Below are 63,971 nucleotides of genomic sequence, written 5' to 3'. Positions count from 1 at the left end.
CTGTGTGTGTGTGTGTGTGTGTGCGTGAGAGTGTGAGCGTGTGTGTGTGTGTGTGTGTGTGTGTATAACTGTACTGTGTGTGTGTGTGTGTGTGTGTATAACTATACTGTGTGTGTGTGTGTGTGTGTGTATAACTATACTGTGTGTGTGTGTGTGTGTGTGTATAACTATACTGTGTGTGTGTGTGTGTGTGTGTATAACTGTACTGTGTGTGTGTGTGTGTGTGTGTATAACTGTACTGTGTGTGTGTGTGTATAACTATACTGTGTGTGTGTGTGTGTGTGTGTGTATATAACTATACTGTGTGTGTGTGTGTGTGTGTGTGTGTATATAACTATACTGTGTGTGTGTGTGTGTGTGTGTGTGTGTGTGTGTGTGTGTATAACTATACTGTGTGTGTGTGTGTGTGTGTATATAACTATACTGTGTGTGTGTGTGTGTGTGTGTATATAACTATACTGTGTGTGTGTGTGTGTGTGTGTGTATATAACTATACTGTGTGTGTGTGTGTGTATATAACTATACTGTGTGTGTGTGTGTGTGTGTATATAACTGTACTGTGTGTGTGTGTGTGTGTGTATATAACTGTACTGTGTGTGTGTGTGTGTGTGTGTGTGTGTTATATAACTATACTGTGTGTGTGTGTGTGTGTGTGTGTGTGTGTGTTATATAACTGTACTGTGTGTGTGTGTGTGTGTGTGTATATAACTATACTGTGTGTGTGTGTGTGTGTGTGTGTGTGTGTGTGTGTGTGTGTGTGTGTGTATATAACTATACTGTGTGTGTGTGTGTGTGTGTATATAACTGTACTGTGTGTGTGTGTGTGTGTGTGTGTGTATATAACTATACTGTGTGTGTGTGTGTGTGTGTGTGTGTGTGTGTGTGTGTGTGTGTGTGTGTGTGTATGTGTGTGTGTGTGTGTATATAACCATACTGTGTGTGTGTGTGTGTGTGTGTGTGTATATAACCATACTGTGTGTGTGTGTGTGTGTGTGTGTGTGTGTGTGTGTGTGTGTGTGTGTGTATATAACTATACTGTGTGTGTGTGTGTGTGTGTGTGTGTGTGTATATAACTATACTGTGTGTGTGTGTGTGTGTGTGTGTATATAACTATACTGTGTGTGTGTGTGTGTGTGTATATATAACCATACTGTGTGTGTGTGTGTGTGTGTGTGTGTGTGTGTGTGTGTGTATATAACTATACTGTGTGTGTGTGTGTGTGTGTATATAACCATACTGTGTGTGTGTGTGTGTGTGTGTGTGTGTGTGTGTGTGTGTATATAACCATACTGTGTGTGTGTGTGTGTGTGTGTGTGTGTGTGTGTGTGTGTGTATATAACTATACTGTGTGTGTGTGTGTGTGTGTGTATATAACTATACTGTGTGTGTGTGTGTGTGTGTGTGTGTGTGTGTGTGTATGTATATAACCATACTGTGTGTGTGTGTGTGTGTGTGTGTGTGTGTGTATATAACCATACTGTGTGTGTGTGTGTGTGTGTGTGTGTGTGTGTTATGTATATAACCATACTGTGTGTGTGTGTGTGTGTGTGTGTGTGTGTGTGTGTGTGTGTGTGTGTGTGTATATAACTATACTGTGTGTGTGTGTGTGTGTGTGTATATAACTATACTGTGTGTGTGTGTGTGTGTGTGTGTGTGTGTGTGTGTGTGTGTGTGTGTGTGTGTGTGTGTGTGTATATAACCATACTGTGTGTGTGTGTGTGTGTGTGTGTGTGTGTATATAACTATACTGTGTGTGTGTGTGTGTGTGTGTGTGTGTGTGTGTGTGTGTGTGTGTATATAACCATACTGTGTGTGTAGTCCCCAGTAGGTTCAGCTCTAAGGCAGTACAGACAGTTAACAAGACGTTAAGCGTAGACTTCCCGTCACCGCCCCCGGCCATCACCGACGGCAACTATCACTACGGCGACCAAGCCCCTGATGACTACCTGTCACTCAAGCCAGGTGTCTTGAGTACACCTTACAGCTCTAGGGTGAGTCACAAATAGTACCCTATTATCTCTAGTGTACTGCTTTTCAACCCTATTCCCTACATTACAGCGTCTTGCAAAAGTATTCAGACCCCTTGGATTTCTTCACATGTTATTGTGTTACAAAGTGGGATTAAAATCCATTTAATTGTCATCTTTTTGTCAACAGTCTACACAAAATACTATGTCAGTGGGGGGGGGGGGGGAGTATATATATTTTAAGATAAAAAATTCATAAGTAAAATATAGTCGTTGCATACTCTGTGTGAAATAATTGGGGTTTACATTATTTTTTAATGACTAACCCTTCCTCTGTCTCCCATACATACAACATCTGTAAGGTCCTTCAGTCAAGTATTGAATTTAAAGCACAGATTCAACTACAAAGACCAGGGAGCTTTTAGAAAGCCTCATAAAAGAAGGGCAGTGATTGGTAGATGGGTAACAATAACACAATCAGACATTGAATATCTCTTTAAGCATGGTCAAGTTAATAATTATCCTGTGGGTGACGTATTAAACCACCCAGACACATCAATGTAATTTATCACATGCGTAAACAACAGGTGTAGAGTAACGGTGAAATGCTAATTTACCCCAAAATGCCAAAAAAATGTATTAAACAAATTAGAAAAATTATAACACAAAGGAATAAATACACATTGAGTAACTATTACATGGTAATATACAGGGAGTACCAGTACCGAGTCCATGTGCAGGGGTACGAGGTCATTGAGGTAGATATGTACATATAACTAGGAATAAAAGGTACTGATAATAGACAGTAACAGCAGCGTATGTGATGAGTCAAAAGAGTTAGTGCAAAAAGGGTCAGTGCAGATAGTCCGGGCAGCTATTGATTAACTATTTAACTATGTAGCAGTCTTATGGCTTGGGGGTAGAAGCTGTTCAGGGTCCTGTTGGTTCCAGACTTGGTGCATCGGTACCGCTTGCTGTGCGGTAGCAGAGAGAGCGGTTTATGACATGGGTGGCTGGAGTCTTTGACCATTTTTAGGGCCTTCCTCTGACGCCGCCTGGTATAGAGCTCCTGGATGGCAGGGATGCAGCCAGTCAAGATGCTCTCGATGGTGCAGCTGTAGAACTTTATGAGGATCTGAGGGGCCCATACCAAATCCTTTCAGCCTCCTGAGGGAGAAGAGGCGTTGTCGTGCCCGCTTCACAACTGTGTGGGTGTGTGTGGACCATGTTAATTCCTTAGTGATGTGGATGGGGGCGTGCTCGGCCCTCCGTTTCCTCTAGTCCACGATCAGCTCCTTTGTTGTGCTGACGTTGAGGGAGAGGTTGTTGTCCTGGCACCACACGGCCAGGTCTCTGACCTCCTTCCTGTAGGCTGTCTCGTCTTCGTTGGTGATCAGGCCTACCACCGTTGTGTCGTCGGCAAACTTAATGATGGTGTTGGAGTTGTGCGCAACCACAAAGTCGTGGGTGAACAGGGAGTACAGGAGGGGACTGAGCACGCACCCCTGAGGGGCCCCCGTGTTGAGGATCAGCGTGGCGGATGTGTTGTTACCTACCCTCACCACCTGGGGGCGGCCCGTCAGGATGACCAGGATCCAGTTGCAGACGGACGTGTTCAGTCCCAGGGTCCTTAGCTTAGTGATGAGCTTTGAGGGCACTATGGTGTTGAACGCTGAGCTGTAGTCAATGAACAGCATTCTCACGTAGGTGTTCCTTTTGTCCAGGTGGGAAAGGGCAGTGTGGAGTGCGATTGGGATTGCGTCATCTGTGGATCTGTTCAGGCTAGGGTTGAATGGCGGGAACCCGGTTACCAAGATTGACCGGGATTTAACTAAACCACTCCCCTTTCCCGGGATAGATGACCAGTAAATTATAATAAATTATTTACATTTACATTTCAGTCATTTAGCAGACGCTCTTATCCAGAGCCACTTACAGTTAGTGAATGCATACATGTTTTTTTTTTTTTTTATACTGGCCCCCCGTGGGAAACGAACCCACATCCCTGCCGGCCAAACCCTCCCATACCTTGGACGACGCTGGACCAATTGTGCGCCACCCATGTGTCTTTTACATTAACAGCATGGCGTGAAACGGAACTGTTAAATTATATGCAATGTCTAAATCTGTCTTCTCTACGGCCTCTGCATGATGAATCAATGCTCAGGGTGGAGACAGACAGCCCATCTCAGTATGGAGCGCAGTTCACAATGCATGTAGACCTATCATCTCACCATGGTAACAATGCATGTAGACCTATCATCTCACCATGGTAACAATGCATGTAGACCTATCATCTCACCATGGTAACAATGCATGTAGACCTATCATCCCAACATGGTAACAATGCATGTAGACCTATCATCTCACCATGGAAACAATGCATGTAGACCTATCATCTCACCATGGTAACAATGCATGTAGACCTATCATCTCACCATGGTAACAATGCATGTAGACCTATCATCTCACCATGGTAACAATGCATGTAGACCTCTCATCTCACCATGGTAACAATGCATGTATACCTATCATCTCACCATGGTAACAATGCATGTAGACCTGTCATCTCATCATGGTAACAATGCATGTAGACCTATCATCTCACCATGGCTCAATCTGGCTTTCGGGTGTAACCTTATTATTTTATTGTAAAGATTTGTTTTTTTTAATTGCAGCTGCAGCGAATATCAGTCGAATATTGTTGCTTTTAATCAGGACACCCCACGAGCACTCTGTCGGTACTGATGGGATCTGAGCTGCTCTCGGATCAGCTTTGTCCATTCAAGTATTTCCTTTAACATTTTATAATTATTTCTATTGATGGATCAGCTCCTGCAAATGTTGAGATGGCTGATTCTAACGCTTAGCCAATAATGCACTAAATCACAGATTTGACACTTAATTATTCACCTCATGAGACAAATTGCACAGTAGCCTACAAGTAGCAAAATAGAACTCAATTGATTTTTAACATCAAATGTATTTCAATATGATTGTAATTGGCCTATAGCCTACTGTTTATATTTTTAATGCAGTCATCTCGGTTTTCATTTGAAGCATCTTGTTTGTATCAATTACAAAGACATTTGGCAACTTTATTTGTAGTCAACTTTGTTCACTCTCTCACAGTCTTTCTCTCTCTCCATCAACTCCATTCAAATTGCATCTAAAATAGATAATCTTGTTCTAGATCCTGTTCTAGATATAGGCCTATAGATAGATAGATAGATATATATATATATAGATGTCCTAGTCTACCTCTTTCGAAAACGTTAAATACAGCATCCAATAGAACTCACGGGTAGTTTGAAAGAAGAGCGAACGTGGGGGTAAGCAAGCAGTTATTTATTCAGACCCATAACCATTCAATCTTCGTTAAGAGAAGTGAAAGCCTTCTGCATCTAATTCTAGTCCTATATAATTCAAGGATGACATTACAATGATGAAGATAAGGACAACAAAACATATTTAACTGTTGAAAGCGAGGAAGGACTGAAGCAACAATAGAGAGAGAGAGAGGAGGAGGTAGGATAATAACATCAGGGGAAATATTATCAAAGGTGTATATGCGTCAGCCTACTAATTATACAAATAGGCCCTATTATATTTACATACCTTAGTTATATTTCACAATTAAAATCAAATTTGCTGTCTTATACTTGTAACTTTAGTATGATTATTAATGTTATTATTTATGTTATTATTTTATTCTTAGTAGATCAGCTTTAATATTAAAGATAGATTGTAGCATCAATGTAATTGTCTGCATCATTTCCAATCCCCCATATATAGTTTCTGTAAATATATAAATACATACCCATACCCACATATACACTACCAGTCAAAAGTTTGGACAGACCTACTCATTCCAGGGTTTTTCTTAATTTTTTTTACTATTTTCTACATGGCAGAATAATAGTGAAGACATCAAAACTATGAAATAACACATATGGAATCATGTCGTGACCAAAAAAGTGTTTAAACAAATCAAAATATATTTTATATTTGAGATTCTTCAAAGTAGCCACCCTTTGCCTTGAAGGCAGCTTTGCACACTCTTGGCATCAACATCCCACGGAACACCATTAAATCCATTATAAAAAAAATAAAATAATATGGCACCACAACAAACCTGCCAAGAGAGTGCCGCCCACCAAAACTCACGGACCAGGCAAGGAGGGCATTAATCAGAGAGGCAACAAAGAGACCAAAGATAACCCTGTCAGTATCTGGTGTGGCCACCAGCTTTATTAAGTACTGCAGTGCATCTCCTCCTCATGGACTCACCAAATTTGGCAGTTATTACTGTGAGATGTTACCCCACTCTTCCACCAAGGCACCTGCAAGTTCCCGGACATTTCTGGGGGGAATGGCCCTAGCCCTCACCCTCCGATCCAACAGGTCCCAGACGTGCTCAATGGGATTGAGATCCGGGTTCTTCGCTGGCCATGGCAGAACACTGACATTATTGTCTTGCAAAAAATCACGCACAGAACCAGCAGCATGGCTGGTGGTATTGTCATGCTGGAGGGTCATGTCAGGATGAGCCTGCAGGAAGGGTACCACAAGAGGGTGGAGGATGTCTTCCCTGTAATGCACAGCGTTGAGATTGCCTGCAATGACAACAAGCTCAGTCCGATGATGCTGTGACACACCGCCCCAGACCATGACGGACCCACCACCAAATCAATCCCGCTCCAGAGTACAGGCCTCGGTGTAACGCTCATTCCTTCGATGATAAAAGCGAATCCTACCATAACCCCTGGTGAGACAAAACTGCGACTCTGTAGTGAGGTCCTCTGTAGCTCAATTGGTAGAGAATGGCGCTTGTAACGCCAGGGTAGTGGGTTCGATCCCCGGGACCACCCATACGTAAAAATGTATGCACACATGACTGTAAGTCGCTTTGGATAAAAGCGTCTGCTAAATGGCGCCTCTGATCCGATTTTCGGATTAAGCATAAATTGGCTCTTACTCACATCGGCTACGGAGAGCGTGATCACACAGTTGTCCAGAACAGTTGGTGCTCTCATGCATGGCTCATGCATGGTTTCCCTTAGTAATCCGTGATAGTTTGCAAGCCTTGCCACATCCGACGAGCGTCAGAGCCCATGTAGTAGGATTCGATCTTGGTCTTGTATTGACACTTTGCCTGTCTGATGGTTCAGCATAAGGCGTAGCGGGATTTCTGATAAGCGACCGGCAGCTCTAGCCTTTAACTCAGGACGGATGTTGCCTGTAATCCATGGCTTCTGGTTGGGATATGTACATACGGTCACTGTGGGGACGACGTCATCGATGCACTTATTAATGAAACCGGTGATTGATGTGGTAAACTCATCAATGCCATAGGATGAATCCCAGAACACATTCTAGTTTGTTGTAGCGAAACAGTCCTGTAGCTTAGCATCCCCTTCATCGGACCACTTCCGTATTGAGCACGTCACTGTTTGAGTTTTTGCTTTTAAGCAGGAATCAGGAGGATAGCGTTATGGTCAGATTTGATAGGATAGTCTCGAACGAAGCTCATCCAGTTTATTCTCCAGTGATTGCACGTTTGCCAATAGAACGGAGGGTAGAGGCGATTTATCCACTATCCGACGTAGTCTCATCAGGTATCCCGCACGCTGGCCTCTATAGCGCCGTCTCCTCCTTCTTCGAGTGTCGGGGATTTGGGCCGGTCCGAGATAATCCATATGTCTTTCGCCTCCTACTTATTGATGTAGAAGTCATCGTCCAAATCGCGGTTAGTGATAGCTGTTCTGATGTCCAGAAGGTATTTTCAGTCATAAGAAACGATGGCGGAAACATTATGTACAAAACAAAGTTACGATCAGCACAAAATAAAATACACCAAAATAGCAAAGGAGCCCGTACAACTGCCGCTATTCCCTCCAGCGCCAAACTGCCGCTATTCCCTCCAGCGCCAAACTGCCATATTCCCTCCAGCGCCAAACTGCCATATTCCCTCCTCTCTAGACAGTCGTCCTTCTGAACTGAGCTGCAGGACAGGAATTAAACTGCTCAGGGATGTTACCATGAGGCCATTAGTGATTTTAAAACAGCTACAGAGTTCAATGGCTGTGACGGGAGAAATCTGAGTGTCACGATCGTCTAGAACAGATGAAGACCAAGGCGCAGCGTTGCAGGCAAACATACTCTTTATTTAGAGACACGATCAAAACCAACAAAACGATAACGTGACAGTTCACGGTCTAACACAAACAGACTAGAAACAAGATCCCACAAACACTAAGGGAAAACCGACAGTTTAAATATGGCTCCCAATCAGAGACAACCAGCCACAGCTGACACTCGTTGCCTCTGATTGGGAGTCACTCTGGCCAACAAAGAAATAAACAAACTAGAACTCCCAACAAAGAAATACAACACATAGAATGAACACACCCTGGCTCAACATATAGAGTCCCAGAGCCAGGGTGTGACACTGAGGATGGATCAACAACATTGTAATGACCTAAATGACAGTGAGTGAAAAACCAAATACAAATATACAGAATAAAAACATGCATCCTGTTTGCAACAAGGCACTAAAGTAATACTGCAAAAAAACATAGTAAAGGAAGATACATTTTTAACCTCTGTTGATGTGCCCTTGAGCAAGGCACTTAACCCTAATTGCTCCTGTAAGTCGCTCTGGATAAGAGCGTCTGCTAAATGACTCAAATGTAAATGTAAATGTAACCTAAATGCAAAGCCTTGTGTTTGGGGCAAATCCACACAACACATCACTGAGTAACTAACCAGGTTACCATCCATCCAACCATTTCATGCTGATGAATTACCTCATAACCGGGCTAATGGAAAGATCACAGAACAATGTTATGAATGCCAACGGACAATTTGTTCGTTCGACATGGTGGGATCTTTTTGTGTGGACACGCCTTTATGCGCAAATATTAATATATTAAATATTGATATAATGACCATCATATCGAATTTAAACTTGGGAGTCACGCAATGATATGTTGTGTGTGATGATACGTTGTGTGGTCCTCCCACTACGACTTGGGAAAGCATGCAGTTTATCAGGCTACAGATTAAATTAGTTACAATGAACTTCACAGGGCGGTGAAAGTGCAAGGTAATGAGCTTGATGCTCCTTTCCAATAAATATTGAGGGTCTTATACTGGTTACATGATGATTGACGCTTGGCTGCCATTTGACAAATAAAAATAATATTGCTCTTATCCATAATAATCTCATAATATAGGTAGCCTACCCGCACTGTATCTGCCACCTGTTGGCTAGAGCGCACATGCCAGGACCAGAGTGGGCACACTCGCTACACAACGCAACAGTTTTTGTCACAAAACCATCAGTAGAGTTGAAAATGTGATGGAAACCCATTTCACTTGTATTCTTTATTCGGTACATTGGGAATTTATCCACAAAGGTTCTTTTGATTTGCTCTACGTCATCACTTACAGCCTTTTATCCATCAATAAGTCCGTTTGTGGTCCTCTGTAGCTCAGCTGGTAGAGCACGGCGCTTGTAACGCCAAGGTAGTGGGTTCGAACCCCGGGACCACCCATACACAAAAAAAATGTATGCACGCATGACTGTAAGTCGCTTTGGATAAAAGCGTCTGCTAAATGGCATATTATATTATATTGATGGAAACACATCTCTGGTGGGAAAATGTTTGTTTAATGCAGATTCTTAGAACGTTCGCATGAAACTCTGTACCAAATTGGATGGAAACCTAACTACTTATTTTTATTTTCAAGCTTGGTGGTGGCTGCATCATGGTCTGGGAATGCTTGACATCGGCAAAGACTGGGGGGGTGGGGGGTGGGGGGTGGGGGGTGGGTTCTGGATGAAAATAAACAGGATGGAGGGGGGGTTCTGGATGAAAAGAAACAGGATGGAGCTAAGAACAGACAAAACCCTAGAGGAAAACCTGCTTTAATCCAGACACTGGGAGAGGAATTCCCCTTTCAGCAGGACAATAACCTACAACACAAGGCCAAATCTACACTGGAGTTGCTCACCAAGAAGACAGTGAATGTTCCTGAGTGGCCGAGTTACAGTTTGGACTTAAATCTGCTTGAAGATCTATGGCAAGCCATGATCCCCCAAAATCAAATCAAATCAAGCTTTATTTATACAGCACATTTCAGACATGGAATGCAAAACAATGTGCTTTACAGGAAAAAAACAAATAAAAAACAATGAAAATAAAAGCTGAAATATTTACTAGACAACAAACATAAGATCAAAAACTAAAGAATGACTAAAACTGAACAACTTAAAAGCACCCTGAGGGAAAGGAAAGCTAAAAAGATGTGTTTTAAAATCTCTTTTAAATATGTCCACAGTTTCAGCCCCCCTCAGGTTCTCTGGCAGGCTATTCCAGTGGCTGGGGGCATAGTAACTAAAGGCTGCCTCTCCATGCCTCTTGGTCCTGGGTTTGGGATAGTTAAAAGGCCAGTGCCAGAGGACCTGAGGGACCTACTGGGTACAGAACTTAAAGCATGTCTGACATGTATTGGGGTGCACAATCGTGGATTGATTTAAAAACCAATACAATTATCTTAAAACGAATTATAAAACTCACAGGCAGCCAGTGCAGAGACGTTAAAACCGGTGTAATGTGTGCTCTCCGTCTGGTCTTGGTCAGTACCCGTGCTGCAGCATTCTGTATGTTTTACAGTTGACCAATGGCTTTCTTGGGTAGACCAGACAGGAGAGCATTACAGTAGTCAAGCCTGCTTGTAACATATTGACAGAGCTCGAAGAATTATGAAAAGAATAATGGGCAGATGTTGCACATTCCAGGTGTGGAAATCTCTTAGAGACTTACCCAAGAAGACTCACAGCTGTGATCGACGCCAAAGGTGATTTTAACATGTATTTACTCAGGGAGCTGAATACTTATTCAACGACTATATTTGAGTTATTTAATTGTTATACATCTTTTAAGAAAAAATGGTAACACAATAAAATGTAAATAAATGAGCTGAATACTTTTGCAAGGCACTGTACTTTTGCACCCGTTCGTATTTGCACCTTTGGTTAGTTGAGGAGTTCTTGGAGGAACCCTGTAGCGGAGGCGTGGCTTAGTAAGAGTGTGGCATTAAGATAGATCATATATCTGTTTTTGGCCACCCGTTAGAGTAAATGTCATTCCTGTTAGTCTGTTCTGTTGTATTGTCATCACATGTTAATGTCACGACTTCCTCCGAAGCTGCCTCCTCTACTTGTTCGGGCAGGCTTCGGCGTTCGTCGTCACCGGCCTTCTAGCCACTGCCGCTCCTCATCTCGTCATTCCATTTGTTGTGTCTTGTTTGTTACACACACCTGGTTCATATCCCCTCATCAGCACCTGTATAAGTGTTCCCTCTGCCCCCTTGTCCTGGTTCATATTCCCCTCATCAGTACCTGTATAAGTGTTCCCTCTGCCCCCCTTGTCCTGGTTCATATTCCCCTCATCAGCACCTGTATAAGTGTTCCCTCTGCCCCTTTGTCTTTGTGTGTGATTGTTTATTGTGGAGGTTATATGAGCTCGGTGGAGCTCCTGGTACTTTGTATCGACATGTATACGGAATAAACCTTTATTCTGTGATTTACCCTCCTGCGCCTGACTCCGTCCAGTTGAGGTTAAACACTGACAGTTTTGTAGCTTCAATGATGCTATCAGAGGTGTGTGAGTTCCTCAACAGCCAATCCCAAAGTTTTTTATTTTATTTTATTTTATTTATTTAACCTTTATTTAACCAGGTAAGCCAGTTGAGAACAGGTTCTCATTTACAACTGCGACCTGGCCAAGATAAAGTTGGAAAAGTTACCACTTTACAATGTTCATATTATCCATATGATATTAGGATATGTAATATGCATGTTCAAGGAACACTTTAATTTGCAGTGTACAAAACATTTATGCTAACGGGTGACCAAAAATGCCTCCAATAAGCCACGCCTCCAATCTGATAGGCTGCTATCTCTACAATATATAATTAAAAAGGTTCAAAATGTAACCCCTCCAAACACAAAAAGGTTCAGTTTGAACCGTTACACAGGGGTTCTTCCAGGGTCCTTTTTTACCTGGAAAAGTTCTGCAGGTGTGGCAACCCAAAAGGTTCTCGGAGGGTATATAGTGCACTGGTTTTGAACAGCTTGTTGATGTACAGTTGAAGTCGGAAGTTTACATACACTTAGGTTGGAGACATTAAAACTCGTTTTTCAACCACTCCACATATTTCTTGTTAACAAACTATAGTTTTGGCAAGTCGGTTAGGACATCTACTTTGTGCATGACACAAGTAATTTTTCAAACAATTGTTTACAGACAGATTATTTCACTTATAATTCACTGTATCACAATTCCAGTGGGTCAGAAGTTTACATACAGTGAGGGAAAAAAGTATTTGATCCCCTGCTGATTTTGTACATTTGCCCACTGACAAAGACATGAACAGTCTATAATTTTAATGGTAGGTTTATTTGAACAGTGAGAGACAGAATAATAACAAAAAAATCCTGAAAAACACATGTCAAAAATGTTATAAATTGATTTGCATTTTAATGAGGGAAATAAGTATTTGACCCCTCTGCAAAACATGACTTAGTACTTGGTGGCAAAACCCTTGTTGGCAATCACACATAGGTCAGACGTTTCTTGTAGTTGGCCACCAGGTTTGCACACATCTCAGGTGGGATTTTGTCCCACTCCTCTTTGCAGATCTTCTCCAAGTCATTAAGGTTTCGAGGCTGACGTTTGGCAACTCGAACCTTCAGCTCCCTCCACAGATTTTCTATGGGATTAAGGTCTGGAGACTGGCTAGGCCACTCCAGGACCTTAATGTGCTTCTTCTTGAGCCACTCCTTTGTTGCCTTGGCCGTGTGTTTTGGGTCATTGACATGCTGGAATACCCATCCACGACCCATTTTCAATGCCCTGGCTGAGGGAAGGAGGTTCTCACCCAAGATTTGACGGTACATGGCCCCGTCCATCGTCCCTTTGATGCTGGGGGTCATAGGCAGCATTCCTCCTCCTCCAAACATGGCGAGTTGAGTTGATGCCAAAGACCTCGATTTTGGTCTCATCTGACCACAACACTTTCACCCAGTTCTCCTCTGAATCATTCAGATGTTCATTGGCAAACTTCAGACGGCCCTGTATATGTGCTTTCTTGAGCAGGGGGACCTTGCGGGCGCTGCAGGATTTCAGTCCTTCACGGCGCAGTGTGTTACCAATTGTTTTCTTGGTGACTATGGTCCCAGCTGCCTTGAGATCATTGACAAGATCCTCCCGTGTAGTTCTGGGCTGATTCCTCACCGTTCTCATGATCATTGCAACTCACGAGGTGAGATCTTGCATGGAGCCCCAGGCCGAGGGAGATTGACAGTTATTTTGTGTTTCTTCCATTTGCGAATAATCACACCAACTGTTGTCACCTTCTCACCAAGCTGCTTGGCGATGGTCTTGTAGCCCATTCCAGCCTTGTGTAGGTCTACAATCTTGTCCCTGACATCCTTGGAGAGCTCTTTGGTCTTGGCCATGGTGGAGAGTTTGGAATCTGATTGATTGATTGCTTCTGTGGACAGGTGTCTTTTATACAGGTAACAAGCTGAGATTAGGAGCACTCCCTTTAAGAGTGTGCTCCTAATCTCAGCTCGTTACCTGTATAAAAGACACCTGGGAGCCAGATATCTTTCTGATTGAGAGGGGGTCAAATACTTATTTCCCTCATTAAAATGCAAATCAATTTATAACATCTTTGAAATGGGTTTTTCTGGAGTTTTACTGTTCAAATAAACCTACCATTAAAATTATAGACTGATCATTTCTTTGTCAGTGGGCAAACGTACAAAATCAGCAGGGGATCAAATACTTTTTTCCCTCACTGTACACTAAGTTGACTGTGCCTTTAAACAGCTTGGGAAATTCCAGAAAATGATGTCATGGGTTTAGAAGCTTCTGATAGGCTAATTGACATCATTTGAGTCAATTGGAGGTGTACCTGTGGATGTATTTCAAGGCCTACCTTCAAACTCAGTGCCTCTTTGCTTGAAATCATGGGAAAATCAAAAGGAATCAGCCAAGACCTCAGACATTTTTTTGTAGACCTCCACAAGGCTGGTTCATCCTTGGGAGCAATTTCCAAATGCCTGAAGGTACCACATTCATCTGTACAAACAATAGTACGCAAGTATAAACACCATGGGACCACGCAGCCGTCATACCGCTCAGGAATGAGACGCATACTTTGGTGCGAAAAGATTAAATCAATCCCAGAACAACAGCAAATGACCTTGTGAAGATGCTGGAGGAAACAGGTACAAAAGTATCTATATCCACAGTAGAATGAGTCCTATATCGACATAACCTGAAAGGCCGCTCAGCAAGGAAGAAGCCACTGCTCCAAAACCGCCATAAAAAAGCCAGACTACGGTTTGCAACTGCACATGGGGACAAAGATCGTACTTTTTGGAGAAATGTCCTCTGGTCTGATGAAACAAAAATAGAACTGTTTGGCAATAATGACCATCGTTATGTTTGGAGGAAAAAGAGCCAGGCTTACAAGCCGAAGAACACCATCCCAACCGTGAAGCACGGGGGTGGCAGCATCATGCTGTGGGGGTGCTTTGCTGCAGGAGGGACTGGTGCACTTCACAAAATAGATGGCATCATGAGGAAGGAAAATTATGTGGCTATATTGAAGCAACATCTCAAGACATCAGTCAGAAAGTTAAAGCTTGGTCGCAAATGGGTCTTCCAAATGGACAATGACCCCAAGCATACTTCCAAAGTTGTGGCAAAATGGCTTAAGGACAACAAAGTCAAGGTATTGGAGTGGCCATCTCCCTGACCTCAATCCTATAGAAAATGTGTGGGCAGAACTGAAAAAGCATGTGCGAGCAAGGAGGCCTACAAACCTGACTCAGTTACACCAGCTCAGTCAGGAGGAATAGGCCAAAATTCACCCAACTTATTGTGGGAAGCTTGTGAAAGGCTACCCGCAATGTTTGACCCAAGTTAAACAATTTAAAGGCAATGCTACCAAATACTAATTGAGTGTATGTAAACGTCTGACCCACTGGGAATGTGATGAAATAAATAAAAGCTGAAATAAATAATTCTCTCTACTATTATTCTGACATTTCACATTCTTAAAATAAAGTGGTGATCCTAACTGACCTAAAACAGGGAATTTTTACTAGGATTAAATGTCAGGAATTGTGAAAAACTGAGTTTAAATGTATTTGGCTAAGGTGTATGTAAACTTCCGACTTCAACTGTATGTATGGATGACCTCTCTTCCTCTCTCCCCTTCTCCCTTTCTCTGTCCTTCTTTCCCTCTCTCTCTCTCTCTCTCTCCTTCTCTGGACAGGAGGTTGACATGGCAGAGCGAAGGCCGAAGGAGACTGAGGAGAGAAAGGAGATAGAGGAGCGAGAGAGGGTGGAGAGAGAGAGAGCAAGAGAGCTAGAGAAGGAGAGGGCGAGGGAGAAGGAGCAGAAGCAGAGGATTGACCGGGAGTTGGACACACTTGAAGAAAAGACCAAGAGACTGAGAGATGGTGAGAGGACTATAACCACCACGTAACCATACTTTGACCACCACCACGTAGAACCATACCCTGAACACACACTCTCTCTCTCTCTCTCTCTCTCTCTCTCTCTCTCTCTCTCTCTCTCTCTCTCTCTCTCTCTCTCTCTCTCTCTCTCTCTCTCTCTCTCTCTCTCTCTCTCTCTCTCTCTCTCTCTCTCTCTCTCTCTCTCTCTCTCTCTCTCTCTCTCTCTCTCTCTCTCTCTCTCTCTCTCTCTCTCTCTCTCTCTCTCTCTCTCTCTCTCTCTAGGCTGGGAGAAGGAGGAGGAGGAGAGTAAGAGGCGGATCCAGAAGGAGGAAGAGAACAGGAAGAGGCGTGGCCAAGTCCAGGAAGAGGTTGAGAGGCGCAACCAAGCGGCGCTAGCCAGTCAGGAAGTGGCGGAGGCAGAACGTCGCAGGAAGGAGCAACTATTGGCCAAGCTGAGGGAGATTGACAAGCAGAACGATCCACTGTTCTCCGAGGTCGACCCAGAACCCCCAGAGTCTAGCTCGGGTTCCACTGCACGTTCTCCTCGACGGTTCTCCGAGCCACGGAACCAGAACCCTTCCATCTTCAGCTTCACTGAGCCGGAGGAGACGGGCGGTTTGCGTGGGGGGGCGGAGAGCAGGGAGGGGGGCAGGTCAGGGCGAGGGGGGGCAGAGAGCGGTTTGGGTCCAGGGGTGGGGATAGGGACTGGGAGGAGAGGGGTGAGGGCTCAGAACTCAAGCGAGGACCTGGCTTTCGGTAGCTACGCCCCCTCCTTTGGACGGCCGGCCCCACGGGGGGGCACAGGCTTCCCAACCCCACCACCGCCCTCGGCTCTGGACGCTCTGCTGGGGCAGTCAGAGAGAGAGAAGGAGAGAGGAGGCCTAGGCTCGGAAAAGGAGAGGAAGTCCATTTTGTTGCAGCAGCTCTTTGGCCCCCCATCCAGCCCCTCCCCGATCTCCGACAGCAATCCAGATGTCCTCTTTAGCCCCCCCACCTCCACCCTCACCGGCCCCCGCAACTGCAGAGAAGGCTTTTTCCCCTTTGAGCCCAAGTCCCCTGCACCCTTCCTCTCCTCCCTCCACGTGACCGAGAGCAGGCCGACCGTACGAGCCATTGCTTCCTTCGACGACGACATCGAGGAACTCACACTTTGATCAAGTCACATTTTATCAAATTATTTGTCTGTCGAGGAGGAACACTTGGATTGGCCGTTGAGGCTGTTAATCACTATACTAAGGGTGGACCCGGTGGTTGGGTTTCCACAGGGTTTTAAAAGCACAAAGTCGTATTTGTTATGATATCAGATAAATCTAAGCCTGGTTATAGACTGTTTTATCTGATAGATAAATGTCTCTCAGTCTGTGTACTATGTATGTGTGTTGCTCAGGGTAGTCTGTAAAATCAGGGAAGAACATCACGTTGACAGCTATATTGTTGACAGCTATAACGTTGACAGCTTTAACGTTGACAGCTATAATGTTGACAGCTGTAATGTTGGTTATTGAATTGTTGCATCAGAGGTACACTATATATACAAAAGTATGTGGACACCCCTTCAAATTAGTGTTGTTGACAGGTTTATAAAATCAAGATCAAAATCGAGCACACAGCCATGCATTCTTCATAGACAAACATTGGCAATAGAATGGCCTTACTGAAGAGCACATTTAAGTCAGTTCGTTAAATGTCTGACCTGCTAGAGCTGCCCCGGTCAACTGTTAGTGCTGTTATTGTGAAGTGGAAACGTCTAGGAGCAACAACGGCTCAGCCGCGAAGTGGTAGGCCACACAAGCTCACAGAATGGGACCGCCAAGTGCTGAAGTGCGTAGTGCATAAAAATCGTCTGTCCTCGGTTGCAACACTCACTACCGAGTTCCAAACTGCCTCTGGAAGCAACGTCAGCACAATAACTATTAGTCGGGAGCTTCAGGAAATGGGTTTCCATGGCCGAGCAGCCGCACACAAGCCTAAGATCACCATGCGCAATGACAAGCGTTGGCTGGAGTGGTGTAAAGCTCACCGCCATTGGACTCTGGAGAAGTGGAAACGCGTTCTCTGGAGTGATGAATCATGCTTCACCATCTGGCAGTCTGACGGACTAAACTGGGTTTGGCGGAGGCCAGGAGAACGCTACCTGCCCGAATGCATAGTGCCAACTGTAAAGTTTGGTGGAGAAAGAATAATGGTCTGGGGCTGTTTTTCATGGTTCGGGCTAGGCCCCTAAGTTCCAGTGAAGGGAAATCTTAACGCTACAGCATACATTGACGTTCTAGACGATTCTGCACAGAGCCCTGACCTCAACCCCATCGAACACCTTTGGGATGAATTGGAACGCCGACTGCGAGCCAGGCCTAATCTCCCAACATCAGTGCCGACCTCACTAATGCTCTTGTGGCTGAATGGAAGCAAGTCCCCACAGCAATGTTCCAACATCTAGTGGAAAGCCTTCCCAGAAGAGTGGAGGCCGTTATAGCAGCAAAGGGGGGGACCAACTCCATATTAATGCCCATGATATTGGAATGAGATGTTCGACGAGCAGGTGTCCACATACTTTTGGTCATGTTAGCGGCTATTCCTTTCATTTTAAAGTGCGCAACAAATGGCACCATATTCCCTATATAGGGCACTACTTTTGACCAGCCCATCAAGCTCTGGTCAAAGTAGTGTACTATATAGGGAATAGTGTGCCATTTGGGATGGCCTAAGTCGGAGCCCTGAAGTGACCAAAGGGTTTGAACTGTATGGCAGTTAGGCTTCAAACTTATAGAGCTCTTTTTTTCATTTGCTCTTAACCCTCTTGAGTGAATTACCCCGGCCCCTCGGAAATCTAATTAGCGTAATACAAAGAAATCCCCTTAGAAATCTGTTCTGTTTTATGCTAGAGATATCTGTTTGCATGGGCTGGGTCTCAATCCACCGCGTCCGCCGATGTCGGCCTTCCGCGTCTGCGGTGGAAGGTGGCCAAGCTACAGCGGTGTTTGTCAGACCGTGAGACATCCTGAAAATCGGTCTTCTCACGTAAACATCTGTAGCGTCCCAACAACTTAGGCTACACACTAATATGACCCCTCTGTGGAAAAGCGAGTCTCTCACCAACACGTATATGTCGGTTGTTTTGCTCTAGGACACCCAAGGGGTTAATTATGTGTCAAAATAAAAAATTAAAGTTTCCTGATCTTTCTTATATCTCTCAGATATAGGAATAGGAATTCATTTCTGTTATCTGTTGTTCCATGTATGAATCTGTTATTTAATGCGTTTGTATGGTCTAATAGCAGTAAGGCCAAATGTAATGTTTCATAAAATAATTTTTATATATATATATTTTTTTATACCTAGGTATGACCAACTTAAAACAATTCCATATGTTAGCTTAGTAGAACCCCCCCTGCTCTCCACCCTGCTCTCTTATCGGTGAATTCTGAAAAGCTATCCAAGGATTGTTCCATAGGTTTGTGTTTTTAGCGAGTGATATTGGTTCCTGTAGAATACGTTACATTTTCTTCCATAATATTATAGTGTTCTTAAATATGAAGTTGTAAATGTTTTTAGCTTCATCCTTTGAAAATAGACACGTAAAAAGATTCAGGAGATGAGCATGCGCATCTTCAATATGTACCCATTGTTCCTCTTTAGTACATTTGACTTTATGTCTCAAGTAAAAGCCTTGGGTGGCGAGTTAAAACAATTCCAAGTCTGGGAGGTTAAAACCCCCCTCAGACTTAGAAAGATGTAAAACGTTCCTTTTTTATTCTGAGTTTTATTTGCCCATATGAAGTTTGTTATGACATTGTATACTTTTTTAAAGAATGTCTTCAGTGGGGTAATTGGAATTACCGAGAATAATTATAAACGCTTTGGGACCCGTGCCATTCTGAAGAGGCTTATTCTACCTATAAGATTTATGGGAAGTTTGTTCCATTTATTTAGATCTGCTTTCATATTGTTGATTAATGAGATAAAGTTTATCTATATATGTGTTGGTTGTTGTCACTTATTAAGCATCCTGAGGATTTGATATTTTTTATGGTCCACTTGAAGGATTGGTATAGATCATGAGTTATTGTTTTTCCTATTGCCATTATTTTGTTTGTTTTTTTTCCCACGTAAATTTTATATCCTGAGATTTTAGAGTCTTCTGAAAATATTTTTAGCAAGGGGGGCATTGAGTTTTCAATATTGGTCAGGTATATCAAGAGATCATCATCTGCAAATAAGTTTAGTTGATATTCATGTTTACCCATTCTGATACCTGTTACGTTTGGGCCCTGTCTAATTCTTTCTGCAAGCGGTTCAATTGCCAGTGCAAACAGGAGGGGGGAGAGAGGACATCCCTGTCTTGTGCCTCTTTCTAAAGCAATTTCATCAGATGTGTATATTTTTGCTTTAGCACATTTTATATAATATTTGTATTAAATGTATTATTTCAGCTGGAAAGTTGAAAGCTTCCGAAGTTTTGAATATAAAAGGCCATTCAAGACAGTCGAAAGCCTTTTCAGCATCAACAGCCATTATTGATAAATCTGTATCTTGTGTTTTAGCGCATTGTATGACACTGAAACATGTTCTTGTATTTGTTTGTAAGTGTCCATTTTGAATAAACCCTGTTTGATTAATATGTATCGAGTCTGGTACGACTTTTGCCATTCTTTTACTTATGAGCTTTGTTATTATTTTGTCTTAACTTATTAAACTTATGGGTCTGTAATCAGTAGGGGACTCGTCAGATTTTCCAGATTTTAATAAACTGAAATAACTATTTGATACATGGAACTAGGAAGTACTGAATTGAGTGACGTGTGATGTCATTTGTGTAAATAGGGGGACTACTTTGTCCCAAAATGTTGAATAGAATTCTATGGGAAAGCATCTATTCCTGGTGCTTTTCTCTGTGCAAATGTTTTTAACAGTATCTAATATTTCTTTTTGGGTGATCTCTGTTTTTTAGTGATTTTTTGTTGTTGTCTGCTGATAGTTGCTTCAGGGTTGTTGAGTCTAAGAAGGCTGTAGGATCGGTCCCACTGTTGCCTAATTCTGATTTATATCGATTTTCATAGAAGCTTTTAAAATTGTCATTAATTGTGTTGTTGTTTCTAATTAACGCATTTATATATTTTAAGATTATAACTGGTTTGGCGTGTATTCGTTTTGTGAGGGCTGTGAGATGTTTACCAGGTTTATTTGCCATTAAGTAGTATGCTTTATTTGAGTTTAACCTGTAGTTGTTGGCTCTCTTCAAAAGTAAAATATCATATTCCTGCTTAAGTTCAGCAGTTGTATTTTCTTCTTTACCTTGTAAAGATTTTTTGGGGTATTTTTCGAAAAGAGTGATTTATTTTAATTTGTCTTGAATTTTAATTTCTAACTCAGATTTAACTTTTGGCGAGTATGAGATTATCATTCCCTAATGTACACCTTAAAAACATCCCAAATGATGTTGGGGGTCGGCTTTTCTCTGTCCTCTATGTCTATATTTGTAATGGTAAAGGTTTACATTTTTTCATTTACATATTTAATACATTTCGGGTCTTGAAGATGTGCGCTGTTCATTCTCCATATTCTGTCACTAAGTGTAGTTTCTGTTGGTGTAATTAAGAATGATACTGGAGAATGATCCGATATCACTATGTCATGGATTTTTGAACCCAGTAAATTTTTCAGAGCATATGTGGAAATAAAAATGTAGTAAATTCTTGAATGGCTTTTTTTTACTTTGAGAAAAAAAGGAGTAGTCTTTTGTTGTTGAGAATAGTAATCTCCTGGTGTCCTGTAAATTATTTGTAGAGATTAAATTTTTCCTGCCTCTGGAGGTTTCTTGAATCTTATAAAATGTATCCTTTTTTAAAAATGTAACTCTCGCAGGAAAACCACATCTGCTGACAATCTCTTTAAGTGTTCAAGAAACATATGCTTTTTTTGTTTCATCATGGAGCCTGTGCACATTCCATTTAATAAGTACGATTTTTTGGGTCTTTATAGAATCAAAGTTAACCTTGTCTGTTCTGTCCATCATTGAAGAACCAGATAAAACACTTCAGCAGATGTCATATGAGGGCGGTGGACATTCCATGCAATGGGAGAGTCATAGTATGAATACTTAGTTATTATATACATTACATATATAGGTCCCGTGTAGCTCAGTTGGTAGCGCATGGCGCTTGTAACGCCAGGGTTGTGGGTTCGATTCCCATGGGGGGCCAGTATGAAAGAAAAAATACTGTAAGTCGCTCTGGATAAGAGCGTCTGCTAAATGACTAAAATGTTTTTAAAAATGTGAACATGTAGGCTGAGCAGACATTTAACAGAGAACACACAAAAAATATAAAGCAAAGTACTTCGAGGCTCTATTGCTTTGAGGCTCCGATTCCTCTCCTAATGTACCAAAAGTCTGGATTATGTCATTGGAGAAAGACTGCCATTTACAGTGCCTTCAGAATGTATTCACCCCTTGACTTTTTCCACATTATGTTGTGTTACAGCCTGAATGTAAAATTGATTAAATTGAGGGGGTTTTTGTCACTGGCCTACACAAAATACCCCATCATGTAAAAGTGGAATTATGTTTTTAGAAATGTTTAAAAATTAATTTAAAATGAAAAGCTGAAATGTCTTAAATCAATAGGTATTCAACCCATTTTTAATGGCAAGCCTAAATAAGTTCAGGAGTACAAATATGCTTGACAAGTCACATAATAAATTGGATGGACTCACTCTGTGTACAATAATTGTGTTTAACATGTACCCCATACATACAATTATCTCTAAGGTCCCTCAGTCGAGCAGTGAATTTCAAACACAGATTCAACTACAAAGACCAGGGAGGTTTTCCAACGGTTCGCAAAGATGGGCACCTATTGGTAGATGTGTGAAAAAAGCATGGTGCAGTTATTAATTGCACTTTGGATGGTGTATCAATACACCCAGTCACTACAAAGATACAGGCGTCCTTCAGTTGCCGGAGAGGAAGGAAACCGCTCAGGGATTTCACCATGAGGCCAATGGTGATTTTAAAACAGTTATAGAGTTTAATGGCTGTATTAGGAGAAAACCGAGGATGGATCAACAACATTGTAGTTACTTCACAATATTAAAATAAATGACAAAGTGAAAGGAAGGAACCCTTTGCATAAAAAAATATATTCCAAAACATGCATCCTGCTTGTAATAAGTCATTAAAGTAAAACTGCAAAAAATGTGGCAAAGACATGACCTTTATGTCCTGAATACAGAGCATTATCTTTGGGGCAAATCCAACACAACACATCACTGAGTCCCACTCTTCATATTTTCAAGCATGGTGGTTGCTGCATCCTGTTATCGGTAAGCTTGTAATCGGCAAGGACTAGGTAGTTTTTTTTAGGATAAAAATAAACGGAATAGAGGTAAGCACAGACAAAATCCTAGAGGAAAACTTAGTTCAGTCTGTTTTCTAACAGACACCGGGAGACAAATTCACCTTTCAGCTGGACAAACACAAGGCCAAATTAGCAATGTAGTTGCTTACCAAGACTACATTTAATGTTCCTGAGTGTCCTAGTTACAGTTTTGACTTAAATCGTCTTGAAAATCTATGGCAAGACTTGAAAATGGCTGTCTATCAATGATCAACAATCAACTTGACAGAGCTTGAATAATTATTTTAAGAACAATGGGCAAATATTGTACAATCCAGGTGTGCAAAGCTCTTAAAGACTTACCCAGAAAGACTCACAGCTGTAATGGCTGCCAAAGGGGATTCTAACATGTATTTACATTTACATTTTACATTTTAGTCATTTAGCAGACGCTCTTATCCAGAGCGACTTACAGTTAGTGAATACAATTTTTATTTATTTTTATTTTTATTATACTGGCCCCCCCTGGGAATCGAACCCACAACCCTGGCGTTGCAAACACCATGCTCTATCAACTCGATTCTGTTGCAAAACGTTTCTTAAATGGAAGCAAACGAAACAGGATGGACTTACCTGAATTTGTCCAATAGAAACTCTTGTTTTAGTTGTAAAACTTAACGTTTTTTATCTGTTTGGACTAATGATTACACCCAGGGTTGGGGAGTAACGGATTAAACTGTAACTGGAATCTGTTACGTTACCAGCAAAAATTTTGTAATCAGATTACAGATACAGTACCTTCAGAAATATTCATACCCCTTGATTGATTATATTCTACATTTAGTTGTATTAAAGCCTGAATTCAAAAAATGGATTTAACTGAATTTTTTTCTCACCCATCTACACACAATACAAGTTTCGCAAATGTATTGAAAATGTAATACAGAACTATCTCATTTTCACAACTATTCACATCCCTTTGCTATAACACTCCAAATTGAGCTCAGCTGCATCCAATTTCCTTTGATCATCCTTGAGATGTCGCTACAACTTGACTGGAGTCCACCTGTGGCCAATTCAATGGTTAGAAAGAAACACTCCTGTCTATATAAGGTCCCACAGTTGACAGTCAGAGCAGAAACTCCAAGGAACTAGATCTCCGAGATAGCATTGGGATGAGGCATATCTTTGAGGAAGTTTATAAAACAATTTCTACAGTGTTGAAAGTTTCCAAGACCACAGTGGTCTCCATCGTTGGGAAATTGAAAAAATATGGAACTGCCTAGAGCTGGCCGTCCGACCAAACTGAGCAACCGGGCAAGAAGGACCTTGGTCAGGGAGGTGACCAAGAACCCAATGACCACTCTGACAGAACTACAGAGTTCCTTGGCTGAGATGGGAGAACCTGCCAGAAGGACAACAGTCTCTACAGTATTTCACAAATCTAGGCTTTATGGGAGAGTGGCCAGACGGAAGCCACTCCTGAGGAAAAAGGCACATGACAGCGCGCCTGGAGTTTGCAAAAAGGCACGTGAAAGACTCTGAGAGCATAAGGCAAAATACTCTGTGGTCTGATTACACAGAAATGTAACTATTTGGCCTGAATGCAAAGTGCTATGTCTGGAGAAAACCAGGCACAGCTCATCACCCGTCTAACACCATCCCTGCCGTGAAGCATGGTGGTGGCAGCATCATGCTATGGGGAGGCTTTTCAGCGGCAGTGACTGGGAGACTGGTAAGGATAGAGGGAACAATGAATGGAACCAAATACAGGCAAATCCTTGATGAGAACCTGCTTCAGAGTGCAAACAACCTTAGACTGGGGTGAAGATTTATGTTTCAAAGCAACAATGGAATGGCTTCAGAACAAGAATGTGAAAGTCCTTGAGTGGCTCTGCCAAAGCCCAGACTTGAATCCCATTGAAAATCTGTTGAAAGACTTGAAGATTGCTGTTCACCGCTGCTCCCCATCTAATTTAATCTAATGAATCAAATGGCCACCTGGACTATTTACATTGACTTTTTTACACTGCTGCTACTCGCTGTTTATTATCTATGCATAGTCACTTTACCCCTACCTACATGTACAAATTACCTCGACTAACCTGTACCCCCTGCACATTGACAGTCCCGGTACCCTCTGTATATTGCCCTGTTATTGTTATTTTATTGTGTTACTTTTAATTTAATGTTTTACTTTAGTTTATTTAGTAAATATTTTCTTAACTTTCTTGAACTGCATTGTTGTTAAGGGCTCGTAAGTAGGCATTTCACAGTAAGGTCTACACCTGTTGTAGTCGGTGCATGTGACAAATACAATTTGATTTGATTTGATTTAACAGAGCTTGAGAAAATCTCAATGGAATGAAGAATGTCCACAAATCCAATGTGCAAAGCTGATTCAGACATACCCAAGACGAGTCAAAGCTGTAATTGCCGCCAAAGGTGCTTCTACAAAGTATTTGCCATTATGGGGTATTGTGTGTAGTTGAGTGAAAAAAAAAAATAATAAAATCAATTTTGAATTCAGGCGGAAACACAAAATGTGGAATACGTCAAGGGTATGAATACTTTCTGAAGGCACTGTACTTTTGAAAAACTAGATGATTACTTCTAGGATTATTTTAAAGTTCAGAAAGGAGGTTTCCACTCAAAAATATTTGACACCTTTTTGCTTTCTCAATGACATTCAAATCAGCATTTTAAAAAAACACAAACATTTTAGTTTGTTCCGCTTGAGCGAGTCTAACCACAAGTCAGAGATGATGACACCAAATGTGTTTGATGGATCGCGGGAAAAGATCAGGAATAGGCTTTTGCAGGCTACAGTCCAAGTTTGCCTCCCACTCCTCTTTCAATGGTGCGACTGCTGTCGGCATCCAAAGATTAGCCTATACATCCAAACTGGCTCTAACCAGAATAGAAAGAGGAGTGGGAGGCCCCAGTGCACAACTGATCAAGAGGACAAATACATTTGAGTGTCTAGTTTGAGAAACAGGCGCCTCACAGGTCCTCAACTGGCAGCTTCATTAAATATTACCCGCAAAACACCAGTCTCAACGTCAACAGTGAAGAGGCAACCTTCTAGGCAGCATCCCGGAGTCGCCTCTTCACTGTTGACATTGAGACTGGTGTTCTGTGAAGGGAGTAGTACACAGCGTTGTACGAGATCTTCAGTTTCTTGGCAATTTCTCGCATGGAATAGCCTTCATTTCTCAGAACAACAAGAGACTGACTAGTTTCAGAAGAAAGTTATTTGTTTATGGTCATTTTGAGCCTGTAACCCACAATTGCTGATGCTCCAGATACATTTTAGTCATTTAGCAGACACTCTTATCAAGAGCGACTTACATTTAGCGCATACATTATTTTATCGAACCCACAACCCTGGCGTTGCAAACGCCATGCTCTACCAACTGAGCTACATCCCCTGCCGGCCATTCCCTCCCCTACCCTGGACCAATTGTGCGCCGCCCCATGGGTCTCCCGGTTGCGGCCGGCTACGACAGAGCCTGGATTCGAACCAGGATCTCTAGTGGCACAGCTAGCACTGCCTTAGACCACTGCGCCACTCGGGAGAGATACTCAACTAGTCTCAAGAAGGCCAGTTTTATTGCTTCTTTAATCAGCACAACAGTTTTCAGCTGTGCTAACATAATTGCAAAAGGGTTTTCTAATGATCAATTAGCCTTTTAAAATGATCAACTTGGATTAGCAAACACAACGTGCCATTGGAACACAGGACTGATGGTTGCTGATAATGGGCCTCTGTACGCCTATGTAGATATTCCATTAAAAATCAGCTGTTTCCAGCTACAATAGCCATTTACAACATGAACAATGTCTACACTGTAGTTCTGATCAATTTGATGTTATTTCAATGGACAAAAAAATTGCTTTTCTTTCGAAAACAAGGACATTTCTAAGTGACCCCAAACTTTTGAACGGTAGTGTGTATATATATACATACAGTACCAGCCAACAGTTCGGACACACCTACTCATTCCAGGCTTTTTCATTATATTTATTATTTTCTACATTGTAGAATAATAGCGAAGACATCAAAACTATGAAATAACACATATGGAATCATGTAGCAACCAAAAAAGTGTTAAACAAATCAAAATATATTTTATATTTGAGACTCTTCAAAGTAGCCACCCTTTGTCTTGATGACAGCTTTGCACACTCTTGGCATTCTCTCAACCAGCTTCATGAGGTAGTCACCTGGAATGCATTTCAATTAACAGGTGTGCCTTGTTAAAAGTTAATTTGTTGAATTTCTTTCCTTCTTAATACGTTTGAGCCAATCAGTTGTGTTGTGACAAGGTAGGGGTGGTATACAGAAGATAGCCCTATTTGGTAAAAGACCAAGTCCATATTATGGCAGGAACAGCTCAAATAAGCAAAGACAAATGACAGTCCATCATTACTTTAAGACATGAAGGTCAGTCAATAGGGAACATTTGAAGAACTTTGAAAGTTTCTTCAAATGCGGTCTCAAAAACCATCAAGCGCTATGATGAAACTGGCTCTCATGAGGACCGCAACAGGAAAAGAAGACCCAGAGTTACCTCTGCTGCAGAGGATAAGTTCATTAGAGTTACCAGCCTCAGATTGCAGCCCAAATAAATGCTTCACAGAGTTCAAGTAACAGACACATCTCAACATCAACTCTTCTTAGGAGACTACGTGAATCAGGCCTTCATGGTCGAATTGCTGCAAAGAAACCACTACTAAAGGACACCAGTAATAAGAAGAGACTTGCTTGGGCCAAGAAACATGAGCAATGGACATTAGACCGGTGGAAATCTGTCCTTTGGTCTGATGAGTCCAAATTTGATATTTTTGGTTCCATCCGCTGTGTCTTTGTGAGACGCAGAGTAGGTGAACGGATGATCTCCGCATGTGTATTTCCCACCGTAAATCAAATCAAATCAAATGTTATTTGCCACATGCGCCGAATACACAGGTGTAGACATTACAGTGAAATGCTTACTTACAAGCCCTTAACCAACAATGCTAAGTTTAAAAAAAGTAAAAATGTCTTTAAAAAATAAATTTTAAAAAGCAAATAACTAAAGAGCAGCAGTAAAATAAAATAACAGTAGGGAGGCTATATACAGGGGGTACCGGTACAGAGTCAATGTGTGGGGGCACCGGTTAGTCGAGGTAATTGAGGTAATATGTACATGTAGGTAGAGTTAAAGTGACTATGCATAAATAATTAACAGAGTAGCAGCAGCGTAAAAGAGGGGGGGGGGGGGCAGTGCAAATAGTCCGGGTAGCCATGATTAGATGTTCAGGAGTCTTATGGCTTGGGGGTAGAAGCTGTTGAGAAGTCTTTTGGACCTAGACTTGGCACTCCGGTACCGCTTGCCGTGCGGTAGCAGAGAGAACAGTCTATGACTAGGGTGGCTGGAGTCTTTGACAATTTTGAGGGCCTTCCTCTGACACTGCCTGGTATAGAGGTCCTGGATGGCAGGAAGCTTGGCCCTAGTGATGTACTGGGCCGTACGCACTACCCTCTGTAGTGCCTTGCGGTCGGAGGCCGAGCACTTGCCATACCAGGCGGTGATGCAACCAGTCAGGATGCTCTCGATGGTGCAGCTGTAGAACTTTATGAGGATCTGAGGACCCATGCCAAATATTTTCAGTCTCCTGAGGGGGAATAGGCTTTGTCGTGCCCTCTTCCCTTGGACCCAATGATGTAGCCTATACACATTAACACATCATCGCTTGGACCCAATGATGTAGCCTATAAACATTAACACATCATCGCTTGGACCCAATGATGTAGCCTATACACATCAACACATCATCGCTTGGACCCAATGATGTAGCCTATACACATCAACACATCATCGCTTGGACCCAATGATGTAGCCTACACACATTAACACATACACATAAACACGGTCTCAATGGCTCCCTATTCACTATATAGTGCACAACTTTTGAGCAAAGTCCTATGGGCCCTGGTCAAAAACAGTTCACTATAAAGGAATATGGCGCCATTTGGGAGACCCACTGACCGAGACTTGACTGGCATTCCTGAGGCGTTTCCTGGCAACCTCAGCCTCCTGACCCAACCCTCTTTGCCCCTCTTCCCGGCTCCCACTAGTGATGGGCGTTCCGAGTCTTTTTGGTGAGTCGGCTCATTTGGCTCCCAAACCGCTCTTCGTTCAAAATGCAAAAAAATCGACCTAGAACCATGAAAAAAATTGCACATCTCCAGTGTAAAGCCCAAAAGGTAGGCTACCATTATGTCAGATGGACAGCAAAACATTATGTTTTTTTTACGCACTGAAAAATCTGCGTGGACCAGGTTGACGCGCTCTCCCCACTATTTATTGTTTCTACGGTGAGGATTCGCCCTCTTTACAGAATTATTTTGTAACTTATCTGCAGAAAAACGTTGTTTTGAGCTTAAAAAGCAGTAGCAGTATGCAAATCAGGGAGCCAAATGAACAGCCCTTTCACCGATGCGATTCGGTTCCCGACGTTCACCAAAAAGATCCGTTCAAAAAGAGCCGTTCGTTCGGGAACGACCCATCACTATCCCCTACATTCACTAAACAAGTGGACTGAGGGTTAGTAGCGGGAATTTGGGCTGAAAGAACTGTTGCTTATATCACTGTACTCAAGTCTCTCTTCAATGAATTGCCTTTAATCAGGGACGGACTGGATTTCATCCGATTGCGTAATAGTTTACGGGAACGTTCCAGGTACATTTGCGCCATGCATGCGTCTGAATGATTTGGTAATAGCAGATTCCAACACCGCTTTAAAGTCCATTATAATGTGGGCCTACACCAGAGAAAAATACTTCAGCATGATGTAGCTTAGCTGTACAAAAGGCTACACAGTGATAGAACAGCGCAACATGTACAATTATTGTCCTATGAATTGGAATACCACATTGAGCATTTCAATAAATGTATCGACTTCAATCTCTGAAATGCTTATGGACACAAAATAGTCATTCAAATATCATATTAGACTACTGCGTAACGCAGCACAGTGCTGTAGTGCTAATCTAAAAACATTTGATAAAGGTTTTCCCCTGAAAAAGAAATGCCAGAAACTGCCATGAGAATTTTGACGCGGTTGAAATATTAACCCCGACTGCATGAGTCTTTTCTCATGGTAATGTTGGCTGAAAGCTTTGTAGAGACATTTTACATATTCATAAACGTGCTTCAATCTTACTGCAATCTAATTTAAAAAGAGGCTACAGCCTAATGTAAATAACTTCAGAGCACAGTGCACACATTATTTCGTAGTTATTTAGCACACATTATTTTATCCCAGTTCCTTGTTGATCAATAAAATATATCTAATATAGCCTTCTGTATGATCAATATAGTGCTCTCTCTCTCTCTCTCTGTGTGTGTGTGTGTGTGTGTGAGACCATGCACGTGTTTTCTGAACAACTGTCTAGTCAAAACATTCCATGCAGGCAGGTAGTCATGACTGCAAGGGTGAGCGTTCTCTTGATTAAGAAAACGTGTTTCTAAAAGTTCGGCATTCTCTTGATTAAGAAAACGTGTCATTAAAATAGTCAGATCTGAATAAAGAAAAGAAAAAAACATGAATTCAATGGATCGAGGAGTGCCAATGCAATCACATAATAATAATAATATGCCATTTAGCAGACGCTTTTATCCAAAGCGACTTACAGTCATGCGTGCATTCATTTTTACGTATGGGTGGTCCTGGGGATCGAACCCACTACCTTGGCGTTACAAGCGCCGGGCTCTACCAGCTGAGCTACAGAGGACCACGTCATCCATACCTGCCCTGATTTGGTGTTTACATGACTGAAGAGCTGGGAGAGATTGTAACAATGTCAAGAGGTTATGCTTGTATCCCAAATGGCACCCTATTCCCTATATAGGGCATTAGGGCTCCGGCCAAAAGTAGTGCACTATATAGGGAATAGGGTGCCATTCTCTGGTCTAAAGTAGTGCACTATATAGGGAATAGGGTTCGATTCTCTGGTCTAAAGTAGTGCACTATATAGGGAATAGGGTGCCATTCTCTGGTCTAAAGTAGTGCACTATATAGGGAATAGGGTTCGATTCTCTGGTCTAAAGTAGTGCACTATATAGGGAATAGGGTGCCATTTGGGATGTTCACCAAGGTCGGATCTTCCTTTAATTCAAAGAAGCAGACTCTATTAATGTGATGCTTTAGGGAGACACACAGTAGCCTACCTAGCCTACAAAGTGGGCATGTTCACCGTGTAGACATTGTTGAACCCCAAATGACATCCGATTTACTATATAGTAAACAGGGTGCCATTTAAAACATGCAACCATTGACATCATGTCCCTGTTGGAAAAAGAACCAGACAGGTTAGCTACTGGCTAGACCACAGTTTGGCATGTCATGTTACTGGACTGGACTAAATCACCACCCACTAAATGTCATGTTACTGGACTGGACTAAATCACCACCCACTAAATGTCATGTTACTGGACTGGACTAAATCACCACCCACTAAATGTCATGTTACAGGACTGGACTAAATCACCACCCACTAAATGTCATGTTACTGGACTGGACTAAATCACCACCAACTAAATGTCATGTTACTGGACTGGACTAAATCACCACCAACTAAATGTCATGTTACTGGACTGGACTAAATCACCACCAACTAAATGTCATGTTACTGGACTGGACTAAATCACCACCCACTAAATGTCATGTTACTGGACTGGACTAAATCACCACCAACTAAATGTCATGTTACTGGACTGGACTAAATCACCACCAACTAAATGTCATGTTACTGGACTGGACTAAATCACCACCAACTAAATGTCATGTTACTGGACTGGACTGGACTAAAACACCACCAACTAAATGTCATGTTACTGGACTGGACTAAATCACCACCAACTAAATGTCATGTTACTGGACTGGACTGGACTAAATCACCACCAACTAAATGTCATGTTACTGGACTGGACTGGACTAAATCACCACCAACTAAATGTCATGTTACTGGACTGGACTAAATCACCACCAACTAAATGTCATGTTACTGGACTGGACTAAATCACCACCAACTAAATGTCATGTTACTGGACTGGACTAAAACACCACCCACTAAATGTCATGTTACTGGACTGGACTAAATCACCACCCACTAAATGTCATGTTACTGGACTGGACTAAATCACCACCAACTAAATGTCATGTTACTGGACTGGACTAAAACACCACCAACTAAATGTCATGTTACTGGACTGGACTGGACTAAATCACCACCACCTGAATGTCATGTTACTGGACTGGACTGGACTAAATCACCACCAACTAAATGTCATGTTACTGGACTGGACTAAAACACCACCAACTAAATGTCATGTTACTGGACTGGACTGGACTAAATCACCACCAACTAAATGTCATGTTACTGGACTGGACTGGACTAAAACACCACCAACTAAATGTCATGTTACTGGACTGGACTAAATCACCACCCACTAAATGTCATGTTACTGGACTGGACTAAATCACCACCAACTAAATGTCATGTTACTGGACTGGACTAAATCACCACCAACTAAATGTCATGTTACTGGACTGGACTAAAACACCACCAACTAAATGTCATGTTACTGGACTGGACTAAAACACCACCAACTAAATGTCATGTTACTGGACTGGACTGGACTAAATCACCACCAACTAAATGTCATGTTACTGGACTGGACTAAATCACCACCAACTAAATGTCATGTTACTGGACTGGACTAAATCACCACCAACTAAATGTCATGTTACTGGACTGGACTAAAACACCACCAACTAAATGTCATGTTACTGGACTGGACTGGACTAAATCACCACCACCTGAATGTCATGTTACTGGACTGGACTGGACTAAATCACCACCAACTAAATGTCATGTTACTGGACTGGACTAAATCACCACCAACTAAATGTCATGTTACTGGACTGGACTAAATCACCACTCACTAAATGTCATGTTACTGGACTCGACTAAATCACCACCCACTAAATGTCATGTTACTGGACTTGACTATATCACCACCAACTAAATGTCATGTTACTGGACTGGACTGGACTAAATCACCACCCACTAAATGTCATGATACTGGACTGGACTAAATCACCACCCACTAAATGTCATGTTACTGGACTGGACTAAATCACCACCAACTAAATGTCATGTTACTGGACTGGACTGGACTAAATCACCACCAACTAAATGTCATGTTACTGGACTGGACTAAATCACCACCAACTAAATGTCATGTTACTGGACTGGACTGGACTAAATCACCACCAACTAAATGTCATGTTACTGGACTGGACTGGACTAAATCACCACCAACTAAATGTCATGTTACTGGACTGGACTAAATCACCACCAACTAAATGTCATGTTACTGGACTGGACTAAATCACCACTCACTACATGTCATGTTACTGGACTGGACTAAATCACCACTCACTAAATGTCATGTTACTGGACTTGACTATATCACCACCAACTAAATGTCATGTTACTGGACTGGACTGGACTAAATCACCACCAACTAAATGTCATGTTACTGGACTGGACTAAATCACCACCAACTAAATGTCATGTTACTGGACTGGACTAAATCACCACTCACTAAATGTCATGTTACTGGACTGGACTAAATCACCACTCACTAAATGTCATGTTACTGGACTGGACTAAATCACCACCCACTAAATGTCATGTTACTGGACTTGACTATATCACCACCAACTAAATGTCATGTTACTGGACTGGACTGGACTAAATCACCACCCACTAAATGTCATGTTACTGGACTGGACTAAATCACCACCCACTAAATGTCATGTTACTGGACTGGACTAAATCACCACCAACTAAATGTCATGTTACTGGACTGGACTAAATCACCACCAACTAAATGTCATGTTACTGGACTGGACTGGACTAAATCACCACCAACTAAATGTCATGTTACTGGACTGGACTGGACTAAATCACCACCAAATAAATGTCATGTTACTGGACTGGACTAAATCACCACCAACTAAATGTCATGTTACTGGACTGGACTAAATAACCACCAACTAAATGTAATGTTACTGGACTGGACTGGACTAAATCACCACCAACTAAATGTAATGTTACTGGACTGGACTGGACTAAATCACCACCAACTAAATGTCATGTTACTGGACTGGACTAAATCACCACCAACTAAATGTCATGTTACTGGACTGGACTAAATCACCACCAACTAAATGTCATGTTACTGGACTGGACTAAAACACCACCAACTAAATGTCATGTTACTGGACTGGACTGGACTAAATCACCACCACCTGAATGTCATGTTACTGGACTGGACTGGACTAAATCACCACCAACTAAATGTCATGTTACTGGACTGGACTAAAACACCACCAACTAAATGTCATGTTACTGGACTGGACTGGACTAAATCACCACCACCTGAATGTCATGTTACTGGACTGGACTGGACTAAATCACCACCAACTAAATGTCATGTTACTGGACTGGACTAAAACACCACCAACTAAATGTCATGTTACTGGACTGGACTGGACTAAATCACCACCACCTGAATGTCATGTTACTGGACTGGACTGGACTAAATCACCACCAACTAAATGTCATGTTACTGGACTGGACTAAAACACCACCAACTAAATGTCATGTTACTGGACTGGACTGGACTAAATCACCACCAACTAAATGTCATGTTACTGGACTGGACTGGACTAAAAACACCACCAACTAAATGTCATGTTACTGGACTGGACTAAATCACCACCCACTAAATGTCATGTTACTGGACTGGACTAAATCACCACCAACTAAATGTCATGTTACTGGACTGGACTAAATCACCACCAACTAAATGTCATGTTACTGGACTGGACTAAAACACCACCAACTAAATGTCATGTTACTGGACTGGACTAAAACACCACCAACTAAATGTCATGTTACTGGACTGGACTGGACTAAATCACCACCAACTAAATGTCATGTTACTGGACTGGACTAAATCACCACCAACTAAATGTCATGTTACTGGACTGGACTAAATCACCACCAACTAAATGTCATGTTACTGGACTGGACTAAAACACCACCAACTAAATGTCATGTTACTGGACTGGACTGGACTAAATCACCACCACCTGAATGTCATGTTACTGGACTGGACTGGACTAAATCACCACCAACTAAATGTCATGTTACTGGACTGGACTAAATCACCACCAACTAAATGTCATGTTACTGGACTGGACTAAATCACCACTCACTAAATGTCATGTTACTGGACTCGACTAAATCACCACCCACTAAATGTCATGTTACTGGACTTGACTATATCACCACCAACTAAATGTCATGTTACTGGACTGGACTGGACTAAATCACCACCCACTAAATGTCATGATACTGGACTGGACTAAATCACCACCCACTAAATGTCATGTTACTGGACTGGACTAAATCACCACCAACTAAATGTCATGTTACTGGACTGGACTGGACTAAATCACCACCAACTAAATGTCATGTTACTGGACTGGACTAAATCACCACCAACTAAATGTCATGTTACTGGACTGGACTGGACTAAATCACCACCAACTAAATGTCATGTTACTGGACTGGACTGGACTAAATCACCACCAACTAAATGTCATGTTACTGGACTGGACTAAATCACCACCAACTAAATGTCATGTTACTGGACTGGACTAAATCACCACTCACTACATGTCATGTTACTGGACTGGACTAAATCACCACTCACTAAATGTCATGTTACTGGACTTGACTATATCACCACCAACTAAATGTCATGTTACTGGACTGGACTGGACTAAATCACCACCAACTAAATGTCATGTTACTGGACTGGACTAAATCACCACCAACTAAATGTCATGTTACTGGACTGGACTAAATCACCACTCACTAAATGTCATGTTACTGGACTGGACTAAATCACCACTCACTAAATGTCATGTTACTGGACTGGACTAAATCACCACCCACTAAATGTCATGTTACTGGACTTGACTATATCACCACCAACTAAATGTCATGTTACTGGACTGGACTGGACTAAATCACCACCCACTAAATGTCATGTTACTGGACTGGACTAAATCACCACCCACTAAATGTCATGTTACTGGACTGGACTAAATCACCACCAACTAAATGTCATGTTACTGGACTGGACTAAATCACCACCAACTAAATGTCATGTTACTGGACTGGACTGGACTAAATCACCACCAACTAAATGTCATGTTACTGGACTGGACTGGACTAAATCACCACCAAATAAATGTCATGTTACTGGACTGGACTAAATCACCACCAACTAAATGTCATGTTACTGGACTGGACTAAATAACCACCAACTAAATGTAATGTTACTGGACTGGACTGGACTAAATCACCACCAACTAAATGTAATGTTACTGGACTGGACTGGACTAAATCACCACCAACTAAATGTCATGTTACTGGACTGGACTAAATCACCACCAACTAAATGTCATGTTACTGGACTGGACTAAATCACCACCAACTAAATGTCATGTTACTGGACTGGACTAAAACACCACCAACTAAATGTCATGTTACTGGACTGGACTGGACTAAATCACCACCACCTGAATGTCATGTTACTGGACTGGACTGGACTAAATCACCACCAACTAAATGTCATGTTACTGGACTGGACTAAAACACCACCAACTAAATGTCATGTTACTGGACTGGACTGGACTAAATCACCACCACCTGAATGTCATGTTACTGGACTGGACTGGACTAAATCACCACCAACTAAATGTCATGTTACTGGACTGGACTAAAACACCACCAACTAAATGTCATGTTACTGGACTAGACTGGATTAAATCACCACCAACTAAATGTCATGTTACTGGACTGGACTGGACTAAAACACCACCAACTAAATGTCATGTTACTGGACTGGACTAAATCACCACCCACTAAATGTCATGTTACTGGACTGGACTAAATCACCACCAACTAAATGTCATGTTACTGGACTGGACTAAATCACCACCAACTAAATGTCATGTTACTGGACTGGACTAAAACACCACCAACTAAATGTCATGTTACTGGACTGGACTAAAACACCACCAACTAAATGTCATGTTACTGGACTGGACTGGACTAAATCACCACCAACTAAATGTCATGTTACTGGACTGGACTAAATCACCACCAACTAAATGTCATGTTACTGGACTGGACTAAATCACCACCAACTAAATGTCATGTTACTGGACTGGACTAAAACACCACCAACTAAATGTCATGTTACTGGACTGGACTGGACTAAATCACCACCACCTGAATGTCATGTTACTGGACTGGACTGGACTAAATCACCACCAACTAAATGTCATGTTACTGGACTGGACTAAAACACCACCAACTAAATGTCATGTTACTGGACTGGACTGGACTAAGTCACCACCACCTGAATGTCATGTTACTGGACTGGACTGGACTAAATCACCACCAACTAAATGTCATGTTACTGGACTGGACTAAAACACCACCAACTAAATGTCATGTTACTGGACTAGACTGGACTAAATCACCACCAACTAAATGTCATGTTACTGGACTGGACTGGACTAAAACACCACCAACTAAATGTCATGTTACTGGACTGGACTAAATCACCACCCACTAAATGTCATGTTACTGGACTGGACTAAATCACCACCAACTAAATATCATGTTACTGGACTGGACTAAATCACCACCAACTAAATGTCATGTTACTGGACTGGACTAAAACACCACCAACTAAATGTCATGTTACTGGACTGGACTAAATCACCACCAACTAAATGTCATGTTACTGGACTGGACTAAATCACCACCAACTAAATGTCATGTTACTGGACTGGACTAAAACACCACCAACTAAATGTCATGTTACTGGACTGGACTGGACTAAATCACCACCACCTGAATGTCATGTTACTGGACTGGACTGGACTAAATCACAACCAACTAAATGTCATGTTACTGGACTGGACTAAATCACCACCAACTAAATGTCATGTTACTGGACTGGACTAAATCACCACTCACTAAATGTCATGTTACTGGACTGGACTAAATCACCACCCACTAAATGTCATGTTACTGGACTTGACTATATCACCACCAACTAAATGTCATGTTACTGGACTGGACTGGACTAAATCACCACCCACTAAATGTCATGTTACTGGACTGGACTAAATCACCACCCACTAAATGTCATTTTACTGGACTGGACTAAATCACCACCAACTAAATGTCATGTTACTGGACTGGACTGGACTAAATCACCACCAACTAAATGTCATGTTACTGGACTGGACTAAATCACCACCAACTAAATGTCATGTTACTGGACTGGACTGGACTAAATCAACACCAACTAAATGTCATGTTACTGGACTGGACTAAATCACCACCAACTAAATGTCATGTTACTGGACTGGACTAAATCACCACTCACTAAATGTCATGTTACTGGACTGGACTAAATCACCACTCACTAAATGTCATGTTACTGGACTTGACTATATCACCACCAACTAAATGTCATGTTACTGGACTGGACTGGACTAAATCACCACCAACTAAATGTCATGTTACTGGACTGGACTAAATCACCACCAACTAAATGTCATGTTACTGGACTGGACTAAATCACCACTCACTAAATGTCATGTTACTGGACTGGACTAAATCACCACTCACTAAATGTCATGTTACTGGACTGGACTAAATCACCACCCACTAAATGTCATGTTACTGGACTTGACTATAATACCACCAACTAAATGTCATGTTACTGGACTGGACTGGACTAAATCACCACCCACTAAATGTCATGTTACTGGACTGGACTAAATCACCACCCACTAAATGTCATGTTACTGGACTGGACTAAATCACCACCCACTAAATGTCATGTTACTGGACTGGACTAAATCACCACCAACTAAATGTCATGTTACTGGACTGGACTAGACTGAATCACCACCAACTAAATGTCATGTTACTGGACTGGACTGGACTAAATCACCACCAACTAAATGTCATGTTACTGGACTGGACTAAATCACCACCACCTGAATGTCATGTTACTGGACTGGACTAAATCACCACCAACTAAATGTCATGTTACTGGACTGGACTGGACTAAATTACCACCAACTAAATGTCATGTTACTGGACTGGACTGGACTAAATCACCACCAAATAAATGTCATGTTACTGGACTGGACTAAATCACCACCAACTAAATGTCATGTTACTGGACTGGACTAAATAACCACCAACTACATGTAATGTTACTGGACTGGACTGGACTAAATCACCACCAACTAAATGTAATGTTACTGGACTGGACTTGACTAAATCACCACCAACTAAATGTCATGTTACTGGACTGGACTAAATCACCACCAACTAAATGTCATGTTACTGGACTGGACTAAATCACCACCAACTAAATGTCATGTTACTGGACTGGACTGGACTAAATCACCACCAACTAAATGTCATGTTACTGGACTGGACTGGACTAAATCAACACCAACTAAATGTAATGTTACTGGACTGGACTAGACTAAATCAACACCAACTAAATGTATTGTTACTGGACTGGACTGGACTAAATCACCACCAACTAAATGTCATGTTACTGGACTGGACTAAATCACCACCCACTAAATGTCATGTTACTGGACTGGACTGGACTAAATCACCACCAACTAAATGTCATGTTACTGGACTGGACTGGACTAAATCAACACCAACTAAATGTAATGTTACTGGACTGGACTAGACTAAATCAACACCAACTAAATGTAATGTTACTGGACTGGACTGGACTAAATCACCACCAACTAAATGTCATGTTACTGGACTGGACTAAATCACCACCCACTAAATGTCATGTTACTGGACTGGACTGGACTAAATCACCACCAACTAAATGTCATGTTACTGGACTGGACTGGACTAAATCAACACCAACTAAATGTAATATTACTGGACTGGACTAGACTAAATCAACACCAACTAAATGTAATGTTACTGGACTGGACTGGACTAAATCACCACCAACTAAATGTCATGTTACTGGACTGGACTGGACTAAATCACCACCAACTAAATGTCATGTTACTGGACTGGACTAAATCACCACCAACTAAATGTCATGTTACTGGACTGGACTGGACTAAATCACCACCAACTAAATGTCATGTTACTGGACTGGACTGGACTAAATCAACACCAACTAAATGTAATGTTACTGGACTGGACTAGACTAAATCAACACCAACTAAATGTAATGTTACTGGACTGGACTGGACTAAATCACCACCAACTAAATGTCATGTTACTGGACTGGACTGGACTAAATCACCACCAACTAAATGTCATGTTACTGGACTGGACTAAATCACCAGCAACTAAATGTCATGTTACTGGACTGGACTGGACTAAATCATCACCAACTAAATGTCATGTTACTGGACTGGACTAAATCACCACCAAGTAAATGTCATGTTACTGGACTGGACTGGACTAAATCACCACCAACTAAATGTAATGTTACTGGACTGGACTGGACTAAATCACCACCAACTAAATGTCATGTTACTGGACTGGACTAAATCACCACCAACTAAATGTCATGTTACTGGACTGGACTAAATCACCACCAACTAAATGTCATGTTACTGGACTGGACTAAAACACCACCAACTAAATGTCATGTTACTGGACTGGACTGGACTAAATCACCACCACCTGAATGTCATGTTACTGGACTGGACTGGACTAAATCACCACCAACTAAATGTCATGTTACTGGACTGGACTAAAACACCACCAACTAAATGTCATGTTACTGGACTGGACTGGACTAAATCACCACCACCTGAATGTCATGTTACTGGACTGGACTGGACTAAATCACCACCAACTAAATGTCATGTTACTGGACTGGACTAAAACACCACCAACTAAATGTCATGTTACTGGACTAGACTGGACTAAATCACCACCAACTAAATGTCATGTTACTGGACTGGACTGGACTAAAACACCACCAACTAAATGTCATGTTACTGGACTGGACTAAATCACCACCCACTAAATGTCATGTTACTGGACTGGACTAAATCACCACCAACTAAATGTCATGTTACTGGACTGGACTAAATCACCACCAACTAAATGTCATGTTACTGGACTGGACTAAAACACCACCAACTAAATGTCATGTTACTGGACTGGACTAAAACACCACCAACTAAATGTCATGTTACTGGACTGGACTGGACTAAATCACCACCAACTAAATGTCATGTTACTGGACTGGACTAAATCACCACCAACTAAATGTCATGTTACTGGACTGGACTAAATCACCACCAACTAAATGTCATGTTACTGGACTGGACTAAAACACCACCAACTAAATGTCATGTTACTGGACTGGACTGGACTAAATCACCACCACCTGAATGTCATGTTACTGGACTGGACTGGACTAAATCACCACCAACTAAATGTCATGTTACTGGACTGGACTAAAACACCACCAACTAAATGTCATGTTACTGGACTGGACTGGACTAAGTCACCACCACCTGAATGTCATGTTACTGGACTGGACTGGACTAAATCACCACCAACTAAATGTCATGTTACTGGACTGGACTAAAACACCACCAACTAAATGTCATGTTACTGGACTAGACTGGACTAAATCACCACCAACTAAATGTCATGTTACTGGACTGGACTGGACTAAAACACCACCAACTAAATGTCATGTTACTGGACTGGACTAAATCACCACCCACTAAATGTCATGTTACTGGACTGGACTAAATCACCACCAACTAAATATCATGTTACTGGACTGGACTAAATCACCACCAACTAAATGTCATGTTACTGGACTGGACTAAAACACCACCAACTAAATGTCATGTTACTGGACTGGACTAAATCACCACCAAATAAATGTCATGTTACTGGACTGGACTAAATCACCACCAACTAAATGTCATGTTACTGGACTGGACTAAAACACCACCAACTAAATGTCATGTTACTGGACTGGACTGGACTAAATCACCACCACCTGAATGTCATGTTACTGGACTGGACTGGACTAAATCACAACCAACTAAATGTCATGTTACTGGACTGGACTAAATCACCACCAACTAAATGTCATGTTACTGGACTGGACTAAATCACCACTCACTAAATGTCATGTTACTGGACTGGACTAAATCACCACCCACTAAATGTCATGTTACTGGACTTGACTATATCACCACCAACTAAATGTCATGTTACTGGACTGGACTGGACTAAATCACCACCCACTAAATGTCATGTTACTGGACTGGACTAAATCACCACCCACTAAATGTCATTTTACTGGACTGGACTAAATCACCACCAACTAAATGTCATGTTACTGGACTGGACTGGACTAAATCACCACCAACTAAATGTCATGTTACTGGACTGGACTAAATCACCACCAACTAAATGTCATGTTACTGGACTGGACTGGACTAAATCACCACCAACTAAATGTCATGTTACTGGACTGGACTAAATCACCACCAACTAAATGTCATGTTACTGGACTGGACTAAATCACCACTCACTAAATGTCATGTTACTGGACTGGACTAAATCACCACTCACTAAATGTCATGTTACTGGACTTGACTATATCACCACCAACTAAATGTCATGTTACTGGACTGGACTGGACTAAATCACCACCAACTAAATGTCATGTTACTGGACTGGACTAAATCACCACCAACTAAATGTCATGTTACTGGACTGGACTAAATCACCACTCACTAAATGTCATGTTACTGGACTGGACTAAATCACCACTCACTAAATGTCATGTTACTGGACTGGACTAAATCACCACCCACTAAATGTCATGTTACTGGACTTGACTATATCACCACCAACTAAATGTCATGTTACTGGACTGGACTGGACTAAATCACCACCCACTAAATGTCATGTTACTGGACTGGACTAAATCACCACCCACTAAATGTCATGTTACTGGACTGGACTAAATCACCACCCACTAAATGTCATGTTACTGGACTGGACTAAATCACCACCAACTAAATGTCATGTTACTGGACTGGACTAGACTGAATCACCACCAACTAAATGTCATGTTACTGGACTGGACTGGACTAAATCACCACCAACTAAATGTCATGTTACTGGACTGGACTAAATCACCACCACCTGAATGTCATGTTACTGGACTGGACTAAATCACCACCAACTAAATGTCATGTTACTGGACTGGACTGGACTAAATTACCACCAACTAAATGTCATATTACTGGACTGGACTGGACTAAATCACCACCAAATAAATGTCATGTTACTGGACTGGACTAAATCACCACCAACTAAATGTCATGTTACTGGACTGGACTAAATAACCACCAACTACATGTAATGTTACTGGACTGGACTGGACTAAATCACCACCAACTAAATGTAATGTTACTGGACTGGACTTGACTAAATCACCACCAACTAAATGTCATGTTACTGGACTGGACTAAATCACCACCAACTAAATGTCATGTTACTGGACTGGACTAAATCACCACCAACTAAATGTCATGTTACTGGACTGGACTGGACTAAATCACCACCAACTAAATGTCATGTTACTGGACTGGACTGGACTAAATCAACACCAACTAAATGTAATGTTACTGGACTGGACTAGACTAAATCAACACCAACTAAATGTAATGTTACTGGACTGGACTGGACTAAATCACCACCAACTAAATGTCATGTTACTGGACTGGACTAAATCACCACCCACTAAATGTCATGTTACTGGACTGGACTGGACTAAATCACCACCAACTAAATGTCATGTTACTGGACTGGACTGGACTAAATCAACACCAACTAAATGTAATGTTACTGGACTGGACTAGACTAAATCAACACCAACTAAATGTAATGTTACTGGACTGGACTGGACTAAATCACCACCAACTAAATGTCATGTTACTGGACTGGACTAAATCACCACCCACTAAATGTCATGTTACTGGACTGGACTGGACTAAATCACCACCAACTAAATGTCATGTTACTGGACTGGACTGGACTAAATCAACACCAACTAAATGTAATATTACTGGACTGGACTAGACTAAATCAACACCAACTAAATGTAATGTTACTGGACTGGACTGGACTAAATCACCACCAACTAAATGTCATGTTACTGGACTGGACTGGACTAAATCACCACCAACTAAATGTCATGTTACTGGACTGGACTAAATCACCACCAACTAAATGTCATGTTACTGGACTGGACTGGACTAAATCACCACCAACTAAATGTCATGTTACTGGACTGGACTGGACTAAATCAACACCAACTAAATGTAATGTTACTGGACTGGACTAGACTAAATCAACACCAACTAAATGTAATGTTACTGGACTGGACTGGACTAAATCACCACCAACTAAATGTCATGTTACTGGACTGGACTGGACTAAATCACCACCAACTAAATGTCATGTTACTGGACTGGACTAAATCACCAGCAACTAAATGTCATGTTACTGGACTGGACTGGACTAAATCATCACCAACTAAATGTCATGTTACTGGACTGGACTAAATCACCACCAAGTAAATGTCATGTTACTGGACTGGACTAAATCACCACCAACTAAATGTCATGTTACTGGACTGGACTAAATCACCACCCACTAAATGTCATGTTACTGGACTGGACTAAATCACCAGCAACTAAATGTCATGTTACTGGACTGGACTGGACTAAATCACCACCAACTAAATATAATGTTACTGGACTGGACTAAATCACCACCCACTAAATGTCATGTTACTGGACTGGACTAAATCACCACCCACTAAATGTCATGTTACTGGACTGGACTAAATCACCACCAACTAAATGTCATGTTACTGGACTGGACTAAATCACCACCAACTAAATGTCATGTTACTGGACTGGACTGGACTAACTCGCCACCCACTAAATGTCATGTTACTGGACTGGACTGGACTAAATCACCACCAACTAAATGTCATGTTACTGGACTGGACTGGACTAAATCACCACCAACTAAATGTCATGTTACTGGATTGGACTGGACTAAATCACCACCAACTAAATGTCATGATACTGGACTGGACTAAATCACCACCAACTAAATGTCATGTTACTGGACTAGACTAAATCACCACCAACTAAATGTCATGTTACTGGACTGGACTGGACTAAATCACCACCAACTAAATGTAATGTTACTGGACTTGACTATATCACCACCACCTGAATGTCATGTTACTGGACTGGACTAAATCACCACCCACTAAATGTCATGTTACTGGACTTGACTATATCACCACCACCTGAATGTCATGTTACTGACTGGACTGGACTAAATCACCACCCACTAAATGTCTTGTTACTGGACTGGACTAAATCACCACCAACTAAATGTAATGTTACTGGACTGGACTAAATCACCACCCACTAAATGTCATGTTACTGGACTTCACTATATCACCACCACCTGAATGTCATGTTACTGGACTGGACTGGACTAAATCACCACCCACTAAATGTCATGTTACTGGACTGGACTAAATCACCACCAACTAAATGTCATGTTACTGGACTGGACTGGACTAAATCACCACCCACTAAATGTCATGTTACTGGACTGGACTGGACTAAATCACCACCAACTAAATGTCATGTTACTGGACTGGACTAAATCACCACCAACTAAATGTCATGTTACTGGACTGGACTAAATCACCACCCACTAAATGTCATGTTACTGGACTGGACTAAATCACCACTCACTAAATGTCATGTTACTGGACTGGACTAAATCACCACCCACTAAATGTCATGTTACTGGACTGGACTAAATCACCACCCACTAAATGTCATGTTACTGGACTTGACTATATCACCACCACCTGAATGTCATGTTACTGGACTGGACTGGACTAAATCACCACCCACTAAATGTCATGTTACTGGACTGGACTAAATCTCCACTCACTAAATGTCATGTTACTGGACTGGACTAAATCACCACCCACTAAATGTCATGTTACTGGACTGGACTAAATCACCACCCACTAAATGTCATGTTATTGGACTTGACTATATCACCACCACCTGAATGTCATGTTACTGGACTGGACTGGACTAAATCACCACCCACTAAATGTCATGTTACTGGACTGGACTTGATTATATCACCACCCACTAAATGTCATGTTACTGGACTGGACTAAATCACCACCCACTAAATGTCATGTTACTGGACTGGACTAAATCACCACCAACTAAATGTCATGTTACTGGACTGGACTAAATCACCACCAACTAAATGTCATGTTACTGGACTTGACTAAATCACCACCAACTAAATGTCATGTTACTGGACTGGACTGGACTAAATCACCACCAACTAAATGTCATGTTACTGGACTGGACTAAATCACCACCAACTAAATGTCATGTTACTGGACTGGACTAAATCACCACCAACTAAATGTCATGTTACTGGACTGGACTAAATCACCACCAACTAAATGTCATGTTACTGGACTGGACTGGACTAAATCACCACCAACTAAATGTCATGTTACTGGACTGGACTGGACTAAATCACCACCTACTAAATGTCATGTTACTGGACTGGACTAAATCAACCAACCAACTAAATGTCATGTTACTGGACTGGACTGGACTAAATCACCACCAACTAAATGTCATGTTACTGGACTGGACTGGACTAAATCACCACCAACTAAATGTAATGTTACTCGACTTGACTATATCACCACCACCTGAATGTCATGTTACTGGACTGGACTAAATCACCACCCACTAAATGTCATGTTACTGGACTTGACTATATGTTACTGGACTTGACTAGGTGCTTCTACACCTGCATTACTAGCTGTTTGGGGTTTTAGGCTGGGTTTCTGTACAGCACTTCGAGATATTAGCTGATGTAAGAAGGGCTATATAAAATAAAATTGATTGATTGATCACCACCACCTGAATGTCATGTTACTGGACTGGACTGGACTAAATCACCACCCACTAAATGTCATGTTACTGGACTGGACTAAATCACCACCAACTAAATGTCATGTTACTGGACTGGACTAAATCACCACCCACTAAATGTCATGTTACTGGACTTGACTATATCACCACCACCTGAATGTCATGTTACTGGACTGGACTGGACTAAATCACCACCCACTAAATGTCATGTTACTGGACTGGACTAAATCACCACCAACTAAATGTCATGTTACTGGACTGGACTGGACTAAATCACCACCCACTAAATGTCATGTTACTGGACTGGACTGGACTAAATCACCACCCACTAAATGTCATGTTACTGGACTGGACTAAATCACCACCAACTAAATGTCATGTTACTGGACTGGACTAAATCACCACCCACTAAATGTCATGTTACTGGACTGGACTAAATCACCACCCACTAAATGTCATGTTACTGGACTGGACTAAATCACCACCCACTAAATGTCATGTTACTGGACTTGACTAAATCACCACCAACTAAATGTCATGTTACTGGACTGGACTAAATCACCACCAACTAAATGTCATGTTACTGGACTGGACTGGACTAACTCACCACCCACTAAATGTCATGTTACTGGACTGGACTGGACTAAATGACCACCAACTAAATGTCATGTTACTGGACTGGACTGGACTAAATCACAACCAACTAAATGTCATGTTACTGGACTGGACTGGACTAAATCACCACCAACTAAATATCATGTTACTGGACTGGACTAAATCACCACCAACTAAATGTCATGTTACTGGACTGGACTAAATCACCACCAACTAAATGTCATGTTACTGGACTGGACTGGACTAACTCACCACCCACTAAATGTCATGTTACTGGACTGGACTGGACTAAATCACCACCAACTAAATGTCATGTTACTGGACTGGACTGGACTAAATCCCCACCAACTAAATGTTATGTTACTGGACTGGACTGGACTAAATCACCACCAACTAAATGTCATGTTACTGGACTGGACTGGACTAAATCACCACCAACTAAATGTAATGTTACTGGACTTGACTATATCACCACCACCTGAATGTCATGTTACTGGACTGGACTAAATCACCACCCACTAAATGTCATGTTACTGGACTTGACTATATCACCACCACCTGAATGTCATGTTACTGGACTGGACTGGACTAAATCACCACCCACTAAATGTCATGTTACTGGACTGGACTAAATCACCACCAACTAAATGTCATGTTACTGGACTGGACTAAATCACCACCCACTAAATGTCATGTTACTGGACTTGACTATATCACCACCCACTAAATGTCATGTTACTGGACTTGACTATATCACCACCACCTGAATGTCATGTTACTGGACTGGACTGGACTAAATCACCACCCACTAAATGTCATGTTACTGGACTGGACTAAATCACCACCAACTAAATGTCATGTTACTGGACTGGACTGGACTAAATCACCACCCACTAAATGTCATGTTACTGGACTGGACTGGACTAAATCACCACCCACTAAATGTCATGTTACTGGACTGGACTTGACTATATCACCACCCACTAAATGTCATGTTACTGGACTGGACTAAATCACCACCCACTAAATGTCATGTTACTGGACTGGACTAAATCACCACCAACTAAATGTCATGTTACTGGACTGGACTAAATCACCACCAACTAAATGTCATGTTACTGGACTTGACTAAATCACCACCAACTAAATGTCATGTTACTGGACTGGACTGGACTAAATCACCACCAACTAAATGTCATGTTACTGGACTGGACTGGACTGGACTAAATCACCACCAACTAAATATCATGTTACTGGACTGGACTAAATCACCACCAACTAAATGTCATGTTACTGGACTGGACTAAATCACCACCAACTAAATGTCATGTTACTGGACTGAACTGGACTAAATCACCACCAACTAAATGTCATGTTACTGGACTAGACTGAATCACCACACACTAAATAGCTTTCATTGGTGTGGCAACAGAGCTGCTGGAGAAAGGCACCAAATTACTCCCTACAGAGTTCCCAATGTAACCCACTGTTCTATTGAAGTCCACTTTCCTTAGACTTCATATTCTCTCATAAAATGTATGATTTTCATAGATTTACCATCCGTTGTCCTCCTAAGTTAGCTAATGCTCTGCTCTGCCGGAATACAAATGCATGGCACACCACACTATACACAGTACATAACATAGCATTAGTCGGTGTCATTATGTCTGTGGATGTCGATTCTATTTGATGAGATGGCATAGTCTCTCCGCATCAACATCAGTTGAGAGGATGTCACTCTGGAGAGAGAGAGAGAGAGAGAGTTATTTTATTTATTATTTTGGGTTGTGTGAATTGATGTGACATGTGTGGAAGAGCAATGCATTGTACACTGAACCAAAATATAAATGTAAACATGTAAAGTGTTGGTCCCATGTTTCATGAGCTGAAATAAAAGATCCCAGAAATGTTCCATACGCACAAAAAGCTTATTTCTCTCAAAATATGAGCACAAATTTGTTTACATCCCGCTTAGTGAGTGTTTCTCCTTTGCCAAGATAATCTATTAACCTGACAGGTGTGGCATATCAAGAAGCTGATTAAACAGCATGATCATTACACATATATACCTTGTGCTGGGGACAATAAAAGGCCACTCTAAAATGTGCACATTGTTGAATACTTGTTTCTGATTGGTTTGAAAGGAATGTTAGGTTGTGCATTATTTCTCTGTAATGCACGGCAATAACCAACAGAACTATGAAGTAGTTCCAACAAAACCATACCAGTAGTTAGTTCTATTTGCACGGCTGCTACACAAAAAAACACTTGTTAGCGATTCTACATGTTTCTCATTGGCTTGAAGGTCATTCTAGAGTGTGCATCATAACAGACGTCTCCTCGGCGACCTCCTGCTGTTCGAAGGATTTGATCTGGTCCATAACTAGCACACCTGATTCAACGCGTTAACTAATCATCAAGCCCTTGACAACTTCAATCAGGTGAGCTAGTTCAGAGCTACAACACAGTGAAACGTCTAGGGGACATGGGGGGTCGCCGAGGAGAGGTTTGAGAACACCTGCATTACAATAAAATATAATCAAGCTTTATTTATACAGCACATTTCAGACATGGAATGCAACACAATGTGCTTCACAGGAAAAAAACTAAATAAAAACAATAAATATCAACATAAGAGAATAAAAAAAATGAAAGAATAACTGTAATTATATTATACATTTTGACCACCTCCTGTCTTAGTTACTATGGATTTGAATGTAGATGTACATTATGTGTGATAGGAATGTCAGGTCCACATTTAAGGGGTGATCAATGACCTGATAGAAATGAAACCAATGGCATGTTTCATGTCAGACAGTACTGTACGGCTGCATTCCAAATGGAACCCTGTCACCTTTATAGGGCACATTCCAAATGGAACCCTGTTACCTTTATAGGGCACATTCCAAATGGAACCCTGTTACCTTTATAGGGCACATTCCAAATGGAACCCTGTCACCTTTATAGGGCACATTCCAAATGGAACCCTGTTACCTTTATAGGGCACATTCCAAATGGAACCCTGTCACCTTTATAGGGCACATTCCAAATGGAACCCTGTTACCTTTATAGGGCACATTCCAAATGGAACCCTGTCACCTTTATAGGGCACATTCCAAATGGAACCCTGTTACCTTTATAGGGCACATTCCAAATGGAACCCTGTCACCTTTATAGGGCACATTCCAAATGGAACCCTGTTACCTTTATAGGGCACATTCCAAATGGAACCCTGTCACCTTTATAGGGCACATTCCAAATGGAACCCTGTTACCTTTATAGGGCACATTCCAAATGGAACCCTGTCACCTTTATAGGGCACATTCCAAATGGAACCCTGTTACCTTTATAGGGCACATTCCAAATGGAACCCTGTCACCTTTATAGGGCACATTCCAAATGGAACCCTGTCACCTTTATAGGGCACATTCCAAATGGAACCCTGTTACCTTTATAGGGCACATTCCAAATGGAACCCTGTCACCTTTATAGGGCACATTCCAAATGGAACCCTGTTACCTTTATAGGGCACATTCCAAATGGAACCCTGTCACCTTTATAGGGCACATTCCAAATGGAACCCTGTTACCTTTATAGGGCACATTCCAAATGGAACCCTGTCACCTTTATAGGGCACATTCCAAATGGAACCCTGTCACCTTTATAGGGCACATTCCAAATGGAACCCTGTTACCTTTATAGGGCACATTCCAAATGGAACCCTGTCACCTTTATAGGGCACATTCCAAATGGAACCCTGTTACCTTTATAGGGCACATTCCAAATGGAACCCTGTTACCTTTATAGGGCACATTCCAAATGGAACCCTGTTACCTTTATAGGGCACATTCCAAATGGAACCCTGTTACCTTTATAGGGCACATTCCAAATGGAACCCTGTCACCTTTATAGGGCACATTCCAAATGGAACCCTGTCACCTTTATAGGGCACATTCCAAATGGAACCCTGTTACCTTTATAGGGCACATTCCAAATGGAACCCTGTCACCTTTATAGGGCACATTCCAAATGGAACCCTGTCACCTTTATAGGGCACATTCCAAATGGAACCCTGTCACCTTTATAGGGCACATTCCAAATGGAACCCTGTTACCTTTATAGGGCACATTCCAAATGGAACCCTGTCACCTTTATAGGGCACATTCCAAATGGAACCCTGTCACCTTTATAGGGCACATTCCAAATGGAACCCTGTTACCTTTATAGGGCACATTCCAAATGGAACCCTGTTACCTTTATAGGGCACATTCCAAATGGAACCCTGTCACCTTTATAGGGCACATTCCAAATGGAACCCTGTCACCTTTATAGGGCACATTCCAAATGGAACCCTGTTACCTTTATAGGGCACATTCCAAATGGAACCCTGTCACCTTTATAGGGCACATTCCAAATGGAACCCTGTCACCTTTATAGGGCACATTCCAAATGGAACCCTGTCACCTTTATAGGGCACATTCCAAATGGAACCCTGTTACCTTTATAGGGCACATTCCAAATGGAACCCTGTTACCTTTATAGGGCACATTCCAAATGGAACCCTGTTACCTTTATAGGGCACATTCCAAATGGAACCCTGTTACCTTTATAGGGCACATTCCAAATGGAACCCTGTTACCTTTATAGGGCACATTCCAAATGGAACCCTGTTACCTTTATAGGGCACATTCCAAATGGAACCCTGTTACCTTTATAGGGCACATTCCAAATGGAACCCTGTTACCTTTATAGGGCACATTCCAAATGGAACCCTGTCACCTTTATAGGGCACTACTTATGACTGGGGCCATAAGGAATAATAGGATACCATCTGGGACACAGAACCTGTATAAAACTCCCTCGTCAACAGACAGTGGGAACTAAGGCAGAGCTGAAGCATTTCAGTCAAATCATTTCTGATTTGGTCCAGAGAAGCTTCAATCTGCTTTATCCGGCAAGTGTGAAAAGGGTTTTATATGACATCATTGTTTTCTCTGTTCTGTCTTTGACTCGTAGACACAAGAAGACGTCTCACCCTCATCCCAGACTGGAAAAACCAAGGATACACAGAGGAAGCTTTGAAGAGGGAGCGCTCAATGAAGGAGGCTTTAAATCTTAATCTGGATCACCTCTGTCTTTGTGTTGTCCTCATGAAGAAACCATCAGAGGCAGTCAGAATGATGATGCAAGATCTAGAACTTCCTTCTCACAATCACACCCACAGAGAGTGATCTATTACATTTAATTACATTGAATTTAACCACAACACAAAGGGCCATAACCACCATTTTACAGCATAGAGCTACAACAATCTTGAACACGGATAGAACAAAGAATAGTTATATTATCCATGCTCACGAGATCTACAACCACCCTCTCACAAACACAAGTCAGAGCGACGGGGCCCCCCCCAAGGTGAAGAATACATCATACTCTGACCACTACTCTTGAGTACTGCCACCACTAGTTTGATTCTGGTAGCCAGGCGTGGTTCTTATTACCGGGGTTGTCATGGAAGCAGGCTCCACCCCCCAGATCAAGGTGTATAGTGTCTGGGACCAGGTGGAGGAGACAGACCAGGTGGAGGAGACAGACCAGGTGAGAAACAATCTGTCCCTAATGACCACGCCCGGTATACAGCCAAAAGAGAATGGGCCTCCCATCTGAGCCTGGTACCTCTCTGGGTTTCTTCCTTCTAGGGAGCCACACTGATCTTGCGAGCTTCATACACGTAGCACATATTTACGTCAGCTCGTGACATTAGAGTGTGGCTCGCGAGACTAGCTTTCCACCGTGCTTTCGCTTCTGCTTTGGTTTGCTCTTTGGGGTCTAGGCCGGGTTACTGTAAAGCACAAAGACTGAATTAAAACGGGCTTAATAAAACACATTTGTTTGTTTGATTGATTGATTGATTGATTGATTGATTGATTGACCAGGTGGAGGAGGAGAAGAAGGTGGGTTCGGCTTCAGACGACCATCTGATGACTCTGAAGGCCCTGACGCAGAAGCTGAGGCTGGAGACACGGAGGCCGTCCTACCTGGGGTGGAAGGCCCGTTTAGACACCCCCCATAGCACCAAAGGCCTTGTCATACCACAGCAGAGCATCAGGGACTTAGTGGGGCCAGAAGAGCAACGGGTAGTGGGCCAAAGTGAGGCCAGGTTAGACAGCCAGAGCACCCAACGCCCGGCTGTCCCACAGCTACAGGAGGAGGAGGAGGAGGAGGAGGAAGAGGCCAAACAACAGCCAGGGGAGCCCAGAGAGAGCCTCCTGACCTCAGGTTTGATCTGGCAGCACAGTCTGCCCTCGGGAGTGCTGAAGAGATTTGAGAACATCGATGAGGCTCTGGGGTGGCTCAGGAAAGAACTGGTGAGAGCAACAGAGGTATTGGTGACTGTTTCCTGGTTTAGTACTGTATCTCCAATACAACTGAATTGAAGTGAGAGGAGCTTCCTGTCAATGCTAGGGAGAGGGGCTTCTTGTCAATGCTAGGGAGAGGGGCTTCTTGTCAATGCTAGGGAGAGGGGCTTCTTGTCAATGCTAGGGAGAGGGGCTTCCTGTCAATGCTAGGGAGAGGGGCTTCTTGTCAATGCTAGGGAGAGGGGCTTCCTGTCAATGCTAGGGAAAGGGGCTTCCTGTCAATGTTAGGAAATGAGAGTTGAAAAATCCAGTCACTTTCCCAAAATTCCAAGGTTTTCCAGAAATCCTGATTGTAGAATACCCGGAGTCGGGAGGTAATAAGCAGCACAAAATCCGGAATGTTCCAACCAGGACTTCTGGAAAACATGGGAATTTGGGGAAATGTACTGGAATTTTGTGACCCTACTAGAGTTTGTTGACTCATCAACATACTGCAGCATCATCTACTACACCCTCTGTTAAGACCAGACTACACCCTCTGTTAAGACCAGACTACACCCTCTGTTAAGACCAGACTACACCCTCTGTTATTAAGACCAGACTACACCCTCTGTTAAGACCAGACTACACCCTCTGTTATTAAGACCAGACTACACCCTCTGTTAAGACCAGACTACACCCTCTGTTATTAAGACCAGACTACACCCTCTGTTAAGACCAGACTACACCCTCTGTTAAGACCAGACTACACCCCTGTTATTAAGACCAGACTACACCCTCTGTTATTAAGACCAGACTACACCCTCTGTTAAGACCAGACTACACCCTCTGTTATTAAGACCAGACTACACCCTCTGTTAAGACCAGACTACACCCTCTGTTATTAAGACCAGACTACACCCTCTGTTAAGACCAGACTACACCCTCTGTTAAGACCAGACTACACCCTCTGTTAAGACCAGACTACACCCTCTGTTAAGACCAGACTACACCCTCTGTTAAGACCAGACTACACCCTCTGTTAAGACCAGACTACACCCTCTGTTAAGACCAGACTACACCCTCTGTTAAGACCAGACTACACCCTCTGTTATTAAGACCAGACTACACCCTCTGTTAAGACCAGACTACACCCTCTGTTAAGACCAGACTACACCCTCTGTTATTAAGACCAGACTACACCCTCTGTTATTAAGACCAGACTACACCCTCTGTTAAGACCAGACTACACCCTCTGTTATTAAGACCAGACTACACCCTCTGTTAAGACCAGACTACACCCTCTGTTATTAAGACCAGACTACACCCTCTGTTAAGACCAGACTACACCCTCTGTTAAGACCAGACTACACCCTCTGTTAAGACCAGACTACACCCTCTGTTAAGACCAGACTACACCCTCTGTTAAGACCAGACTACACCCTCTGTTAAGACCAGACTACACCCTCTGTTAAGACCAGACTACACCCTCTGTTAAGACCAGACTACACCCTCTGTTATTAAGACCAGACTACACCCTCTGTTAAGACCAGACTACACCCTCTGTTATTAAGACCAGACTACACCCTCTGTTAAGACCAGACTACACCCTCTGTTAAGACCAGACTACACCCCTGTTATTAAGACCAGACTACACCCTCTGTTATTAAGACCAGACTACACCCTCTGTTAAGACCAGACTACACCCTCTGTTATTAAGACCAGACTACACCCTCTGTTAAGACCAGACTACACCCTCTGTTATTAAGACCAGACTACACCCTCTGTTAAGACCAGACTACACCCTCTGTTAAGACCAGACTACACCCTCTGTTAAGACCAGACTACACCCTCTGTTAAGACCAGACTACACCCTCTGTTAAGACCAGACTACACCCTCTGTTAAGACCAGACTACACCCTCTGTTAAGACCAGACTACACCCTCTGTTAAGACCAGACTACACCCTCTGTTATTAAGACCAGACTACACCCTCTGTTAAGACCAGACTACACCCTCTGTTAAGACCAGACTACACCCTCTGTTATTAAGACCAGACTACACCCTCTGTTATTAAGACCAGACTACACCCTCTGTTAAGACCAGACTACACCCTCTGTTATTAAGACCAGACTACACCCTCTGTTAAGACCAGACTACACCCTCTGTTATTAAGACCAGACTACACCCTCTGTTAAGACCAGACTACACCCTCTGTTAAGACCAGACTACACCCTCTGTTAAGACCAGACTACACCCTCTGTTAAGACCAGACTACACCCTCTGTTAAGACCAGACTACACCCTCTGTTAAGACCAGACTACACCCTCTGTTAAGACCAGACTACACCCTCTGTTAAGACCAGACTACACCCTCTGTTATTAAGACCAGACTACACCCTCTGTTATTAAGACCAGACTACACCCTCTGTTAAGACCAGACTACACCCTCTGTTAAGACCAGACTACACCCTCTGTTATTAAGACCAGACTACAAATCAAATCAAATCAAATTGTATTGGCCACATGCGCCGAATACAACAGGTGCAGACATTACAGTGAAATGCTTACTTACAGCCCTTAACCAACAGTGCATTTATTTTTTAATAAAAAAGTAAAATAAAACAACAACAAAAAAGTGTTGAGAAAAAGAGCAGAAGTAAAATAAAATAACAGTAGGGAGGCTATATATACAGGGGGTACCGGTGCAGAGTCAATGTGCGGGGGCACCGACTAGTTGAGGTAGTTGAAGTAATATGTACATGTGGGTAGAGTTAAAGTGACTATGCATAAATAATTAACAGAGTAGCAGCAGCGTAAAAAGATGGGGTGGGGGGGCAGTGCAAGTAGTCCGGGTAGCCATGATTAGCTGTTTAGGAGTCTTATGGCTTGGGGGTAGAAGCTGTTGAGAAGCCTTTTGGACCTAGACTTGGCACTCCGGTACCGCTTGCCGTGCGGTAGCAGAGAGAACAGTCTATGACTAGGGTGGCTGGAGTCTTTGACAATTTTGAGGGCCTTCCTCTGACACCGCCTGGTATAGAGGTCCTGGATGGCAGGAAGCTTGGCCCCAGTGATGTACTGGGCCGTACGCACTACCCTCTGTAGTGCCTTACGGTCGGAGGCCAAGCAGTTGCCATACCAGGCGGTGATGCAACCGGTCAGGATGCTCTCGATGGTGCTGCTGTAGAATTTTTTGAGACCAGACTACACCCTCTGTTAAGACCAGACTACACCCTCTGTTGTTAAGACCAGACTACACCCTCTGTTAAGACCAGACTACACCCTCTGTTAAGACCAGACTACACCCTCTGTTAAGACCAGACTACACCCTCTGTTAAGACCAGACTACACCCTCTGTTGTTAATACCAGACTACACCCTCTGTTGTTAAGACCAGACTACACCCTCTGTTAAGACCAGACTACACCCTCTGTTATTAAGACCAGACTACACCCTCTGTTATTAAGACCAGACTACACCCTCTGTTAAGACCAGACTACACCCTCTGTTATTAAGACCAGACTACACCCTCTGTTAAGACCAGACTACACCCTCTGTTATTAAGACCAGACTACACCCTCTGTTAAGACCAGACTACACCCTCTGTTAAGACCAGACTACACCCTCTGTTATTAAGACCAGACTACACCCTCTGTTATTAAGACCAGACTACACCCTCTGTTAAGACCAGACTACACCCTCTGTTATTAAGACCAGACTACACCCTCTGTTAAGACCAGACTACACCCTCTGTTATTAAGACCAGACTACACCCTCTGTTAAGACCAGACTACACCCTCTGTTAAGACCAGACTACACCCTCTATTAAGACCAGACTACACCCTCTGTTAAGACCAGACTACACCCTCTGTTAAGACCAGACTACACCCTCTGTTAAGACCAGACTACACCCTCTGTTAAGACCAGACTACACCCTCTGTTAAGACCAGACTACACCCTCTGTTATTAAGACCAGACTACACCCTCTGTTAAGACCAGACTACACCCTCTGTTAAGACCAGACTACACCCTCTGTTATTAAGACCAGACTACAAATCAAATCAAATCAAATTGTATTGGCCACATGCGCCGAATACAACAGGTGCAGACATTACAGTGAAATGCTTACTTACAGCCCTTAACCAACAGTGCATTTATTTTTTAATAAAAAAGTAAAATAAAACAACAACAAAAAAGTGTTGAGAAAAAAGAGCAGAAGTAAAATAAAATAACAGTAGGGAGGCTATATATACAGGGGGGTACCGGTGCAGAGTCAATGTGCGGGGGCACCGGCTAGTTGAGGTAGTTGAAGTAATATGTACATGTGGGTAGAGTTAAAGTGACTATGCATAAATAATTAACAGAGTAGCAGCAGCGTAAAAAGATGGGGTGGGGGGGCAGTGCAAGTAGTCCGGGTAGCCATGATTAGCTGTTTAGGAGTCTTATGGCTTGGGGGTAGAAGCTGTTGAGAAGCCTTTTGGACCTAGACTTGGCACTCCGGTACCGCTTGCCGTGCGGTAGCAGAGAGAACAGTCTATGACTAGGGTGGCTGGAGTCTTTGACAATTTTGAGGGCCTTCCTCTGACACCGCCTGGTATAGAGGTCCTGGATGGCAGGAAGCTTGGCCCCAGTGATGTACTGGGCCGTACGCACTACCCTCTGTAGTGCCTTACGGTCGGAGGCCAAGCAGTTGCCATACCAGGCGGTGATGCAACCGGTCAGGATGCTCTCGATGGTGCTGCTGTAGAATTTTTTGAGACCAGACTACACCCTCTGTTAAGACCAGACTACACCCTCTGTTGTTAAGACCAGACTACACCCTCTGTTAAGACCAGACTACACCCTCTGTTAAGACCAGACTACACCCTCTGTTAAGACCAGACTACACCCTCTGTTAAGACCAGACTACACCCTCTGTTGTTAAGACCAGACTACACCCTCTGTTGTTAAGACCAGACTACACCCTCTGTTATTAAGACCAGACTACACCCTCTGTTAAGACCAGACTACACCCTCTGTTATTAAGACCAGACTACACCCTCTGTTGTTAAGACCAGACTACACCCTCTGTTAAGACCAGACTACACCCTCTGTTATTAAGACCAGACTACACCCTCTGTTAAGACCAGACTACACCCTCTGTTAAGACCAGACTACACCCTCTGTTATTAAGACCAGACTACACCCTCTGTTATTAAGACCAGACTTCACCCTCTGTTAAGACCAGACTACACCCTCTGTTAAGACCAGACTTCACCCTCTGTTAAGACCAGACTACACCCTCTGTTAAGACCAGACTACACCCTCTGTTATTAAGACCAGACTACACCCTCTGTTATTAAGACCAGACTACACCCTCTGTTAAGACCAGACTACACCCTCTGTTAAGACCAGACTTCACCCTCTGTTAAGACCAGACTACACCCTCTGTTAAGACCAGACTACACCCTCTGTTATTAAGACCAGACTACACCCTCTGTTAAGACCAGACTACACCCTCTGTTATTAAGACCAGACTACACCCTCTGTTATTAAGACCAGACTTCACCCTCTGTTAAGACCAGACTACACCCTCTGTTAAGACCAGACTTCACCCTCTGTTAAGACCAGACTACACCCTCTGTTATTAAGACCAGACTACACCCTCTGTTATTAAGACCAGACTTCACCCTCTGTTAAGACCAGACTACACCCTCTGTTAAGACCAGACTACACCCTCTGTTATTAAGACCAGACTACACCCTCTGTTATTAAGACCAGACTTCACCCTCTGTTAAGACCAGACTACACCCTCTGTTAAGACCAGACTTCACCCTCTGTTAAGACCAGACTACACCCTCTGTTAAGACCAGACTACACCCTCTGTTATTAAGACCAGACTACACCCTCTGTTATTAAGACCAGACTTCACCCTCTGTTAAGACCAGACTACACCCTCTGTTAAGACCAGACTTCACCCTCTGTTAAGACCAGACTACACCCTCTGTTAAGACCAGACTACACCCTCTGTTATTAAGACCAGACTACACCCTCTGTTATTAAGACCAGACTACACCCTCTGTTAAGACCAGACTACACCCTCTGTTAAGACCAGACTTCACCCTCTGTTAAGACCAGACTACACCCTCTGTTAAGACCAGACTACACCCTCTGTTATTAAGACCAGACTACACCCTCTGTTAAGACCAGACTACACCCTCTGTTATTAAGACCAGACTTCACCCTCTGTTAAGACCAGACTTCACCCTCTGTTAAGACCATACTTCACCTAGGGCTGTTGCGTATTACAGTCACACTGGCATTACCATCTACTTGTCAACAGTAAAAACGATCTCTGTAGTCTAAGGACTTGATTCAATCCGACCGCTCCTTTTAAAGGCAGTTTTTCTGCGTTCACAGAGACCACATTCACAGTTAACTCTGCATCTGTCGGCTCAATCGGAAATTACCGTTAAATGTCAATAGATCTTCCGCGGTCCGGATTGAATCTAGGGCTAAATCTCTTTATCTCCCCCCAGAAGGAAATGCCTCTCCAGGACCAGCAGTTGGCCCGTCAGCTGATGCGTCTCCATAGCGACATCAATAAACTGAAGATCGAGCAGACGTGTCACCAGCACCGCCGCATGCTCAACGACGCCACCTACGGGCTGGAGGAGAGAGACGAGTTGAGCAACCTGCTCTTTGACTCCCCCGTCACCCCCGGGTTCGGACTCTCCACCCCACTGAGACTCATAGGGGTCACAAAGATGAACATCAACACTCGACGCTTCTCCCTTTGCTAGCATTAGAGAGAGAGAGATAGAAAGAGAGAGAGAGAGAGAGAGAGAGAGAGAGAGAGAGAGAGAGAGAGAGAGAGAGAGAGAGAGAGAAGAGAGCGAGGAGATAGGAGAGAGGAGAGAGAAAGAAAGAGAGAGAGGAGAGAGAAAGAGAGAGCGAGAGAGAGAGAGAGAGAGAAAGAGAGCGAGAGAGAGAAAGAGAGAGAGTGAGAGAGAGAGATAGAAAGAGAGAGAGAGAGAGAGAGAGAGAGAGAGAGAGAGAGAGAGAGAGAGAGAGAGAGAGAGAGAGAGAGAGAGAGAGGAGAGAGCGAGAGAGATAGGAGAGAGGAGAGAGAAAGAAAGAGAGAGAGGAGAGAGAAAGAGAGAGCGAGAGAGAGAGAGATAGAAAGAGAGAGAGAGAGAGAGAGAGAGAGAGAGAGAGAGAGAGAGAGAGAGAGAGGAGAGAGCGAGAGAGATAGGAGAGAGGAGAGAGAAAGAAAGAGAGAGAGGAGAGAGAAAGAGAGAGCGAGAGAGAGAGAGAGAGAGAAAGAGAGCGAGAGAGAGAAAGAGAGAGAGAGTGAGAGAGAGAGATAGAAAGAGAGAGAGAGAGAGAGAAAGAGAGGAGAGAGAAAGAGAGAGAGAGAAAGACAGAGAGAGAGAAAGAGAAAGCTCTGCTAGCCACATCTCTGCTAGTAGTGCCAGATTAGGATTCCCGGTTGGAGGTTTCCTACTTATTTTCTTCTGATACTGGGAATGTACAAACCAGGATGTCAGTGTGATGAACATATATATTGTTTTCTATGTCAGTGTGATGAACATATATATTGTTTTCTATGTCAGTGTGATGAACATATATATTGTTTTCTATGTCAGTGTGATGAACATATATATTGTTTTCTATGTCAGTGTGATGAACATATAGATTGTTTTCTATGTCAGTGTGATGAACATATATATTGTTTTCTATGTCAGTGTGATGAACATATATATTGTTTTCTATGTCAGTGTGATGAACATATATATTGTTTTCTATGTCAGTGTGATGAACATATAGATTGTTTTCTATGTCAGTGTGATATATAATAATAAGCCATTTAGCAGACGCTTTTATCCAAAGCGACTTACAGTCATGCGTGCATACATTTTTTTTTTTTTTTTTTATGTATGGGTGGTCCCAGGGATCGAACCCACTACCCTGGCGTTAAAAGCGCTGTGCTCTACCAGCTGAGCTACAGAGGACCACATGAACATATAGATTGTTTTCTATGTCAGTGTGATGAGCATATAGGGGTTCAACATTCTCATCCAGTCCTTGGCTGGGGTTCAATCAAATGCGCACTGCACTTGACTTTAAAAGGTCATTAATGCATGAGCCGACACCCACAGCGTTGATCATGAATGCACTCTGCACACTTTGGGGAAAATTGACTTTAGAAGGTACATTGTCGACAGTGCAGTGCGTTTAGCGACAACACGCCTTTGATTTAATCCCGGCCCTAGCCTTGTAACAACCACAACTCCTCTGCCTGCTTTCAGCTCAATGACTGTATTCTGTTTTTCTCCTGAAGGTAAATCTACGTGTCTGTGTTGTACATGTACGATAATGCCTTAATATTGTTTCATACAGAAAGTGATTCAGTCTATTTGACATGGATAGTAACTAAATAATGAATTAAAGTAGTGATGCCTTCTGTTATATTTACATGGTACTGTTATATATAGACCAGGGGTGTCAAACACATGGCCCGTGATACACTTTAAAATGACTAAAAACACATTGAAACTGTGTAGAAAATGATCACGGACGTTAATAGTCACCTAAATGAAAGCTAGACAGTCAGGGAGTGTAAAAAGGTGGGTATAAGGGAAATGTTTTTGCAAATTTTTGACAGCGAGAACGTATAACCAATTTTCAGTGGTCCTTCAGACCTCGTTGAAGATCGAATGCAGCCCCCCGGGGCAAAGTGAGTTTGACAGCCCTTATATAGACCATACATAAAAGAGGTTAAGTAGTGTTGAGCTTTATTTCTCTGTTGTTACTCTTGTGAATGGTTAACCTAGCCATAGCCAGTCGGCTTCTAGCAGGTTCCGTTACAGAAGGTAGAAGAGATACTCACTCAGAGGTGTAGATGACAACATTTACATTTTAGTCATTTAGCAGACGCTCTTATCCAGAGCGACATACAGTTAGTGAGTGCATACATTATTTATTTATTTTTCATACTGGCCCCCCGTGGGAATCAAACCCACAACCCATGCTCTACCAACTGAGGTACATCCCTGCCCGCCATTCCCTACCCTGGGCCAATTGTGCACCGCCACATGGGTCTCCCGGATTGCGGCCGGCTACGACAGAGCCTGGATTCGAACCAGGATCTCTAGTGGCACAGCTAGCACTGGGATGCAGTGCCTTAGACAACTGCGCCACTCGGGAGGCCGACAAGACAACAGATACAGGGTTTAATAATCTGGGTTTGCTAACAGGGTGTGTACAGTCGTGGTCAAAAGTTTTGAGAATGACACAAATATTAATTTTCACAAAGGTCTGCTGCCTCAGTTTTTATGATGGCAATTTGCATATACTTCAAGAGTGATCAGATGATTTGCAATGAATTGCAAAGTCCCTCTTTGCCATGAAAATGAACTTAATCCCCCAAAAAACATATCCACTGCATTTCAGCTCTGCCACAAAAGGACCAGCTGACATCATGTCAGTGATTCTCTCGTTAACACAGGTGAGAGTGTTGACGAGGACAAGGCTGTAGATCACTCTGTCATGCTGATTGAGTTAGAATAACAGACTGGAAGCTTTAAAAGGAGGGTGGTGCTTGAAATCATTGTTCTTCCTCTGTTAACCATGGTTACCTGAAAGGAAACACGTGCCGTCATCATTGCTTTGCACAAAAAGGGCTTCACAGGCAAGGATATTGCTGCTAGTAAGATTGCACCTAAATCAACCATTTATCAGATCATGAAGAACTTCAATGAGAGAGGTTCAATTGTTGTGAAGAAGGCATCAGGGCGCCCAAGAAAGTCCAGCAAGCGCCAGGACCATCTCCTAAAGTTGATTCAGCTGTGGGATCGGGGCACCACCAGTGCAGAGCTTGCTCAGGAATGGCAGCAGGCAGGTG

At 42.5% G+C, this 63,971-nt stretch overlaps 2 protein-coding genes across 2 annotated transcripts in view; both read left to right on the top strand.

Annotated features, from left to right (window-relative positions):
• The window catches only part of lca5 (lebercilin LCA5), a 37,368-nt gene extending 20,701 nt beyond the window's left edge, over positions 1-16,667 (top strand). Inside the window, exons 8-10 of the mRNA XM_041864899.2 lie at positions 1,819-1,991; positions 15,330-15,516; positions 15,796-16,667. Coding sequence (XP_041720833.1) covers positions 1,819-1,991; positions 15,330-15,516; positions 15,796-16,667 — 1,232 coding nt within the window. The remainder of the gene's footprint in view (positions 1-1,818; positions 1,992-15,329; positions 15,517-15,795) is intronic.
• Positions 16,668-29,422: 12,755 nt separating this feature from the next.
• On the top strand, positions 29,423-60,904 carry fam167ab (family with sequence similarity 167 member Ab). Its single transcript, XM_041865713.2, has 4 exons — positions 29,423-29,575; positions 52,767-53,348; positions 53,687-54,118; positions 60,604-60,904. Exons 2-4 carry the CDS (start codon positions 53,262-53,264, stop codon positions 60,865-60,867), a joined length of 783 nt encoding a protein of 260 aa, XP_041721647.1. The 5' UTR covers positions 29,423-29,575; positions 52,767-53,261; the 3' UTR covers positions 60,868-60,904.
• The last annotated feature ends 3,067 nt before the right edge of the window (positions 60,905-63,971 follow it).

Source organism: Coregonus clupeaformis, unplaced genomic scaffold, assembly GCF_020615455.1.
Source record: "Coregonus clupeaformis isolate EN_2021a unplaced genomic scaffold, ASM2061545v1 scaf0160, whole genome shotgun sequence".
Lineage (NCBI taxonomy): Eukaryota > Metazoa > Chordata > Actinopteri > Salmoniformes > Salmonidae > Coregonus > Coregonus clupeaformis.
The sequence above is the reverse complement of the archived record's forward strand: the minus strand, read 5'-3'. Positions and strand labels throughout refer to the sequence as shown.

Excerpts from the sequence above, each read along its gene's own strand:
- fam167ab (XM_041865713.2), top strand. The coding sequence starts at position 53,262 with ATGGAAGCAGGCTCCACCCCCCAGATCAAGGTGTATAGTGTCTGGGAC. Across the intron at positions 53,349-53,686 it reads AGGTGGAGGAGACAGACCAG|GTGGAGGAGGAGAAGAAGGT; the intron begins GTGAGAAACAAT and ends TTGATTGACCAG. Across the intron at positions 54,119-60,603 it reads GGTGGCTCAGGAAAGAACTG|AAGGAAATGCCTCTCCAGGA; the intron begins GTGAGAGCAACA and ends ATCTCCCCCCAG.